Source organism: Globicephala melas, chromosome 10 (assembly GCF_963455315.2).
Source record: "Globicephala melas chromosome 10, mGloMel1.2, whole genome shotgun sequence".
Lineage (NCBI taxonomy): Eukaryota > Metazoa > Chordata > Mammalia > Artiodactyla > Delphinidae > Globicephala > Globicephala melas.
The window spans coordinates 74,861,741-74,933,829 of record NC_083323.1 but is presented as its reverse complement, the minus strand read 5'-3'; the positions used below and the strand labels follow the sequence as shown (position 1 = coordinate 74,933,829).

At 37.8% G+C, this 72,089-nt stretch overlaps 1 protein-coding gene and 1 pseudogene across 2 annotated transcripts; one reads left to right on the top strand and one right to left on the bottom strand.

Moving 5' to 3' along the window:
* Positions 1-23,430: 23,430 nt before the first annotated feature.
* LOC115839078 (glyceraldehyde-3-phosphate dehydrogenase-like) lies at positions 23,431-24,416 on the bottom strand (annotated as a pseudogene).
* An 18,173-nt stretch (positions 24,417-42,589) lies between these two features.
* Positions 42,590-54,098, top strand: ALG10B (ALG10 alpha-1,2-glucosyltransferase B). Of its 2 annotated transcripts, none has more exons than XM_030830393.2 (3): positions 42,590-42,889; positions 44,082-44,279; positions 46,411-54,098. In XM_030830393.2, exons 1-3 carry the CDS (start codon positions 42,590-42,592, stop codon positions 47,464-47,466), a joined length of 1,554 nt encoding a protein of 517 aa, XP_030686253.1. In that variant the 3' UTR covers positions 47,467-54,098. The 2 variants fall into 2 exon arrangements, with proteins under 2 accessions (XP_030686253.1, XP_060162259.1); XM_060306276.1 differs by having other exon boundaries at positions 42,599-42,889; positions 46,634-46,801.
* The last annotated feature ends 17,991 nt before the right edge of the window (positions 54,099-72,089 follow it).

Genomic DNA, 72,089 nt, shown 5'->3' with positions numbered 1-72,089 from the left:
CCCTGCATACTAATTTCTAAACTGTGGAGGGTCTACAGTCACCGATAACAAGACAAAGCATAAAGAGATGGATGATGCTAAAGGGCCAGAGTCAGTCCCTTTCCCTAAAAACCCAAGCACACAAAAGAGAGTGAAATGAAAGGAAAGAAGCTGGCAGCACACTTCCATTTGTTCTACACCCCCTTTGGACAAAGCAACATGGAACAATGATAAGGTGCAAATTACTGATAATCTATAGAAATCAGAAAGCTAGTGCCTAGACCTAGACTTTCTAGTCATGTGTGTAAGGTGGCTCCTTGATTTTCACTTTTTGTTACATAAAATAGAAAAGTTGGACAATAATAACTTTAAAAGACAGCAGAGTACATAGACACAATGTGCTAGGTACTTTATGCATGTCATTTTATTTAAATGTATAACAACTTCTAGGAGTCTATATTATTGTTCTAATTTTACTTATATATGCTGAAGAAGTGCTAGAGATAGGATTCAAGCCCAGGTTTGTCTAAGTCCAAAACCTACACTTTTAACCACTATGTTATTCTAGCTCCATAGTATGATTTAATGGAACTTTGCAATCACCCTGAATGTATACTGTGAGTAACAGAACAAAGATATGCTTTAGCATTTTTCTGGGGATTTAATCACCTTCACCTCAGTACAGGAGGCTTATACAAATAAGATCAGGCAAAAAACAAAAAAATCAGACAAACAGGCTAAGTACAGTTTGGGAATATATACGGCTTTCAGCTCCATTCAACAGCATCTGACTACTTCTGAGACAAAGAAGTGAGTTCTCAGTCTCTAGCAGAAGGTCTTATATGTGCAAATACAGTCTTCACATATCCACCTTACCTTCTGTAAATCCCGATTTCATTTCAGAAATCAAGGCAATCTACCTTGTACTACTCCTTTACAAATAGGAAATGATAAGCATAAGCATGTATAATTGCATGCTATTCCCATATATAAGATGTAGCATTCAAGTGAAGAAGTATAGAGACATAAGGTAAACTATCAGTCATTGAACCTAGGCATTAGGGGAGGAAAAGTACAACCCGAGTTTGGCTTGAGTTTTAAACGTTTATACAAGAACTAGTTTCTGCCTCTTTTCTAGAAATCTCCTTTAAGCAATTTATAGATGTTGTCAAGTTTTGTCATAGATATAAAGGAAGGGGAGAAGGAGAAGTAGAAGGAGAAGAAGAAGAAGGAGGAGGAGGAGGAGGAGGAGGAGGAGGAGGAGGAGATGAAGAAGAAGAAGGAGAAGGAGAAGAAGAAGAAGAAGGAGAAGGAGAAGAAGAAGAAGAAGAAGAAGAAGAAGAAGAAGAAGAAGAAGAAGAAGGAGGAGGAGGAGGAGGAGGAGAAGAAAAGAAAGAAAGAAAAAAGGGGGGAAACACCTATTTGGGAGTTGAGAATACTTTTTTTCAATTTTTGCCTAGATTTCTGGCTTCTGCATAACCTTGGTTAAACCATGTCTTTTCTCTGGACCTAATTTTTGTTTATAAAATAAAGCTAGACTAGATTATTTATAAAACCTTTTCAATTTGTGCTAAAAGTAGGTGCCTACATTCATGTGTTAAACAAATGCACTGACAAGTTTGTGATACTCAAGTCTACCCACATACAGTGATTTGCTGATTCATTCATTCAACAAATATTTACTGAGAGCCTACAAAGTGCCAGAAGCTGTTCTATATGATCAAAGAACAAAATAGACAACTATCCTTCACTTTATGTGACTGTGGCCTTTACTTTCAAGTGATGTACAGAAATAAGAATCCATGTATGCTACTTTTGGGAATCAAACGTATCAAGTAAATGAGATGCCTCCCAAAGTATCTGGAACATATCTCAAGAAACTGGTTTCAGGAATACTGTGTCTCAATCTCCTGTCAATGTCACATTGAGAATCATACTGTAACGTGAAACTTCCTCAGGAACAAAACTCTCTTTTCCAATTCCCGTATGTCAGTAGTGCTTGAGACAGTTTAACCAGGATCCACTGTTTTGTTTGTAGTGGCTTCTTGACTTCATTGACTGGCTCTGGAGTCATCTCTACCAGGGTCACTTTAGGTCCTTCCTTTGTCCACTCTGATGGCTTTGGTCAAAGTTTCCCTAGGACTTCCGCCATTCTCCCTTAAAACATTCTGCTATTACCACCTCTTATCACATGGAGAGATCATTCACATCAGCCACTAGCTATCACTTAGAAAGGGGACTTTTACAGAAACTAAATAATATATGCCCTCTCCAAGGGATCTTTTACTCAATCTTCAGGGATCTGCCATCAAGGAAGGTCTGCAATGCAATTCAAATTTAGTGGTAGGCAATATGATGGCGGAAACAATAGCTGTGATTGGACCACCTCTTTGTTGTTTGGGGTTGGCCAAAAAGTTCGTTCAGGCTTTTCCAGCTTATGGAAAACCTGAACGAACTTTTTGGCCACTTAATATAAACTTAGGCAAAGTATTTGATCTCTGAGTCTTGGATTCTTGTGGAAAAATAATATGTAACTCAGAGTATTATAAAGATTAAATCAGAGAGTATGCAAATGCCTAGCACCCATCACAAAGCATTATATTAGACAATTCATCTGTCACCAGTAGCCAGAAAGGACTCCAAAACATAAAAATGAATGGCCAGTTACAAGTTATATAGAAAGTTCAAATATGAAAAATATTTAATGATGGAAATAGCAATCTAATGAATAAACTAATCTATATGCTAACTTAATATTTATATTTATGACCTCTAAGTTCCAGCACAATAAATGTTAGTTTCCTTCCCTAACCTTCCCTAATATTCTACCCAAAGTTCTATAATGAAGTCAGCTATTTCTCTACTTCATTTACAGACTCACTCACTAATGAATCAGAAAAGCAATCTTGGTGAAGGGAATGCCAAGAACTAGGTTCAACTCATAGATTTTCCACTTTACCATCTGCATCACTTTATATGTTGAACTTTCTAGACCGAATTTTTCCAGTTGTAAGATGGTCATCTATAGCTGCTGTACCAATCTGTGCAGGTTTTATGTAAATATCAAACCCATACTCTTCAGCTTTGTAAATTTGGGACTTTCATATATATAAGTTCTATTATTTCCCTGATTATTTGAATACATTCAAATAAAGATAGTTTTTGATTATATATGTAGTTATATTTACAATTTATAAATCCAGATTTCTTTTCTTTTCTTAAAACTTATACCTTAGAGACAAATTAAAATTTGGAGTCTGTGAAAAGGCAGTCACCCATCTTTTTCTCTCCTGATCCTTAAAAAACAGAAAATAGCACCATCATGAGACAAATAGCGTGATTACACCATTTGCTGAACTATTGATAAATATATGTGACAGAAAATGTCACTTCCCCAACCCCAATAAAACATGAATTAGCATGTTTGATGCACAGAGCATTACTTTGGGGGTATTAAATGTTTTGTTGTTGTTGTTTTTTGCGGTACGCGGGCCTCTCACTGTTGTGGCCTCTCCCGTTGCGGAGCACAGGCTCCGGACACACAGGCTCAGCGGCCATGGCTTACAGGCCTAGCAGTTCCGCGGCATGTGGGATCTTCCTGGACCGGGTCACGAACCCGTGTCCCCTGCATCAGCAGGCGGACTCTCAACCACTGCACCACAAAGGAAGCCCAAAATGTTTGTTTTCTAACCATTTCATATATATAATTGTGTCATTATCCATGGTACTTATATCAACATTAAAATTCTACAGCAACTTATGAGTGGTATGAATAATTGTTATTGGATATATTTAAGGTGTGCAACATGAGCTTTTGATATAAACATTGTGAAATTATTACCACAGTCAAAGTAATTAGCATCACCTCCATCACCTATCAAAGTTATGATTTCTTGTGTTTGTGTGTGGCGAGAACATTTAAGATCAAATTTCTCAGTAAATTTCAAGTATAAAATACAATAGAGTTGGTCCTCCATATCCCCATATGCATAACTCATGAATACAGAGAGCCCATGGTACTTTGCTATTTTATATAAAGAACTTGAGCATCCATGGATTTTGTTATCTGGGGATCCTGGAATCAATCCTCCTGCAGATATTGAGGGACCACTCTACTATTAGCCTAGTACATTAGATCCCTAGAAATTATTCATCCTGCATAAATGAAACTTTGAACCCTTTGACCAACATCTCTCCATTTTCTCCACCCTCCCAACCCCTGGCTCTAACATTCTACTCTCTACTTTTATGAATTCAACTTTTTAAGATTCCACATATGTGTTATCAGGCAAGATTTGAATTTCTGTGTTTGGCTTATTTCACGTAGCATAATATCTTCCAATTTTATCCATGGTATCACAAATGGTAAGATTTCCTTCTTTTTAAAGGCTGCATTATATCCCATTGTGTGTGTGTGTATCTCACATCTTCTTTATCCATTCATCTGTCAACAAACATATAGGTTGTTTCCATATCTTGGTATTGTGAATAATTCTAAAATGAACATGGGGGTGCAGATATCTCGTCAAAATACCTATTTTATTTCTTTTGAGTATATACCCAGAAATGAGATTGCTGGATCATATGATTTTTCTACCTCTAACTTTTTGAGAAACCTCCATGTTGTTTTCCATAACAGCTGCACAATTTTACATTTGTGCCAACAAGCATTTTCTTTTCTCCACAGTCTCACCAACACTTGTGTTCTTTTCTCTTCTTGATAATAACCATTCTAACAAGTATGAGGTGATATCTCATTGTGGTCTTGATTTGCTTCCCCCTCATGATAAGTGATGTTGAGAATCTTTTTAATATACCTGCTGACCATTTGTATGTCTTCTTTTGAGAAATACCTATTTGGTCCTTAACCCATTTTTAATCAAGTTTTTGTCTGTTTGATTTTGTTTTTTTCTATTAAGTTGTTTGAGTTCCTTATACATTTTGATATTAACCTGTTCTTTATTAGATAAATGGTTTTTAAATATTTCTTCCCATTCTGTAATTTAGCTTCAATACTTCAGCAATACTCTTCATTCACCTTGAAGATTTTTACTTTGATGCAATCCCATTTATTTTTGTTTTTGTTGCCTGTGCTTTTGGAGTCATATCCAAAAAATCTTTGTCCAGACCAATATCAACAAGTCTTTTCTTATGTTGTCTTCCCATAGGTTTACAGTTTCTTGTATTAGATTTAAGACTTTAATCCATTTTGAGTTTATTTTTGTGTATGATGGAACATAAGGGTCAAGTTTAATTCTTCTGCATGTGGATATCCATTTTTCTCAACACCACATATTAAAGGGACTATCCACTGTGTGTTCTTGATAGCCTTGTCAAAAATCAGGTGACCATAGATGTGTGGATTTATTACTGGGCTCTTGATTCTGTTCCATTGGTCTATATGCTTGTTTTTATGCCAGCACCATACTGTATGCCCCTGTAGGCAGCATATTGTTGGGTCTTGTTTCTTGTTTGTCTGTTTTTTGATCCATTCAGCCACTCTATGTTTTATGGCTGGAGAATTTAATTCATTTATATTTAAAGTAATTTTTGACAGGTAAGGACTTACTGTTGCCATTTTATTAATTGTTTTCTGCCTGTTTTATAGTAGTTCCTTTTTCCATTTTTCCTTTCATGCTATCTTTCTTTGTGATTTGATGATTTTTTGTAGTGGTATACTTTGATTTCTTTCTCTTTATCTTTCTGTAACTACTAGAGGGTTTTTCTCATGGCAACCTTGAGACTTACATAAAATATCTGATAGCTATAACACTTTGTGTTAAACTGATAATAACTTCAATAACATAAAAAACATTAAATTTAAAAAGTATTGCATCTATAGTAATTTTAACACTTTTGTCTTAATTTTTATACTAGAGTTATTTGTAATTTATATGCCACCATTATATTAGAGTATCCTGAATGTGACTATATACTTACCATTACCCATGAGTTTATACTTTCATATGTTTTCATGTTATTCATTAGTGTCCTTTCATTTCAACTTGAAGGACTCCCTTTAGCATTTCTTGTAAGACAGGTCTAGTGTTGATGAACTCCCTCTGCTTTTGACTGTCTGAAAAAGGCTATCTCTCCTTCATTCTGAATGACAGCTTTGCCCAATATAGTACCTTCTATCAGCAGTTTTTGCCTTTTTTAGCACTTTCACAAAGTATATTTTTTTAAATACAGTAATCTACCCCTTCTCTTTAGCTTCTTCCACTTTCCACCCCAGAACTTTGTAGTCTCTGCTTTGCAAAGTAAAACTGATTAATTTGTGGAAAATGACAAGAATTTCCAGTGTTAGTAAAGGAGAGAAAAAAATATCAGTGTTTAATTCTGAAAACACTTCTTTTTAAAAAATATTAGGTTGTCCAGACCAAATGTGTTTATTTAATTTTGTTCCAGTGTCTAATAGAAACTTAAGTGGATGTTGAGCCAGATTGTGGGATGGTTAAACTAAGTGCTTTCAAGGGTACATACAGTATAATAATTTAATATTAACTAATAACCTATTAATTAATTGGCCATCAACCATCACTGAAAATGTAATGAGAGGGAGAAGAATACATTTGTCAGAAATTCTTTTAGCATAAATGTGGTTAAATGGAATTCTCCTTTATTGCCACTGGAAGGAAGTGGTTGGGCTGAGGGGCATGAAAATACCCTAAGCTATTAAGGATGCTTTTCTCTACAGGCATTGTTTAAATAAGCTTGTTATATTGATTTCCTAATGCTGCTGAAATAAATTACCACAAACAATGGTTTAAGACAACATAAACAGATTATCCTACAATTTTGAAGTTTAGAAGTTTAAAATAGGTTTCACAGGGCTAAAATCAAGGTGTCAGCAGGATTTCATTCTTTCTGGGGACTTTAGGAAAGAATCCATTCCCTTGACTTTTCCAGTTTCTAGAGTCCACCTGAGTTACTTGGCTTGTTGTTCCTTTCTTACATCCCTCTGAACTCTACTTCCATTTATCACCTTTCCTTGTCTCACTGTGACTTTCCTCCCTCCTTTTTATAAAAACCTTTGTGTTTACATTGGGCCTACTATATAATCCAGGATCCATTTTAAAATCCCCAACTTAATCAGATCTGCAAAGTACCATGTAAGGCAACATTATCACAGGTTTCAGAGAATAAGAAGGGGATACCTTTGGGGGAAGCCATTATTCTGCCTAACACATCAGATATGCTATTCTGGAGGAAAAGTTGTATGGATTTATATGTTGAATCCACCATTTATTAATTATAAGATTTCAAATAGGTGCTAAAGTTGTAAGCTTTTGCTTCCAAAGCTATAAAATTGTGATCATAGTTGTATTTACCTCATAGGGTGTTTGTGGGAAAAAAGTAGGAACATACATAAACCTATTTGGATAATGCTTGACATACTGACCAGAGATAATTTTCTATACTGGTGTTTCTAAAATTTAAGCAATTAATGATACCTTTTCAGGAAAAAAAAATGGTGTCTTCAGTATTGATAGAATATTTAAATTATATTTATTGGGCTTCCCTGGTGGTGCAGTGGTTAAGAATCTGCCTGCCAATGCAGGGGGACAGATTTGAACCCTGGTCTGGGAAGATCTCACATGCCACATAACAACTAAGCCCATGCACCACAACTACTGAGCCTGGGCTCTAAGGCTCATGCTCCACAACAAGAGAAGCCACCACAATGAGGAGACTGCACACACCTCAATGAAGAGTAGCCCCTGCTCACCGTAACTAGAGAAAGCCCATGTGCAGCAACAAAGACCCAACACAGCCAAAAATAAATAAATATTTTTTTAATTCTTTTAAAGTAATAAAAAATAAATTACATGTATTAAAATATGTGCACCGTAAAGCTAGATAAACTCCTCTTACTTATAACTCTCATACACATGTACAAAGCAAATATACAAATTAAATAATAAATATTAAAAGTTCATATAATTCAACTTATTGATACCAATTTAATTTGGGAACTAATGCTATTTTAATAAAAATTTAAAAACTATTGTAACCTGAATCACATACTTGCTCCTATGCATTGGCACTTTTTGGTAAGGCATTCTTATTTGTGATAGCTTCATGATGCCTGAAAACTCTTACTGTTTTTCAAAATTTTAATTATTTGGAAGTTTTAATTAATAGAATTGGAGACCATTTTAACATTTAGGCTTCATATGGTCAAACCTGATTATAAATGTGTAAACAAACAAAAGTGCTAAAGTTCAAATGGCAGTGTTCAACTCTGAGAACATCTAGAAATACACTTTCCAATATAGTAGCTATTCACCACATTTATTCATGTTTAATTTATTTATATTTAATATTTTCATATTTTACTTTTAATATTTAAATTGTAACAAAGTATTTCAAATAAAATAAAATTAAAAGTCTCAGTTCATCAGGCACACTAGTTCTATTTTAATACTTAATAGTGGGGGCAGAGTCAAGATGATGGAGTAGAAGGATGCAGAGTTCACGTCTTCTCACAAGTGGGGCACCTACCAAGTGCTGGTGGGGGACCTCAGACATCTAAGGGATAAGAAGAATCTCCGCATGACTGGGTAGGACATGGGGGGCAAGGAGGTGTATGGAAAATGGAGGTGGGATGGGACTGGTGCTCTGAGGGGCAGCAGGGGAAGGGATTTTGACACTCAGAAGGGCCCAGTCACACTGAGGGAATCAGTGGGGACAGGGAGAGACTTTTGAGGGATTGGGGGATCTGAGGGGAATATGGCCAGCATCTCCCCCACCCACTAGGGCCCCCTCCAGCCATGTGGGTCCTGAGCCTAAACCCCGACCCCCACGCAAAGTTCTTTTCCAGCTGCACAGGTCCTTAGTCTAAGCCATGCTTACCCCCCACCTACCCCCACCACCAAGGCATTTTCCACTTTGTTTTCTTTTTTCTTTCTTTTTTTTTTTTTTTTGCTGTTGTGACTCTGTTTTGGTTTGTTGTTGTTGTTTCATTTTTATTTTTTCTAATACATTTTATTTTTCTAATTTTATTTTATTTTTTATTCTTTGTTATTGTTCTATTCCTTTTTGTTTGTTGTACTTCTTTTGCTGGGCTGTGTGGCCTGCAGTGTCTTGGTTCCTAGGCCAGTAGCTGAACATGAGTTACTGTGGTGGTACCATGGAGTCTAAACTGCTGGACTAACAGAATACCTCATACCCCAGGGGATATTAATCAGTGTGAGCTCTCCCAGAGTTCCTCATCTCTGCACAAAGACCCAGATGCACTCAATGGCCTGCAAACTCCAGTACTGGATACATCAGGCCTAACAACAGTAAGACAGGAACAAAGCCACACCCATCAAAAAAAATTTTACAGACAATGAAGCAAGGTAAAAACCTACAAGATCAAATATATGAAGAGAAATAAGCAACTTACCTGAAAAAGAATTCAGAGTAATGATAGTAAACATGATCCAAAATCTCGGAAAAAGAATAGAGGTAGAAATCAAAAAAATACAAGAAATGTTTAACGATGACCTAGAAGAACTAAAGAACAAACAAACAGTGATGAACAACATAATAACTGAAATGAAAAATACACTAAAAGAAATCAACAGTAGAATAACTTGAGGCAGAAGAAGGAATAATTGACTTGGAAGATAGAATGCTGGAAATAACTGCCAAGGAGCAGAATAAAGAAAAAAGAATGAAAAGAAATGAGGACAGTCTCAGAGACTTCTGGGAAACATTAAATGCACCAACATTCGAATTATAGGGGTCCCAAAGGAAGAAGAGAAAGAGAAAGGGTCTCAGAAGATATTTGAAGAGATTATAGTCAAAAACTTCCCTAACATGAGAAAGGAAATAACCACCCAAGTCCAGGAAGTGCAGAGAGTCCCATACGGGATAAACCCAAGGAGAAACACAAGACATATTAATCGCACTAACAAAACTAAATTCAAAGAAGAAATATTAAAGGCAGGGAAAAGCAACAAATAGCATACAAGGGAATCTCCATAAGGTAATCAGTGGATTTCTCTGCAGACCAGAAGGGAGTGAGTGACAGGATATATTTAAAGTGATGAAAGGGAAAAACCTACAACCAAGATTACTCTACACAGCAAGGATCTCATTCAGATTCAACAGAGAAATCAAAAGCTTTTCAGAGAAGAAAAATCTAAGAGAATTCAGGACCACAAAAGCAGCTGTACAACAAATGCTAAAGGAAATTCTCTAGGCAGGAAACACAAGAGAAGAAAAAGACCCACTAAAACAAACTCAAAACAATTAAGAGAATGGTAACAGGAATAAACATATTGTTAATTACATTGAAAGTAAATTGATTAAATGTTTCAACCAAAAGCCACAGACTGGCTGAATGAATACAAAAACAAGATCCATATATATGCTGTCTACAAGGGACCCACTTCAGACCTAGAGACACATACAGACTGCAAGTGAAGGGACGGAAAAAGATATTCCATCAAAATGGTGAAAAGAAAGCTGGAGTAACAATACCCTTATCAGATAATCTAGATTTTAAAATAAATACTGTTGCAAGAGACAGGAAGGACACTACTTAATGATTAAGGGATCAATCCAAAAAGAATATATAACAAATATAAATATTTATGCACCCAACATAAAAGCACCTCAATACATAAGGTAAATACTAACAGCCATAAAAGGGGAAATCAACAGTAACACAGTAATTGTGGGGAAATTTAACACTCCACTTACACCAATGGGTAGATCATCCAGACAAAAAATTAATAAGGAAACACAAGCTTTGAATGACAAAATAGATCAGATACACTTAACTGATATTTACAGTACATTCCACCCCAAAGTGGCAGATTACACTTTCTTCTCAATTGCACACGAAATATTCTCCAGGATAGATCAGATCCTGGGTCACAAAATCAAGCCTTGGTAAATTTAAGAAAATTGAAATCATATCAAACATCTTTTCTGACCCACAACACTATGAGATTAGAAATCAATTACAGGAAAAAAAAAAAACTTTAAGAAACACAACACATGGAGGCTAAACAATTCACTACTAAATAACCAAGAGATCACTGAAGAAATCAGAGAGGAAATTTTAAAATGCATAGAAACAATGACAACAAAAACAAGATGACCCAAAACCTATGGGACACAGCAAAAGCAGTTCTAAGAGGAAAGTTTAGAGTAATTCAATCTCACCTCAAGGAACAAGAAAAATCTCAAATAAACAATCTAACCTTATACTTAAACAACTAGAGAAAGAAGAACAAACAAAACTCAAAGTTAGTAGAAAGAAAGAAATAAAAAAGATGAGACCAGAAATAAATGAAATAAAAATGAAGAAAAGAATAGAAAAGATCAATAAAACTAAAAGTTGGTTCTTTGAGAAGATAAACAAAATTGATAAATCTTTAACCAGACTCATCAAGAAAATTAGAGTGGGCTTGAATCAATAAAATAAAATATGAAAAAGGAGAAGCTACAACTGATACTGCAGAAATACAAAGGATCTTAAGAGACTACTACAAGCAACTATATGCCAATAAATGGAAATCCTAGAAGAAATGGAGAAATTCTTAGAAAGGTGCAACCTTCCAAGACTGAACCAGGAGGAAATAGAAAATATGAATAGACCAGTCACAAGTAATGAAATTAAAACTTCAATTAAAAATCTTCCAACAAAGAAAAGTCCAGGACCTGATGGCTTCCCAGGAGAATTCTATCAAACATTTATAGAAGAGCTAACACCCATCCTTCTCAAACTCTTCCAAAAAATTTCGAGGAAGGAACACTCCTAAGCTCAATCTATGAGGCCACCATCAGCCTGATACCAAAACCAGACAAAGATATCACAAAAAAAGAAAATTACATACCAATATAGACACAAAAGTCCTAAACAAAATATTAGCAAACTGAATCCAGCAATACATTAAAAGGAGACTATGTCATGATCAAGTGGGATTTATCCCAGGGATGCAAAGATTCTTCAATATATGCAAATCAATCAATGTGATAAACCATATTAACAAACTGAAGAATAAAAACCATATGATCATCTCAATAGATGCAGAAAAAGTTTTGACAAAATTCAGCACCCATTTACGATAAAAGCTCTCCAGAAAATGGGCATAGAGGGAACCTACCTCATCAGTATAAAGGCCATATATGACAAACTCACAGCAAACATCATTAACAATGATGAAAAACGAAAAACATTTCCTCTAAGATCATGAACAAGACAAGGATGGATGTCCTCTCTCGCCACTCTTATTCAACATAGTTTTGGAAGTCCTAGCCATGGCAATCAGAGAAGAAAAATTAAAGAAATACAAATTGGAAAAGAAGTAAAACTGTCACTCTTTGCAGATGACATGATACTATACATAGAAAATCCTAAAGATGCCACCAGAAAACTACTAGAGCTAATTAATGAATTTGGTAAAGTTGTAGAATACAAAATTAATGCACAGAGATCTCTAGCATTCCTGTACACTAGCAATGAAAGATCAGAAAGGGAAATCAAGGAAATAATCTCATTTACCATTGCAACAAAAAGAATAAAATACCTAGGAATACACCTACCTGAGGAGGAAAAAGATTTGTACTCAGAAAGCTATAAAACACTGACGAAAGAAATCAAAGATGACACAGACAGATGGAGAGAAATACCATGTTCCTGGATGGGAAGAATCAAAAATGTGAAAATGACTATACTCCCCAGAGCAATTTACAGATTCAGTGTAATCCCTATCAAATTACCAATGGCATTTTCCACAGAATTAGCAAAAAATTTTACAATTTCTATGGAACCACAAAGGCCCTGAATAGTCAAAGAAATCTTGAGAAAAAATGATGAAGCTAGAGGAATCAGACTTCCTGTCTTCAACTATACTAAAAAACTACAGTAATCAAGACAGTAGGGTACTGACACAAATCAGAAATATAGATCAATGGTACAGGATAGAAAGCCCAGAGATAAATCCACACACCTGTGGTCAACTAGTCTATGACAAAGGGGGCAGGAATATACAATGGAGAAAAGACAGGCTCTTCAATAAGTGGTGCTGGAAAAACTGGACAGCTACATGTAAAAGAATGAAATTAGAACACTCCTTAATACCACACACAAAAATAAACTCAAAATGGATTAAAGACTTAAGGGTAAGACCAGACACTATAAAACTCTTAGAGGAAAACATAGGAAAAACACTCTTTGACATAAATCACAGCAAGATCTTTTTTTGACCCACTTCCTAGAGTAATGAAAATAAAAACAAAAATAAACAAATAGGACCTAATGAAATTTTGCACAACAAAGGAAACCATAAACAGGACCCTCAAAATGGGAGAAACTATTTTCAAATGAAGCAACAGATAAAGGATTAATCACCAGAATATATAAATATCTCAGGCAGCTCAATATCAAAAATATCAAAAAACAACTAACCCAATCAAAACATGGGTGGAAGACCTAAATAGACATTTTCCCAAAGAAGACATACAGATGGCCAAGATGCACATGAAAAGATGCTCAACATCACTAATTATCAGAGAAATGCAAATCGAAACTGCAATGAGGTATCACTTCACACCAGTCAGAATGGCTGTCATCAAAAACTCTACAAACAATAAATGCTGGAGAGGTTGTGGAGAAAAGGGAACCCTCATGCTCTGTTGGTGGGAATGTAAATTTATACAGCCACTATGGAGACCAGTCTGGAGGTTCCTTATAAAACTAAAAATAAAACTACCATATGACCCCACAATCCTACTACTGGGCATATACCTTAAGAAAACCATAATTCAAAAGACACATGTACCCCAATATTCATTGCAACACTATTTACAATAGCCAGGAGATGGAAGCAAGCTAAATGTCTATTGACAGATGAATGGATGAAGAAGCTGTGGTACATACATATAATGGATTATTACTCAGCAGTAAAAAGGAACAAATTTGGGTCATTTGTAGAGACATGGATGAACCTAGAGACTGTCATACAGAGTGAAGTAAGTCAGAAAGAGAAAAAAATTGTATATTAATGCATATATGTGGAATCTAGCAGGAATAGAGACACAGATGTAGAGAATGGACAGGTAGACACAGGGTGGGAAGAGGAGATTGGGATGAACTGGGAGATTAGGGTTGACATATATACACTACCATCTGTAAAATAGATAGCTAGTGGGAGCCTGCTGTATAGCACAGGGAGCTCAGCTCAGTGCTCTGTGATGACCTAGATGGGTGGGATGGGGGGGTATGGAAGGGAGGTCCATAGGGAGAGGATATATGTATACATATAGCTGATTCACTTCATTTTACAGCAGAAATGAACACAACATTGTAAAGCAATTATACTCTAATAAGAAAAAATTACTTAATAGCCACACATGGCTAGTGGCTGCCATATTGGATACCAAAATATTGAACATTTTCATTATCATAGAAAGTTCTGTGGAAAGCACTGGTTTAGAATATAATTATATATTTTTTTAGAATATTGTTAAAATTAAAAAAAAACAATTTTAAAATTTTTATAGAAAAACCTTTACTCTTAAAAGACATTCAAGAACTCTAATGAGTTGAAAGACACTATGGTAAATGATAAGAGACCATAGTAGATAGTAGGACATGAGTAGAAGGATTATTACTATCATGTTAACTGCTTTCCCCCTAGTCTTAGTGCTTAATAAATACTTGTTGAAAGATTGAATCACCATTTTAAAAAGAAAGCTATGAATATAAATTATGTTTTAAATGTATGAATTTCTTCACTATTCAAAAATTTATTCCTTCACACTCTGTAAGATGGCTATAATCAAAAAGTCTAACAATAATAGTAAGTATTGGTAAGGATATGGAGCAACTATAACCCTCATACACTGCTGGTGGGAATGTAAAATGGTGCAGCCACTTTGGGAAATAGGCAATTCCTCAAGTGATTAAACAGAGTTACTGTATGACTCAGCAATTGCACTCCTAATTATATATCCAAGAGAAATGAAAACCTTGTACCTGAACGTTTATAGCAGCACTAATCAGAATAGCCAAAAAGTACAAACAAGCAAAATACCCATAAACTGATGAATAGATAAATAAAATGTGGTATATCCACACTGGAATATTATTATAATATTCCATTATAATAATTCCATTATAAACAATGGAATATTATTTGGTCATAAAAAGGGATGAAATACTGACACATGATATACTGTGTTTGAACCTTAAAAACATGCTAATCTTCAGATACAAAGTACATTAATATTTGCTTAGGGCTGAGGGTGGAATGGAGTGGGGGTACAGGGAGGGGATAAGGTAAAGAGCAAGGAGTTTCTTTTTCAAGTGACAAAAATGTTCTAAAGTTGACTGTGATGGTTGCACATATCAGTGAACATACCAAAAGACATTAATTATACACTTTATATGGGTGAATTTATGATATATCACTCACATTTTAATCAAGTTGTTGTAGAAAAAAGAAACTAAGAATTTCTGGGAAGTGGCCAAGATTGTGAAGTAGGAAGACTCTAGGTTCACCTCCTTTCATGAGCACACCAAAATTACAACAATTTACAGAGAAACTATTGATGAGAGAAACCAGAACACTAGCAGAAAAGATATTCTACAACTAAAGATATAAAGAAGGCTAAGGATGTGGAGAAAAGGAACTGTTGTACACTGTTGCTGGGAATGTAAATTGGTGCAGCCACTGTGGAACAGTACAGCAGTTCCTCAAAAAACTAAAAATAGAACTACCATGTAATCCAGCAATACCAGTCCTGTGCATATATCCAAAGAAAATGAAAACACAATTCAAAAAGATACATGCCTCCTAAGTGTCCATCAACAGATGAGTGGATAAAGAAAAATGTGATTTTATATATATACATATATATATACATATGTATATATATATATATATATGTATACACACACATACACACACACACACACAAAACAGAACACTACTCAGCCATAAAACTGAATAAAATGTTGCCATTTGCAAAAACATAGATGACCTTGGAGGGTATTATGTTCAGTGAAATAAGTCAGACAGAGAAAGACAAATACCGTATGTTATTTCTTATATGTGGAGTCTAAAAAAATAAACAAACTAGTAACTATAACAAAAAAAGAAATGTATTCACAGGCACAGAGAACAAACTAGTGGTTACCAGTGGGCAGAGAGAAGTGGGGAGGGACAAGATGGGGTAAGGGATTGAGAGGTATAAATTACTATGTATAAAATAAATAAGCCACAAGGATATATTGTACAGCACAGGAAATATATCCAGTATTTTACAACAACCATAAATGGAGTAAAATCTTTAAAAATTATGAATGTCGTACACCTGAAAGTTATATAATATTATCAATCAACTATAGCTCAATACAGAGGGAAGGAAGGAAGGAAGGAAAGAGAGAGAGAGAAAGAAAGAAAGAAAGAAAGAAAGAAAGAAAGAAAGAAAGAAAGAAAGAAAGAAAGAAAGAAAGAAAGAAAGAAAGAAAGAAAGAAAGAAAGGAAGGAAGGAAGGAAGGAAGGAAGGAAGGAAGAAAGAAAAAGAAAGAAAGAGAGAGAAAGAAAGATATAAAAAAGAACTACAACAAGATGGTTAGGAGGGGCAGAGATGCAGCATAGTCAAGACTCACATTCCTAGGTGGGTGACACACAAATGGGAGGATAATGACAATTGCAGAAGTTCTCCCAAGGAGCAGTGCAGGGGGATGGGGGGGAAGGTAGTTGAGCACACATTGGGCTCCCCAGTCTGGGCATCCTGAGCTGGAAAGATGAGTCCTCAGAATGTTTGGCTTTGAATGCCAGCGGGTCCTACTTTCAGGACAGCCAAAAGGCTGAGAGAAATAGAGTCCACTTTTAAAGGATGCATACACAATTTCACATTCTTTGGGACCCAGAGAAGAAGCAGTAATTTGAAAGGACCCTGGGTCAGCCCCACCTTCTGATTTTGGAGAGAAGCATAAGGCAACTGGAGATAACTTTAGGGACATAGACATGGCAACAGCCATTTTGGGGACTCATTCTACCACAAGGACTTAGTGCTGGCAAGCAACATTTTGGAATCCTCCCTGTAGCTTATTAGTTCCAGGATGCAGCCTCACCCACCAATGGGCTGATATCAGCCTTGGGACTCCTGGGTCCTGAAGCCAGAGATCCCAGGACCTAGATCTACCCACCATATTGGGCTGGCACTAGTCCACGGACTCTGTCTCACCCACCAGTGGACAGGAACCAGACCTGAGACCTGTGGACCCCAGTTTTAACTACCAGTAGCAGATACCAGACCCAGGACCACTGCAGCCCAACCAGCCTGCCATATCAGTACACAGCCTACCCATGAGAAAGCCAACACCAGCTCTAGGACCCCAAGAATATTGCAGCCAGAGACCCAGGAACAAATTTCCATTTGCCAGTGAGCCAGCACTAGCCCTGTGAAGCTCTGGGCCCCAGCCCCACCTTTCAGTAGACCAATACCAGTTCCAAGACACATTGGACCCCAAGCCAGCTGTCCCAGGATCCAGCCCCCTGCACCAGTGAGCCAACACCAATTTTGAGACACTGTGGACCCCACAGTCAGTCATGTCAGGAACCAGTTTCACCCACCAGGACACCGACACTAGATCTGGGATCCCCAGCCCCACAACCACCCACTCCAGAACCTGGCTCCACCCACCAGTGAGCCAGCACTAACCCCAGGACACCCCTGGGCCCCTGTAGCCATCAGCCTTGTGACTTGGTCCTGCCAACCAGCAACCACCAGCCCCACACAAGGTAGGGCCTAGTGACCAACCAGATCAGAGGCCAACCATGCCTATCTGACCACCCACAGTAGTCAGCCCACCACAACAAAAGGACTTAAGCAACCCAAACTGAGGGTATAAAGAGTATAAAGCTTTGGTGTCCAGTGTGCTATGCACTGGTGGGACACATAGGATATAACCTGTAAAAAGCCACTTGTCCCAGGCTGAGAAACATAACCAATTTACCAAATACATAGACATAAAAATGGCAAATTAGGCAAAATGAGTAGACTGAGGAATATGTTCCAAATAAAGGAACAAGATAAATCCCCAGAAGAACTAAGTGGAGATAGGCTATCTACCCCATAAAGAGTTCAATGTAATGACTTAAAGATGTTCAAAGAACTTGGGGCCCCAATCTCTTCCTGATTCATGGTTCTTCTGCCATTGCTTGTTGCTGGAACTGCAGTGGCCATGAGGATGGCATCTATCAGACATTTGGATGCTCTTCCAATAGTCACAAGTCCAAACCATCCAGATGCAATCCTAGTGGAGGACTACAGAGCTGGTGATATGATCTGTCCTAAATGTGACCTGGTTGTAGTTGACCGGGTTATCAATGTGGGATCTGAGTGGAGAACTTTCAGCAATGATAGAGCAACAAAAAACCCATCTCAAGTTGGGGATTCTCAGAATTCTCTTTTGAGTGGTGCAGATTTGTCTACTTTAAAAAACAAAAACACACTTAGAAAAGATTAGATGAACAGAGTAAGAAGTTGGAAGTTTTCAACAAAGTGCTAGAAAGTACAAAGAAAAATCAAACAGAGATGAAGAATACAATAACTGAAATTTAAAAATACAGGAAACTATATTTACTACCTTGTAATAACCTATTTTGGAAAAGAATCTGAATCAGTTTCACTGATTCACATTGCTGTACACCAGAAACTAACACAACATTGTAAATCAAGTATACTTCAATTTAAAAAATAATAATAATAGCAAATGAAAATACCTAGAAGGGGGCTTCCCTGGTGGTGCAGTGGTTGAGAGTCTGCCTGCCGATGCAGGGGACACGGGTTCGTGCTGGTCTGGGAGGATCCCACATGCCACAGAGCTGCTGGGCCTGTGAGCCATGGCCACTGAGCCTGCGCATCCAGAGCCTGTGCTCCACAATGGGAGGGGCCACAACAGTGAGAGGCCCACGTACCGCAAAAAAAACAAAACAAAACAAAACAAAAAAAATACCTAGAAGGAATCAACAATAGATTAGATGATACAGAGGAACAGATCCGCCAGCTGGAAGACAGAGTAGTGGAAATCACTGAAACTGAATAGAAAAAAAGAAAAAAAAAGGAATGAGGACCATTTAAGAGACCCTAGGAAAATATCAAGCCCACTAACATTCACAATATAGGTATCTCAGAAGGAGAAGAGAGAGAGAAAGGGGCAGGAAACATATTTGAAGAAAGAATAGCTGAAAACTTCCCTAACCTGGGAAAGGAAACAGACATCCAGGTCCAGAAATCACAGAGTCCTGAAATCACAGAGTCCTGAACTGGATTAACGCAAAGAGGGCCACACCAAGGCACATTATCATTAAAAAGGCAAAAATTAAGGATAAAGAGAGAGTATTGAAAGCAGAATGGGAAAAGCAACAAGTTACATAGAAGGGAACTCCCATAAGGCTATCAGCTAACTTTTCAGCAGAAAATCTGCAAGCACAACATATTTAAAGCAATGAAAGGAAAAAACCTACAACCAAGATACTCTACCTGGCAAAGCTTTCTTTCAGATTTGATAGAGAGATCAAATGTTTTACAGACAAGCAAAAGGTAAAAGAGTTAAAAAACACCAAACCTGCTTTACAAGAAATGTTACAGGGACTTCTCTAAGTGAAAAATAAAAGGCCACAACTAGAAACATGAAAATTATGGAAGGAAAAATCTCATCAGTAAAGAAAAATATACAATAAAGGCATAAATCAATTGCATATAAAGCTAGTAAGAAGGTTAAAAGACAAAAGTAGTAAAATCATCTATATGTAGGTAAGGGATACGCAAAACAAAAAGATGTCAGTAAATGTTTGGTAGAGGAGTAAAAATTCAGCGTTGTCAAAATGCATTTGGACTTAAGAGATTAGCAAATATATGCTCCACTGTGTTCATTGCAGCATTATTTACAAGAGTCACGATATGGAAGCAATTCAAGTGCCCATTGATAGATAAATGAATAAAGTAGATGTGACATATATATATATATATATATATATATAATGGAATATTACTCAGCCATAGAAAGAATAAAATCTTTCCATTTGCCACAACATAGATGGACCTAGAGGATATTATACTAAGTGAAATAAGTCAGATAGAGACAAATACCACATGGTTTCACTTATATTTGGAATCTAGAAAACAAAACAAGTGAAAAAACAATAAAACAGACAGAAACAGAGTTATAGATACAGAGAACAAACAGGTGGTTGCCATAGGGGAGGGGAGGTGGAAGAAGAAAGTAAATAGGTGAGGGAGATTAAGAGGTATTAATATAAACTTCCAGTTACAAAATAAATGAGTCATGGGTATGAAATATACAGTGTAGGGAACATAGCCAATATTTATGTAATATCTGTATGCTGATGTATCATAACTAGACTTACTGTGTTGGCCATCTGAAATGTATAGAAATATGGAAGCGCTGTGTTGTATACCAGGAACTAACACAATTAATTATACTTCAAAAACAAACAGACTCAGAAAAAGAGAACAGATTTTTGGTTAACAGAGGTGGAGTGTGGGGGAATGGAAAATTGGATGAAGACAGTCAAAAGTACAAACTTCCAGTTATAGGAGAAATGAGTACTAGTGATGTAATGTACAACATGATAAATATAGTTAACACTGCTGTATGTTATTTATGAAAATTGTTAAGAGAATAAATCCTGAATTCTCATCGCAAGAAAAATAAATTTCTATTTCTTTAATTTTGTATTTATATGAGATGATGGATATTCACTAAACATATTGTGATAATCATTTCATGACGTATGTAAGTCAAATCATTATGCTACAGACCTTAAACTTACACAGTGCTGTATGTAAATTATATCAATAAAACTGGAAGAAAAAACTAGTAAGTTGTGTGCTGGAGTAAATATACTGATAAGAGATTAGATCTATCAATCTATCCAGCTATATAATATATATATATATCTTTTGTTTATCAAACTTTACATTAATGTATTAAAGATTAGTACTTTTCACATTAGCTCATTCCACCATGTTTATTATAAATAATGCTAAAGTTAGAAAGTCTGCCGTTTTGTGTAACTGAGTTAATATCTCCAAACTCCACTCTTATTTGTGACATCATATCTCACATTATTGTTAAAAGGGACTATAGACTATACAAGAAATCACTATGTAAATTTGAAAGAAAATAAAATTTTAATTATTGGTATGTTATGATTTATGACCATCGATTATTAGTTTAGGATTATTTTGATTTATTATTCTCAATGAATGGGCACTGTCACAATAACAAACTTCTCGAAACCTAGGACAGTATCAAGGGTTCAAAACATGTTTGTTACTAATGTGGATGTCTTTGCATAACTACTATCCTCATCAAATCAATGTATTTCTGAAAAGTTATATACAGATTGAAATTTTAAAAATTGAAGGCTTCTTTAATTGAGCTAGGGTATTTGTTATATAAAGAAACTCACTCTGTTTTATTGTTGTAGTTGTTTTCTTTTCACAGAGTGAAATCATTACGTAATTTGAAAAGTTATCCCATGTTGTTTGTGCTGTAAATTTATGTTGTTTTTAATGTTTATTCTTAAGACTACATCAACAACAGTCTAAACATTTCACCTTTATTTTATTGTATAAGCTTCACATGTTGGCGTTTAGAAATCCTCCTGTGATAGAAACAACTGATAGATTATTGGTGTCCTTGCTGGAAAAGTGAAATTAGTTTATCAACGATGAAATAAATACACGTACCCTACTAAAGTAGGGAAATTTATGGAAAATATTTTATTATTTGACTGATTTACAAAAATTACAGATTTTATTGGAAGTCTCATGAATGTGTCTTGTGAAACATAATGAAATACTTTTATTTCTCTTGAGAATAATCTTATATAATACATTCGTGCTCCTCTGAATTTGAGGGGAACAGCCCAAAGCGGTGTGTTATCAAAATGCAAATATAACACCATATTGCCAGGAACCTACTCTCCCCAGCAGGAAATATAGAACACAATAATTTAATTCATGCTGGAAAATGATGTTTTCCATTAGCACAGATTTACTTTCAAAAACAAAATTAAGTGTTGACTTGGAAGTAATCAGTCCTCTTCTTTTAGAAGTTTCAATTTTTCTTATATAGGGGGCAAGTTCTTCCAAAATGTATATAAGAAATGGGTATATTTCTGTTAACTATATCAATTTTCGCCAGATACAGTTTGATGTAAATTACCTTGAAAGATCAGTAAAGTGGGCATGACTGTGGACAACAAAACATGGAATATATAAACACTTTTGAGAACCAATGACTCTTAAAGAGCTGGTATGCCTCTCACTCGTCTTGGGCCTGGACTAATGTTTATGTCCTTGCAGAAAGTGATATATTAAAGCAGATTTCTGGCTACCATGGGAATTTAAATGGCCTATAATTAATTAATAAACAAACAAATAAATAAATATATTTGTATTTCTCTATAGTTTTCTTCTGAAAATAGAATTTAAATGCACTGCTTCAAAATTCAAGCTCTCATACATACTTTCGTACATACTTTCTCACAAGCTGCTATATCTAAGTGGAATATTCTCCCTCCTCCCACACCCTTTGTTTTTGACATCTAACAAAACTATATTGTTCTTTATTTTAAGCCTGAGCATCTTTTGGGAAGCTCTCTCTAACACTAGGAATAAATGATTCTACACACTAAGCTATTAGTGTTCCCATTTTCACAATGTGTTTTCAGATTTGTTCTTATACATTAATAAATCTCTCAAAGCAGAGATGTAATTATACTTTCTAAATAAGGCAATAAACTTGTGGTCATACTTAAAACTGTCATAAATAACTAAAGCTAAATTTTATTCTTCAAAATAAATGAATAATGTAAATTTGTATGGCTGTGCCCTTGATTTAGTATAGCAAGGAATTTTTTAATCACTCATTTGCTAATCAAAGATGTATTATAATCTTTGACAGAGTATCCCTGAATTCATTAGTTTAATGACAGGATATATTTTAATGAAATATTGTTTAATATGGCTTTGCAATCAACAGATAGCTATTAAATATTTACTGGGAGCATGTCAAGCACAAGACCTATTACTCAAGCTTTGCTAAACTACCTGTTTTCTAGACTGAATTAGTTATAGATTCTTGGGCAAATGTTCTTGCACAGAGGTGGGCAAATGACGTCACAACATTTCCTAGAACACAATCTATTCCCATCTCTTCAAGCAGTCCCTGATGACTTTATTTATTTATTTTTGACTGGGTACTGTGCACTTTATTGATGGCAAGTGATAAGGTAGAGTTTCCTAGGTCCTTCCTCTTCTTCAGGGGTCTGGGATAGAAACTGTGTCAAGAACTGGAGATCCTCCAGTTGGGTCAAAGATTGAGTTGGGGCAAAGACTCCCCAGCAGTAAGCACCTCTTTATTCCTCTCCTGTTCTCACTGGGGCTGGTGTTCCAGGGGACTCACTCCTTAGAGGTCATGTGGACCATAAGGTCCACCACTTTATTGCTGTAGCCAAATACATTGTCATAAAATGAGCTTGACAAAGTGGTCATGGAAGGCAATACCAGTCCCAGCAACAAAGGTGGGAGAGTGGGTGTCACCTTTAAAGTCGCAGGAAACAACCTAGTCCTCAGTGTAGCCCAGGATATCCTTTAGGGCTTCCTCCAATGCCTGCTTCACCGCCTTCTTGATGTCATCATATTTAGAAGCTTTCTGCACACTGCAGAGCAGATCCAGCACTGAAACATTAGGGGAAGGGACACAGAAGGCCATGCCAGTGAGCTTCCCAGTCAGCTCAGGAAGACCTTTCCCACAGCCTCAGCAGCACCAATAGAAGCAAGAATGATGTTCTGGGCTTCCCCACAGTCATGACACCACAGTTTCTCAGAGGTACCATCTACATTCTTCTGGGAAGAAGTGATGGCAAGGACTGTGATCATGCATCCCTCCACAATGCCAAAGTTGTCATAAATGACTTTGACCAAGAGGGCCAAGGAGTTTGTGATGCAGGAGGCATTGCTGACAATCTTGAGAGAGCTGTCATACTTCCCATGGTTCATGCCCATCACAAACATGGGGGCATTAGCAGAAGAAGAAGAGGTGATGACTCTTAGGTTCAACGTGAGCCCTAGTCTTCTCCAAGCTAGTGAAGACACCAGTGGACTCTACAACATAATCAGCACCAAAATCACTTCATTTGATGTTGGCAGAATCTTGTTCGTGGAAGATGGAAGTTATATTTCCATTGAAGACATGCTTCCAGTTCTCAGCCTTGACTCTACCACTGAAATTGCCATGGGTGGAATCATACTGGAACATGTAGAATATGTAATTGAGGTAATGAAGGGGCCACGGATGGCAAGCAATATTCACTTTGCCAGAGTTAAAAGTGCCCTGGTGACCAGGTGCCCTATTGGTCAAATCCATTTACTCCAACCTTCATCATTGTGTCTCAGGGTCATGGCTTGACATGCAGAAAGATGTGGCTGCCTGTTGAAAAAAGCAGCACATAGAGCCTCAATCACTTTACTTTTCTCCTTCTCAAACAAACTTAAGTTATATTATATCCTATGATAAATCCCAGTTATCTTTTATTTATTCATTCATCCATTCACAGAACATGTTACCTGCTATCTAGTATTTACATGATAAATTTTCACTGATAAATAATTTTAGCAACACGGTAAGTGCACTATATTACATAGCTTTACAGCAATAACAACCTCAAACATTTATTTTTCATTCATATTACCTGTAGGTAGTTGTGGTTTGGCTACTGTGACTCTCATTATTCTCATTATTCCCAGTAGTTACATTCTACAAAGTCACCATGAATGCTGAGTTAGCACTTACTGAACTACTGTTTCAAGGGGACCTGTAAGCCTCTGGTCACAGCATTTTTGACAACCAAACTGCCATTTGAATTATGTATGTTTGCCAAAATCCTTGTAAAATAAGTCAGCGTCACCATCATTGGAAATCTGCTCTTCCACATGGCCTTCTCCTATATAAGAGTTAGCAGGTATTTTTTTTAAGTTTTTGCACATCCTCCTGACCTGCAGAAGCTTTGTCATCTGCAAGATTATTTTTCATGCTGTATCTCCTTTTGAAAAGTATGAGCCATAATATCTATTTTTAGAGGCAACAGCCCTTTCCTTCTGAATAAAAAATACCCAGAGATTCAGTGACTTCGAGAAATTTGTTCTCTAAAACAGAACTGTAATTGAGAGGTTTAATGAATTGATGAATTGTTGGTGCCCTTAAACTATCTCTCAGTAGATTCACTGTCCTAAGGTACCATAGTTATAGAGGTCTTGCTGGGACGGAGGGAAGAATAGATGAGTTTATGTTATCTCAGGCTATAAATAGTAGTTGGGACTTCCCCGGCAGTCCAGTGGTTAAGACTCCACATTTCCACTGCAGGGGTGAAGGTTCGACCCCTGGTCGGAGAACTAAGATCCCACATGCCAGGTGTTGTGGCCAAAAACTTTTTAAAAAGAAGCTAATTTTAGTTGAAATTATATCATTGGTATTCATGGGATATTTAGGTTTTCAATACTGCCCTGGTAATCTTTTTATTGTTGATATCAGTGTTATAAACTTTTTTTGATATCTTAATACAAGCCAATAGTAAGTTGAAAGCCATTAGGTTTATTACTGATTGCTTATACCAGGGATTGTCAAATTATTGTCAACTGAAATAAAAGCACACAACATGAGAGCTGTGAGTTTCAGTTTTATGTGAGGACTTCCTTAGGACTATAGCCCAGGAGACAGCCTCTCGGATAGCTCTGAGGAATCTCTCTGAAGGGATGAAAGGGGAGGTAAGCATATATGTGACTTTGGAGAAGAGGTATGTGCAATAAAGCACACATTTTTGTAGAAGGTTACTGCTGTCACAAGGCACAGGTATCTTAGTTAATGATTTTAAGATGCAAGAAATTGGTTTATAAAATTTTCTCCTGAAAGCATGTAACTATCTGAAGGCCTGTTCTACAAGTTTTCCCAGAGCACAGAGTGCCTTATTCCTGATCTCCACTCTGAACTCCTTCAGGGTGTATTGAAGGTCAGCAACTGTGCTGGCTCGTGACTTAATTCTTGCAGAACCAGATGGCAAGTGACATTCTTTGTTAGTTGTGCCCCCTCATGGTCAAAAACTCAACAATGGTTTGAAAGATATTACATGACCATTTGTCCCATTGTACTAGGAATGCTCATTCTTAGGCCAGGATTTTGTTGATAGGCTACTCAATGTGCTATTACCAGAGTAGGCCCTATTAATTGATAGCAGAAGTTCCTGGACCACCTGTCTTACTAGTCTGTTATGGTCGAGGAGAAGATTCCCTCTGGTTGCTTCTTCCCATATCTAGACTTACACTGTTACAATCATTGATCTTATTTGGAACTATATATTTGGTCAATCATTTCAAGCCACCTAGTTACAATTATTTTTATTGGCAGCCCAGTCACATGTTTGGCACCTCAAGAAACAACAATCTTGTAAAATAGGCAGAATATAAGTACTATAGCTAGCATTAATAATAGTATTATAAGTAAATATTTAAGCCAAGAATTTCCATTAGGTATGGCCGAGTATACCTCAAACTCATCTAGCCCTGTCTTATCGCTATCTTAAAGGTAATTATATATTGGTATTGTTCATAAGGCACCCAGCACAATTTCTTAATGTTATTACGTTGAACTTCTTAATGTTATTCGGTTGATTATCCTTAGTATGATTTAATTGTTCCCAACATAAGGGCCTTTAAACTTAAATGACCTGGTATTAGCCATATGAATCCAGCCCCAAGTTGAGGGAGGTTATATTCTTTAACCAAAATTTAGCTCATTGTTCTGATTGAGCTTGAGTAACTTTAAAAGAAAATTCATATTTATGACATGGTCAGAGCAAGTATGATTCATTGGCTAAGTGAGGGTGTCTCATCTCATAATATCAGTAGTGGCCTAAACAGAACTGTAACTTCTTTAGTCTAGGATAAATTTCCTAAGACCATCCAGTTAGAGTCTTAAGGAGGAGAAATCCACAAAGGTAGAGAGGTAATGACCATAAACCCAACTACTGAATTAATTTTTAAACGCTGCATAGAATTTGTGCCCATGATAGAAAAACATTGATTTTCTTGCAAAAGTCCAAGATATTAAAAAAAAATTAATAATCATACAGTTCAGTTCCGGCATCTTGGCAGGTCTGTTTACTTCTGTTGTTTTCTTCTTCTTGTCCTGGTGTGAGTGTAGTTTCTCCTCTGAGCATTGTTTTAAGGGGAGTTTGAGGTCAGCAGTCCTCTCTATAGACCAGTCCAGTGCAGCACCCTATCTAAGTGGTAAATATGAATCTAAAAGTCAATTTCCTTCAGTTCTTCTGTGCATGAGCTGGTTAAGAGTACCTGATAAGTTTTCTTCCATCTACATTGAAGATAGTCCTTTAAATGATGCTTTTTCTAGTATGCATAATATCCTAATTGTAGGTCATGGGGCATCTGATCTTCATTCAAGGTAGATTACTGTGATAAGCTTCAGAAACAAACTCAGAGTGTCCTTTTAATAATTCAATTAAAATTTACAATAATGTAACATAATAACAAGGAGCTATCTAGGAAGTGAGTTTTAGGCAGTAAATACAGACCTCAGTTAACAACTAGAATTTAATATCCACTGAAACATAATTTTTCTCTCTAAAATTACCTTCATTTCTATCAAATACAGCCAAATCAAGAGTAATTTGTTCGCAGAAATAAATGTGGCTTCAATAAACTTGGCCAGATTATTTACATAAGTATAACTGAACATATAAGATGTTTTTAAATTGGCTTTGCTGGAAATTTTATAAGGAATTTCAGATTTAATTTTTAAAAGGCCTCTCAAGGCCAGAAGGCCACAGCAAGGACTTGCCATCAGATCCCACCTGTGATATCTAAAGATTTAGGTGAGTTCCTCTCTTCTCTAGGTCCAAAAGTATCTTTAGGTTCCTGCACCTTTTAGGAGTCTGCTTTCTGGTAACCTGAAAGTTTCCAATTTCTCTTCCAATTAGGTAGAGAGAAAAGTTAAATATTTCAATTCTGCTTACCAAATTGCTGTATGTCATAATTAGCTTCAGGGAGAAGTTTTCCTTACATCTGGAAAACACAGATTAAAAGCCAGTAATATTTCAAACCGAAAAAAGAAACACATAAAATTTATAAACAAATTCATCAGTTAACTCAGTCCTATGTAACTAATACTTGAACTTTTGTTAACAGTTGTATGAAGCCACCAAGATTTCCATTAGAATTCTTTAATTTCTTACCCAGCTTAGTGGTATGACCTGAAATTTATCAGAAACCTGTACTTGTCAAAAAGTTCTGTCTATAAATCTTCTTGAAGATAAAGCATTTTTTCAAAGGCATTGGAGTAAAACAACAACTATCTATGAATGACAAAAGACTTAAAATGATTTAAAAGGTAAAGAAAGTTTACAACCTGTGAAAAAAGCAAATCAATATTCCAGGAAAACTTTGTCCTCTTAACAGAGAGAAAACCCAATTCAGGTTTTGTACCACTTTACATTTAATGTTGAAATTAATTTGCTCAAATTTATTTTAATCTTAGTCCTGACCACACATAGAATTCCTCTCTAAAGATTTTTTTTTCTCACAAATCTTCGACAACATTCTATATCCATATTAATTTGTCCCTTATTTTCTTTCCCATTTAGAAATAACTTGCTTTAGGACAAAATTACCTTCTTTATGCTTAACAAAATGCATTTCTATTTCTTATACCTTCTTTTTTTCTTGAATACAAAAATATTTTGTTTATTAGCTTAGTAGTTTTAATTACATATATTAGTTAGATGACATAACTTCTAGCAATAATTAAGAAGTAAACACTTATGACTTGTCTCTTACATTAGCATTCTGTAGATTGGCAAACTTATAAATACTACTTATAATTTCTAAAAAGCATGTGCTTTATTAAAGAAAATGGCTTGATGTGGCACCAAACATATTTATTAATAGTCCTAAATATCTCTAGTTTCCCTGTAAAAGGAAGCCTATGTTCAGTAATTAATGTTCCCTATCTTATTTTATTTGGGAATGAACTAGATATTTAATAAACTGCCATCATTTAACGTAATTTAACAAAACTCTAAAGTTTCAAGTTACCAAATATCTGGAGAGACTATTTTTTAAATAGACATTCCTAAAACATAATTATTCCTAAAGAGTTTACCTAAAAGCCATATCTCAACTACATTTAATTTGCTTATAAAATTTTTATCATTCCAAGTTATTTTTCTTGCTGACAAATTTTACAACTTCTTATTTGACTTCTAGTAAACCTAGGTACAATTAAAGTTTTATAGTTAATGCTGATGACTTTAAAGACATGTCTGTATTAATTAAACCAACTAATTTTCAAACCAAATGATAATTTAATACTATATATTTCCCAGATCATTTGAACCTGAAATTCATTTGGGTTAGTTTCTTTCATATTTCTGGGAATTTATATAAACACTTGATTTTTTTTAAGTCAATTAAATAGAACTCATTTACAAGTTAATTTTGGTAATACCATCCACAGGTTGAGATATATCATATCTATAAAGTACACACAGATATATAGACAGACACAACTAGAGATCTCATAGCTTCATTTTTAAAAGTTAGTCATGAATCAGGTATTACAATACAGAACTCACTAGTTTATAAATAACAGAATAAGCTAAGGGTAAAAAGGTCTCTTTTCCCTTTTTTTCTCTCAGTCTCAGGAATTGGAGATGGTCTAGATAAGAGTAAAATAAGCTTCTGAAAGTCCTGATAGAACACTTACATCTCAAAGACACATGGAGATAAAAGCAAGCTCCTTCTAGAAGGACCTTTTGGGTCAGAATTATGAAAACATTTTTTATCAAGCCAGCTTTCTCTAACCTAAGTGTGTATGCAATAAAAGATCCCTATCTCAGCTAATTTCAGGAGAATATTTCCATTAATTCCCAAGTAAATACTTATAACTATAATTTTTGTACATACAGAAATGGGCTTGGGTGTTAGTTGGAGGGTGGCTTTCCCATGCCCCTCACTTAGAAAAGACATTAAGCCAGCCTCCCACCTAATCACCCAGTCCAGACCTCTCAGTGCCTTTCAACTGAGCAAATCCTAGTGTCTTTCAACTAGGCTTCCCCCAGTATCTTTCAACTGTGGGGGTCAGGTACCTGTTATACACTGCCAAATAAAACTCAGAATCATCACCAATAATCAGGAAATACAAGAACCACGAGAGGCATAATAAAATTCTTCTGGACTCATGAGTAGGCAGATGGGCATAAGGGGCCCTGCTGTCACCAAGGCTCCAGATCCTCGTAGAGTTCAGGTGAAGGAGAATAGTCTGCTCTGGGTCCATTCATGGTTGCCAGAAATGTCAGTCAACTGAAATAAAAACACACAAAATGAGAGCTGTGAGTTTCAATTTTATTTGAGGACTTACTGAAAACTAATAGCCCAGGAGACAGACTCTCAGATAGCTCTGTGGAATTGCTCTGAAGAGGTAAGGGGGAAGGTCAGCATATATGTGATTTTGGAGAAGAAGTATGTGCAATCAAGCACACATCTCCATAGAAGGTTACTGCTGTCACAAAGCACAGATATCTTAGTTCATGCTTTTAATGCTTTTCTAAGTATGGGAAGATGCAAGAAATTGGGTCATAAAATTTTCTTCTGAAAACATCTAACTATCTGAAGGCCTGTTCTGCCAGTTTTCCCAGAGCACAGAGTGCCTCATTCCTGATCTCCACTCTGAATCTCTTTCAGGGTGTGTTCAAGGTCAACAACTGCAGTGGCTATTGACTTAATTCTTGTAGAACCAGATGGTCAGTGACATTCTTTAGTTGGCATTATAATCTGTGAAACAAATGCTTCCTGACACTTGTTTTATAGATAAATTTTTACTGAATACAGCCATGCTTTTTTCTTTAAGTATTGTCTGTGGCTGCTCTCACACTACAATGGCAGAGTTTAGTTACAAAAGAGACCATATGTACCACAACACTGAAAATAGTTACTATCTGGATCTTCAAACAATGTCTGTCTGTCAACCTCTGCCTTATACTCATGGAAGACATTCAGAAAAAAAAGGACAACAACTAATAGTGAAACTAAGAACAACCAGGTTGGAAAACTAATATCCTTCCACAAAAATTCTCAGATTTCCAGAGCTTCTTGTTCATCTCTGTGGCACTGAATGTAAACTGATTACAAAGTTGCACAAGCAATTGGCACAAACACATTTGTGATAGTTGAACATTTTACATTATGGAAAAAGCGTAATAGTTAATAACAATGTTATATTTTATATAAGATTGAGAAATAATATGTTTATGAATATGTTAAGCTGAAGCAAAATATTTTGATCAACCATTTAGCATGTTACTTATCTTTAATTCAACTATTTGAGTTTGGCCAATTAGCCAAAGTGACTATCTGGCTATGAAGTGGCTATCTGGGAGACAGGCATGTATGCTCATAAAGGATTATGCATAGACCTATACACTTAAAAGGAGTGAATTTCATTGTGCATAAATTATATCTCAATAAACCTGATTTATTTTCAAAAAAAGATTCTATATTTGCATAGATTTTTAGATTGTAGTAATTAACGTTAAGTCTTATAAAACAGTTCATTGATTGCGAGTATTATTGTTGTTAAATTAAGTGAATAGTTGGGACTGACATGACTGGTCCCATGGCATTAGAAGTCCAGAATAATGATCCATTAAAAAACAAATCCTGCCTAAAAGCTGGTTACAAGGTTTGCCCATTGTATTGTAAGAATAGCACCATATCTTCTTGCGAATCAGACATGCATGAAAGTGCTGGCCAGGTTACCAAATGGCAGAGAGAAGGAACTCCTTCAATCTGCAAACAGATTTTATGGCTGCTTCTGCCTCATTAGAGCCAGTAGATGTCCATTTTCTGAGAAATTTGGTCAGAGCTTGCTTTCACTGCAATGAACCATCTGATGATGAGTTTGCAGAGGTGGAGAACTAGAACTCTCACCAGCCTCTCCCTACAATTGCAGAGTACCTATATACATGACAGAAAAAAATTCTGCTACTTACCGAAAAGCCAAATTAGTTTAGGCTAGGTTTATAAATAAGCTTTTACTCACAGAGCACTAAATTATCAGAAATAAAAGAAAGAGAAATTTTTAGACTGAGTGTTGAACATTGTATTAAATGATGTTGGACAGATGGAAACACTGTATTTAGATATCTATTACATTAAATTTCTTGATTTGCCAGATTGAAAACAAGTCACCTTATGTATCTTCTGGACATAGCACAAAATTTTTGTTTTTTTAAATTTTTGAGTTAAATAATCATTTGTCAAAATGTAATAGAGTGTTTCTCAAACTACATATGATAAAAATCCATTTTTAAAAGAATCCCAATCCATCATGAATTGATAATTTTATAAAACACAATAAAAATGAAAAACTAGAAAAGTGAAATGAAAGAAAAAAAGACATATGTCTTCTTTTTCAGTACTCCACAGACATACAATTACTTTGTGACACTGCTAAAAAATTTCTAAATATTTATTTCTATTTCTGTACTTATCTGGTCATAATCCAGTTGTATGGGGATCCAGGCAGGCATCAGTTGATAGACCACATTTTTAAGTACAAAGAGTTTTTCAAAATAAAATAAATTCAAAGGCTTATAAATTTTCCTTAAAAATGGGCACTATCCTTACCAGCCTGATTCCTGTTCCTCTGATTTAACCATCTTCCACTCTTCAAGCTGCTCCTTTTGACATTTAGCTCTATAAACTGAAATAAAATGCTTATATTACTACTTCTTGATTTTTCAATATTAGACATTCTCAGTTGACTTGATACTATGAAATATGAGGATATAGTTTACTTGCATCCTTCACTTATATATTCTTCCCACATCCTCCAAGTAGAGGTCTACCAGAATTTTTGTTTAAATTTATGGAACTGTTTAAAAGCGAGACTCTGACTGACGTACTGAAAAGAGGATGACAACAAATATCAAAAACTAAAAGCGGGGCTTCCCTGGTGGCACAGTGGTTGAGAGTCCGCCTGCCGATGCGGGGGACACGGGTTCGTGCCCCGGTCCGGGAAGATCCCGCATGCCGTGGAGCGGCTGGGCCCATGAGCCATGGCTGCTGAGCCTGCGCGTCTGGAGCCTGTGCTCCGCAACGGTAGAGGCCACAACAGTGAGAGGCCCACATACCGCAAAAAAAAAAAAAAAAAAAACTAACTAAAAGCGTAATGAACTACTTTATACAGTAAAAATGTCAATTCTTTCCCCAAAATAGCTGAATAGATTCAATACAATACAAATTAAAACAGCAGCTGGTTTTTAAAAATATTTATTTATTTGTTTGTTTGTTTATTTTTCACTGTGTTGGGTCTTCATTGTTGCGCATGGGCTACTCTTCCTTGCAGTGCACGGGCTTCTCATTGCGGTGGTTTCTCTTGTTGCAGAGCACGGGTTCTAGGCACGTGGGTTTCAGTTGTTGTGGCACGTGGGCTCAGTAGCTGTGGCTCGTGAGCTCTAGAGCACAGGCTCAGTAGTTGTGGTGCACAGGCTTAGCGGCTCTGCAGCATGTGGGATCTTTCTGGATCAGGGCTCTAACCTGTGTCCCCTGCATTGGCAGGTGGATTCTTAACCGCTGCACCACGAGGGAAGTCCCCAGCAACTGGCTTTTTGTGGGAATTAATAAAATATAAATGGATATGTAATATCCAAGAGTATTCAAAATACTCTCAAAAAAGAAGAACATAGTGGGAAAAAATGCTCTACCAGTTACTAAGATATATTTTAAAGATGTAGTAAAATAGTGTAATACTATAATGACAGACAAATATAGCAATGGAATAGAGAGTTTAGAAAGAGACACATGCAAATATGGACGTTTCTTTTCTTCATTTGACATAAGTGTCACTGTAGAGAAGTGGCAATAAAATGGCATTTTATTTTTATTTATTTATTAACATCTTTATTGGAGTATAATTGCTTTACAATGTTGTGTTAGTTTCTGCTGTATAACAAAGTGAATCAGCTATATGTATACATATATCCCCATATCTCCTCCCTTTTGCGTCTCCCTCCCACCCTCCCTATCCCATCCCTCTAGGTGGTCACAAAACACCGAACTGATCTCCCAGTGCTATGTGGCTGCTTCCCACTAGCTATCTATTTTACATAAAATGGCCTTTTAAAATGTTGCTAAGACAATTTTTTATTTTTATGGAAACCAACTAGGTTCACATCTTGCATAATGCACTAGAATCCATTACAGGTGGATTGTAGATCTAAGTTTGAAGGGCAAATAATTGAGATTCTATAAAATATTATAGAAGACCTGACCTCAGAATATATGGAAACTGTGTAAATGGAAATTACTATAAAGGAAAAGACTGCTAAATCTGAATACATAAATTTAGTAGTTTTGGGACTTCCCTGGTGGTACAGTGGTTAAGACTCCATGCTCTCAATGCAGGGAGCCAAAGTTTGATCCCTGGTCAGGGAACTAGATCGCACATGCCACAACTAAGGGTTCTCATGCCACAACTAAGACCTGGTGCAACCAAATAAATAAACAAAGTATTTTTTTTTAATTTAGTAGTTTTCACTATTTTTATAAGCAGGGAAAAAAGTCACAGAGAGTGAGAAAAGACATTTTCAAACCATACAAACAACAAAGCGTTCACTATAAATAAAAAATTAAAAAACACACAACTTAGAAAAATGGACAATTGACTTGAGTAAATCTTCATAAATAAGAATACTCAAATGACCAATAAACATATGAAAACATACTCACTTTCATTAGTCATTAGGGAAATGCAAATTTAAACTGCAATTAGATACCATTACATACGCATCACTTGGTAAAATTTTAAAAATACCAAGTTTTGACAAGACTATGAAATAAAAAAAGCTCTTGAATACTGCTTAAAGAAGTATAAATTGGTATGACTACTTTAGAAAACACTTTTTCAATATTTAAACTATAAAATATGCAGATTTATGAACCAGCAATTACAATCCTAGTAGAGGTCTGCTTTTACCTTGTGCTGAGTATTGGACCATGGGTGTCAAAGGTTTTCTCTCAATATTCCTGCTCTACCCTCAACTTTCAGCAGTCTTTGCAAACCTGCACTTCAGAGGCTTCTCTCTCCATGCCTTTGTCCCATTGCAGCAGCAGACTGCTTTGTCACTCAGTGCTAGTCTCATGGGGGAAGTGAGGAGGTAAGTTCAGTATTCCCGATCCATCTTCAGTGTTAAGCAGGCCCTGTATAGCCTTATGGGTGAGTTTTCACATTGTTCCTGTTCCTCCATGTTATGGTAGCCTTGAATTTGTGGTAGCCCTCGAGGGAAGGAGAGTTTCCTGCCTCTCCCCTAGTGGCAACAGACCTCTTCTTTGAATTAGTGCAGGATATTGGTCCCAAAGTCCTTCTTCCCCCTCCATCAGTAACAAGTTTTTCCTTTTCTCCCTTTCCCAGAAGCAATGGAGCTTTGCCTGGGTTCTGGAATGCAAACATCTCCTCACCTTCCCCCTGAGGACTAAGGCTTTCACTTCACTCTACTGAAGCGTCCAGGAAAGTGTGCGATTTTTTTTGTTTGTCCCCAAGTGGCAGCCAATCCACCTCTGCACACATGCATTTCTGTCAAGCTCTCTCCAGTCTCTCACATGCCCCCAATACTTCTTGCATGATCATATGATTATTGTAAGATATCTTCAAAACAAAAATAATAGTAATGAATTAGTATTGAAAATAATGAACTTTAAAAACACAGCCATCCTGAGTGACAGTTTTGTTAGGCGTATATTTGAGTGCTAATCAATAAAGAGGGCTAAAACATTACTGGAATCAATTTAGGGAAGGTAACAAATTGGTCCTGATTTTGCTGAAGTTGTCAGCACCCTCTAGTGGAAAGAAGACTTTGAAAAACCACTTCCTTATTGAAATAGGCTTACCTCAAATATGTTTGCACAGATGCATTATCAGTCATCAAAATGTGGCAGTTACAGAAACTAAAATTTTGAGACAGTAATAAACAACGTAGTATTTCATTTTAATGTATTAAATAATTATAAATCCTTTCATATAGTTTGTTGTCTCATTCAGAAAAGCAATACAAAACAAGACAAGAACCCAAAAACAAAAACAAAAACAAAAAAAAAACCCTGAAAGCAGAACTGGGACCACAGAACAGGAACTACCCTTACCTACAATATCTCTACTTTTCCTAGTAAAATGAATTAAATGAGCATTTCTGTATTTAAATTTTCTTAATGAAATTTCAGATTTTTCTGTTCTCACTAAATTAATATTATGCAAATAATTGAGGAATAATATATTGAACATATGCCAAACTACCAATTGGTGCAGGGCATCAAATGGTCAGCATAAGGTAGCCCTCATGCCTTTCTCTCACTCTAATCTAAAACCAATAAGCAAAGTGAAACCCTCTTCAATATTTCACATTAACTTGGATGAGCATCTCTTCAGTAACGACATTTGTATCATAAATTTCAGTCCAAACTCTGAAATTTTAAAATTAGTAAAATCATATTATTGTGTTTATTAAAAGTTTAATATTGGGCTTCCCTAGTGGCGCAGTGGTTGAGGGTCCGCCTGCCGATGCATGGGAAAAGGGTTCGTGCCCCGGTCCGGGAAGATCCTACATGCTGCGGAGCGGCTAGGCCCGTGAGCCATGGCCGCTGAGCCTGCGCGTCCGGAGCCTGTGCTCCACAGCGGGAGAGGCCACAACAGTGAGAGGCCCGCGTACGACACACACAGAAAAAAGTTTAATATTGTAAATTAAGTGAATGTCTTCCTTTCTAACTTTTCACTTTGGTTGATTTAATGGTACTGCAATTTTATTGATATAATAACCCCATTCCTTTAATAATTAATTTATGATGACCTTAAATTATATATAGTTTATGGGCAAAGGCCTTTGTGAAATTTCTTTTCCTTGGAATGTTTCTCATTTAACTGGCATCAAAAGCTATAGGACAATTGTTTCAGCTACTCATTTTTTCACAAGAGACAGTTCCTCTTCACATAGAGATTTTTAAAAATAAAAACTACATGTTTCTGAGTATGAATATATATGATAGAAAAATATTAAATTGTAAATATTTAAATTTCTTCACTCCAACCGCCGAGGAGTAAGGAGTCTCTATGTTGCTTGGCAATGAACATTGTGTTTTTCATAGGGGGAATCCTGGACGTGAAGAATTGGAGAGGCCAACATTTTCTCCATGAGAAAAAAGGATGAAAAAATACAAAGAAAAAATCCTAGAGAGGGGATGATGCAGTACGGGTGGACAGAAAAGCAAGGACAATGTAGAGGAGAGGACTGCAGTGTTCTCAAACTTTAATGTGCATCAAGTTCACCTGGGAATTTAAGCGAATCATAAATTGATTATTAAATTAATATTAAAACACAGATTGCCAGGCTCCACTCCCCAGAGCTTCTGTTTAAGTAGTCTAAGACAGGGCTTAATAATTTGCACTTCTAACAGGTTCCCATGTGATGCTATGCTGCTGGTCCAGAGACCACACTTTAAGAACCAGTATTATAAGGAATATTTAGGAAGTTTTGCTTTGGGTTGTGTGGTATAACTTTCCAGATGATGACTCAACCCTGTTTGTCTGAGACCAAAGGATTTCCCGTAACTTGCAAAGTTAAAACTGGGAAGTCTCCAGCAAGCCAGGAAGATTGGTCACCTTACAGCTTATCTCCAAGATATTTTCAGTAGAGAGCTAAAATATTGGCTAAAGCTTTAGTACCAAAATTTTGTGTTGTGTTTTCTTTTTAATTAATTGATGAATTAATTGATGAATTTTAAACATTATTTAAAATTGGAATGTTGAGATTGATCTCAAGGATACTTGCATTTTGGAGGTTACCATCTATGATTTTGGCCCAAGGTACAGCTATAGCTAGAACAAATTGGCACCAAAAAGTGAGTAAACCATCACTGTGACTATCAAGTGGTCAGTATTTTAGTTCAGTAAAAAGTGGAAAAGTACTATCCTTCTCAATAAGAAGAAGAATAGTACTTGGACTATCACTTCAAAGTAATAGTACTTACATAAATTTTTCAGTTATCAGAATTACAACATTTGGGGAAACTCACTGTTAGGGAATTTTTATGGCAGTAATAAATGCAAAATCTTAATAGCTTAAACCAACAAAGATTTATTTCTTGTACACACTACCTATCCTTAGAACTCCAAAAGAAATTGCCCGTTTTGCCATAACTTGTTATATCATAATTCAAGACAAGGACAAAATAAAAAGTTTAATTGAGGATCTATGATGATAGGACCACACATTCTAATGATGACTTTTTCACAAAATAAAGACATATGGAGAATATAAGGTGAATGTTAATGGTGATCAGTTTTAAAATGTAGATCTACTAAAACATAACTTACTTCATTAAAATCCCTAGAAATGGCTATGTTAATGTGAGGTCTTGATTTAGTGGCAGACCTTGGAAAAGCATTAATAGGTTATGAGAGATGTCATAATCCTGAAGTAGACAAGTGACAACAACTTCATCAATTTGCAGACAGTAAAAGTAATTCACCAACAAACTAGTGGAGTATTCTATGAAGACCTCTATTGGGCCTTTAGTGTTTCTTAGCATTCTTAAGTAATATGTTTTTCACTGATGATTATTATGTGAAAATTATTATTTAGAGGTGTGAGATAGTACCCTGGAACCTAGTTTTTCACAAAGCTCCTCAGCAGATTTTGATGCAATTAGTCTTCACCATGGAAATTTTTTTAAAAAATGAAACCTGTATTTTTCACTTGGTGAATAGAAACACAAAGGAATAGAATGTAAATAAAAGGTTAATGGGACTAATGAAACATTCAGTTCAGTATAAATTGAAGATTATTTTAAGCCATAAGTCTATGATGCTATTTTATTACTTTTGGTCTGATGTTCTAATTTCACGGCTCTGCCACTAACTTCCTACATGATTTCAGGTAAACCACTTATTTTAACTTCAGCTTCTGTAAAATGAAGGCAAGTAAATTATTAATGAAACTAACACTTCTAAAACCCCTTATTTCCTTAAAACTTTCCAATTATCTTAAAAGGATGTGTGGGATCAGATATTTAATGTAAGATCTTGGTGGCAATCAGTACAGAGAGAAACACATGGCATGAATGGCTGGCCTTGTTCTTCTACCTTCAAAGAATGTCCACTGTTTCAGGGGAAGGTCAGTAGTCTTTCAGGTATTGACAGGAGATCAGGACACGCTAGTCCAAAATGTGGCACTTTGGCATATTGAATATTTCAAGTGTAAGGAATTTGAGAAATAGATGTGCAGGAAGGACTATCTGACCTTCCAATGAAGCAGATTATAAAACCTAGGAAGGACATTCTTACCTTCCCCTGAAGTAGATCATAAAACTCTCACATGAGAGGTGACCTTCCTGTACTCAGAAGAAAGAAGCATCGTTATTTCTGAAGACGAAGGTGAAACTGCAGAAATGCACCTCGGGGGGGCTCTGAGGAACTCCAGTTCTTTATGTCTCAGCACAGAAAGAATTCAGCAAGAGGCAAAGTGATAAATAAGAAGTGATTTATTAGAATAGGATGCTTGTGAGGCTTACAAGTGGGCAGGGGAGAGGGTGCCACGCCCCAAGAACTTAGTGAACTACAGTTTTGTAATCAAAGGAAAAGTGAAGTGGGGGAAAAGACCACCTTCTTTCTCATTCTTTTTTTTTTTTCTTTTTTTTTTTTTTTTTTTTTTTTTTCTCATTCTTGAGTAGGCGTCACGCTTCCATCATCAGTTCCTTCTCCACGTCAGGTGGGGGAGTTTTCTTGTCCCTACATGGTCAAGCCAGGACTGTCCTGGCACAATGGAAATGAACAAAAAGGCAGTAACATACACTAAAAATGGTAAATCATCTCAGGTTTCAGTATAACGTCACCCTTTCCTTATATTTTTGTTTTTAGTTTGCCCGGAGGAGCATGTACTAGGAATCATTAACTTACTGAACTCACTGGGCAGAATATTAGTCTAATGCCACCATTGTTTTATTATTTGGGGGCATGTCTCATGCTTCTGTTGCATGGTTTTGTTGCTAAGCAAGCCTGCTTGGTTTTGTGGTTAAGCAAACCTGCTTTCTCGAGTGATCATTAACTTACAGGGGTATCCCATACTTTTTTCTCTACTTACGATCCCCTAGTGGGATTAACTATTTAATCACCCACTTTGTCCCTTTACTCTGTCCCTATCAAAGGGACCCAGAGGAATCTGAATGAGCTGGCATTGCTGTTTCCTTCAGCTTAATACACTTACCTCATGTTTTTTGCCCTATCATATCCTTCCATGATTTTCTGCTCTCCATCAAGTCTAGCACAAAAATGTTCAGGTTTAAACTATTCCTTGAGACCTTCGCTTCCTTATGAAGGCTCCCATATCACATAAAACATATTAAATAAATTTGTATGCTTTTTTCTTCTCAATCTGTCTTTTGTTACAGATGTCCCAGTTGAGAACTTAGAAGAGTGTAAGCAGCTTTTGGCAGGAAGGAGCTCATTGCAGGAGCCCCCTTTTGTCTTGACACTAACTATAAAGCAGGCACCCCCATGTTTTACTCATCTCTGGCCCTAGCACACCTTTCAAATCTTTTGATCACACAATACCTTGCTAAGATGTTGGTTCTTTCCATAGATCAAAGAAGTGGAAATGAAGAATAAGTAATTAACAGATGACCAGCTCTCTTCCCTAGCTTCCCCTTTAGTAAACTCGTGAATTAACTGTGTGAACAAGATAGCATTTAAAGAAAAATCACAAGAAGTCGACAAGCCTGCACCTTAACCTGCACACAGCGGGGGATGGTGATGACTCTGACCCCCTATCTCAATGATAAATGAGTTTACTTCCTTTTTTCCCTCTAAAAACTTTAATGGCCAAGCAGAATCTTTGGAGATTCTTTTGGGGGGACACTGAGGCCACCATCTCCCCAGACTGCCACCATTCTGATTAAAAACAGCTTTCCTTTCTACCAGCGTTTGTCTTCTCTCAAGTATTGATTTGGGGCTGCAAGCAGCCAGACCTGAGTTCAGTAACAAGAGTAGAGGAAAAAGATATTTTTCTGCCCCTACAGTATGTATATCATAATTGAGAAAGTCATGGGTTCTGGAGTCAGTTACTTGTAGATCATATCAACCTCTTGAAGCCTAGATCATCTGAACATGATTTCAAATAGATTAAGTACAGCATGGACTAAATAATAAAATGGGAGAGAATAGGGGAAACAAAACTATGTATCACAGTAGGATCCTGACATGATTTTATTCCAGTGGTTTATACATGTTCTTATTCCACCACATATTCACTTCATACCCCTCTTATTAATAAGGAAATTGCAGAGACTGAATAGAGAGGCAGTCAGCTTAATTTGAGAAAGTTTCTTAAATTGGAGAGTGTGAATTAACTTTGACCCAGAGAAAGAGTTGAACTGAAAACCCTGAGGTTTGCAACTCTAAAAATATCCTGACTCATTTTTTATTTATTCCTACCAAAGACAACAGTGACTGAGGTTATCCAAGAGATCATTTTTCTACAAAACATTGCCTGCTAGCACAAGGTAAAATTACAAAACATAATTTATCTCCAGCATTCTTCAAATACTTTCTCTCACCTCCAGCCTCCAACCCCCAATATTGGAATTGTGGGAAGTCAACGCAACCTATAAAAGTCTTCGAATTTAAGTGTCTAATATATGAAAGCCATTCTGGGGACTACAAATATAAATGATACATAGTGCCAACCATTAAGATGCTCATGCTTATTATTTAGTAGGAAAAACAGAACGCTGCAATAGAGATGTTAAGAACAATCAAACTTACAGGCACAGAGACGCCTTCCTTAACTAAAACACACCAATTTCTAAAATACTGCTTTCCTCAACTCCCGTAGAGTACTGTGATCTGCCTATCCGAATGCACTATGAGTGATGATGTAAATAAATCCTCGTTCAGAGTACCGACATTTTGAAAGAGCTCTCTTTTAATCTAAAAATGACTTAGTAAAGTTCATTCATCAGTAAAGGGTCTCTCTGGACCTTCAAGTTTTAATCTGAAACTTCCACAACCAACGCTCCCCCTCCCACCCTCCAAAGTTGATGAAATCAAATGCCTTGGAACTGAATGTTTTAGTAATTCAGATCACTTGAGAGAAAAAAATAACCTGGGCGGGGGAATGTGCAAATTTTTAGAGCTTGGAGATTGCAAACGTGTGGAAATGCCGCCACCTTCTGGTGAGAAATGGGACCAGCAGGAAAAAAGCCAACAAAGACCTTCAGGATAAGCAGCTGCTTTCATTTCAAAGCAACAAGCTGCGCAACTCCAGCGCCCTCAGATACTCCGAGGTCTGCCCCTTCCGGCTGCTCTGACCACTCAGTGCGCCCTGCGCAACGTGATTGACAGGGCAACGGTCCGGTGCGTTACCTAAACTCCTCGCTCGGAAAACAGTGACCCGACCCTTCCGGAAGCTCAGGGTCCGCTCTTCCCAGCATCCTTTGCCTTCCGGCTATGCTCAGTTCCCTCCGGCCAGTCCCTCCTTGCGCGCCCATTTCGAGCCCGAATGTCAAGCTCGACTTTGGGGACCTGAGAATCCAGCACATATTTTCCAGGACTAGATTCTTGGCTATGCGGGCAGGAATGGCGCAGCTGGAGGGTTACTATTTCTCGGCAGCCCTGAGCTGTACCTTTTTAGTGTCCTGCCTCCTTTTCTCTGCTTTCAGCCGGGCGCTGCGAGAGCCCTACATGGACGAGATCTTCCACCTGCCGCAGGCACAGCGCTACTGTGAGGGCCATTTCTCCCTCTCGCAGGTGGGATCCTCAACCTGTCTGCACCCTCGGACAGGCTAGAAAGGGAAGAGCTGGCCCCAGTTCTAATTTCTCCTACCTTTATCCTTAGCTCCCTCCACTCCAAACAGGAAAGGAACTGGGTAATCTTTTGTTCCTGTCTCTGAGATCTGTAAAATATTTGCTAAATGAATGAATAAACAGCAGATCTGTCTCCTAGCAAGAAAAGCTCTGGGAGATTAACTAATGGGGAACTGAGTTACTGCCCCTCTTTTTGGCTAATGATGAAAGCTATCCTAGTTTTTCTTTGCCAGTCCCGGGATTAGAGGCATTGGATTGCTTCTAGGAAATGTCAGAAAATTTCACTTTAGCTCACCTGTCAAGCATCTCACTGTGTATTTTGGGAGTCGGATAGGAGGGGGAGGGGGGAATCTTCAGCTACTAAGAAGTGACAAGTTACATTAATTCCATCCTTGGTGTTTTTAGCAACCTTCTGTTAACTAGATAAACTGGCAACCAGTGAAGTGCCAGCATGTTTGAGTATATATTTGGCTACATAGTTGTGTAGATATGGGTACAAAAACAGACATATCCTTCTCTTCTGGTGAAGTCATTGTAGAGTAGTGGTTAGAAATATAAAGTCTATAGTTAGAGAAGACCTGATTTTAAATCTTGGCACTGTTATTTACTAGTCATGTCGCTTGGAAATTTTCTGAGTTTCAGGTTACTCATCTGAAAATGACAGTAAAATTGTATCTACTATAGAGCTTGTTGCAGGATTATATACAGAGGATTTAGCACAATTCATGGCTCTCTACATTGTAGTTGTCATTATGGATCCTGTGCTTTAATCTCGTTAAACATTTTTTTCTCTAAATCCATCCGAGTTCCAGAGGGTGATTCCAGGCTTTTTAAAACTGGAGCATTTGCAATTCAATCACCAAATTACAGGCCCTCCAAAGAGTATATCTTGGAAAATAGAAACTGAGTTTAAGTTGTTGTCTGCTGGTTGCTTGTACCTTAACAATCACAAAGCAGGTACAGGGACAAAACATAAGATAAACTTTTCTTTAGAGGAGGCATCTGATTTGCTCATTTAACTGTGACTTAGGATAACTTCCCAAAATGCCTGATTATTGGTAAAGATGACATCTCTGTGTCAGTCCTATCAGTATTACCTCTTGCTTTGCTTCATTGTTGACCTTTTTTTTTTAAGTGGGACCCCATGATTACTACATTACCTGGCTTATACCTGCTGTCAGTTGGAGTGGTCAAACCTGCCAGTTGGATCTTCGGATGGTCAGAACACGTTGTCTGCTCCATTGGAATGCTCAGATTTGTTAATCTTCTCTTCAGTGTTGGCAACTTCTATTTACTATATTTGCTTCTCCACAAGGTGCAACCCAGGCACAAGGTTTGTTTTCAAAATAATTTATTATATTTAAGTTTATGTACAGTCAATTCCACAATTATGGTGAATTTGTTTTATGAAATTTGGTGAAAAATGTATTTAACATTTAATATTTGTGTATCTTTTGTAAAGATAAAGCAAGTCCCCTACCCCCATTTTAGAAGATACTTGTGTTTAAATACTTGAATTACTCTTATTTATTTATAAAATCTATAAATTTTCATGAATTAAACCAGTTCAGTAAATATCTCAGTATGCTAAGTGCTGAGATTACAGAGGTAAATGACACAGTCTTTTTCTTATAAAACTTATATCTTCATTAGGGGAAACAGAGGTTACCAAGCAATTTTTTTTTATTTTTTATTTATTTTTTTTTTTGCGATACACAGGCCTCTCACTGTTGTGGCCTATCCCGTTGCGGAGCACAGACTCCGGACACTCAGGCTCAGCGGCCGTGGCTCACGGGTCCAGCCGCTCCGCGGCATGTGGGATCTTCCCAGACCGGGGCACGAACCCGAGTCCCCTGCATCGGCAGGCGGACTCTCAACCACTGCGCCACTAGGGAAGCCCCCAAGCAATTTTTTATGATTTAAGAATGCAGGCCTTGGAGGTGTATTACCTGGGTTTGAATTCTATCCACTTACTAATTGTGTTACTTTGCAGGTTACCCCTTAGTGACTCCTTGTTTTCGTCAGTTAAATAGGAAAAATATAGACTGTACCTCATAGGACTGTTCTAAAGAGTAGAAGAGCTTAATAAATGGAAGGTGCTTAGAATATTGCCTGGTATATAGTAAGGAATCAATAAATATTAATTATAATAGTTACTTTTAGCTTAAAGAGATGATTTCAATATTGTAAATTATGAGAGAGCAATAGCTATAAAACGCTATGAGGATACAGAGAAGGAGCAGAGGAGCACTTGTTGCACCCTGACTGGGAGGGAGAGGTGTGGGTGGCATTGGATAAGGCTTCACAGAGAAGATGGTACCTGAGCTGAATCTTGATGACAGATAGGACTGTAGGATGGGAATGAATCCTGACAGGATTAACAGCATAAGCAAAAGTAGAAAGGCATTAAACAACAAGATGCAGGGAATTGCTATTTGGAATTATAAGATTATAAAGTACAGGGACGTGAGGCTGCAGAAGTCTGTAGAAGAAGGTAGGGGAGAAGTCACAAATATATTTTTATGTCATGGAAAGCATTTTAAACTTTATCTAATAGGTGATGGACAGCCCTTAATTTTAATCAAGGTAATGGCATGGTTTGGCTTGGTGATTTAGATTAACTGGATGATAGAATTCAAGGAGATAAGAATACTTTCAAATTCTACCTGATACTATCAGCCCAAAAGAAGATGTCTAAAACTTTAGACTAGGCCCACTGTTTTCAGGAAGATCCCTGTAATTTCATCATAAAATAGTAAGATCATTGTGTATAGTGGTATAAATGTTATATACATATTTATATTCTCTCTAGTGCACAGTTTTTTTTTTTTTTTTGCGGTACGCGGGCCTCTCACCGCTGTGGCCTCTCCCGTCGCGGAGCACAGGCTCCGGACGCGCAGGCTCAGTGGCCATGGCTCACAGGCGCAGCCGCTCCGCGGCATGTGGGATCTTCCCAGACCGGGGCACGAACCCGCGTCCCCTGCATCGGCAGGCGGACTCTCAACCACTGCGCCACCAGGGAAGCCCAGTGCACAGTTTTGAAGGGATATCTTTAAAAGAAATTGGTGATGATGGCTAAGTGAATGCTTATGGAAGGCACGAAGATAAGCTCACTGAAATGGAACCACCTGCACTGTGTTCCATTTGTCTCCGTGTTCCCCATAGAACTGAGGTCATTGTCTTGCACACAATAACTCCTTAACTATTTGTTGAATGATTCAAAGTATTGTAGGCTTTGACACACACATGTATTGTCTTACTGCTTTCCAAACTGCTAGGTGTAACTAAAAAGTATCAGAAAGTGCCCTTATAAATACATACTGTGTTTTTGCAAAGCCAGAAATAACATTAATGTTGAATATTTTTTTTGAATAAGAGTCAGGCAGTTTTTTGTTTTTTAGTTCATTAGCTCAGCAGAAACAGCCTATTTGTTTTATTGTGAACTATGTTTTCTCTTCTTGTAGGCTGCCTCAAGTATCCAGAGAATCTTGTCAACATTAACATTAGCAGTATTTCCCACACTCTATTTTTTTAACTTCCTTTATTATACAGAAGCAGGATCCATGTTTTTTACTCTTTTTGCCTACTTGATGTGTCTTTATGGAAATCATAAAACTTCAGCCTTGCTTGGATTTTGTGGCTTCATGTTTCGTCAAACAAATATCATCTGGGCTATCTTCTGCGCAGGAAACGTCATTGCACAAAAGTTGACTGAAGCTTGGAAAACCGAGCTACAAAAGAAGAAAGAAGAGAAGCTTCCCTCTATTAAAGGACCATTTTCAGAATTCAGGAAAATTCTTCAGTTCATTTTGGCTTATTCCATGTCCTTTAAGAACTTGAGTATGCTTTTCCTTTTGACTTGGCCCTACATCCTTCTAATGTTTCTGTTTTGTGCTTTTGTGGTAGTTAATGGTGGAATTGTTATTGGTGACCGGAGTAGTCATGAAGCCTGCCTACACTTTCCTCAGCTATTCTACTTTTTCTCTTTTACTCTCTTTTTTTCCTTTCCTCACCTACTGTCTCTTAAGAAAATCAGGTCTTTTCTTTGCTTAGTTTGGAAACGGAGAATTCAGTTTTTTGTGATTACTTTAGTCTCCATATTTTTAGTTTGGAAATTTACTTATGCTCATAAATACTTGCTAGCAGATAATAGACATTATACATTCTATGTGTGGAAAAGAGTTTTTCAAAGATATGAAATTGTGAAATATTTGTTAGTTCCAGTTTATATATTTGCCGGTTGGAGTATCGCTGACTCATTGAAATCAAAGTCGATATTCTGGAATTTAATGTTTTTCATATGCTTATTCACCGTTATAGTACCTCAGAAACTGCTAGAATTTCGTTACTTCATTTTACCCTATGTTATTTATAGGCTTAACATACCTCTGCCACCTACATCCAGACTTGTTTGTGAGCTGGGTTGCTATGCAGTTGTGAATTTCCTAACTTTTTATATCTTTCTGAATAAAACTTTTCAGTGGCCAAATAGTCAGGACATTCAGAGGTTTATGTGGTAATATCAGAAACATCTTGAACTCTAAAAATAGACTTATTATTTAGACTATTTCCATAATGAAAACTACGTAGAAATTTTTAAATTTCTTTTAGGCACCATGGTGATCCGCAGATCACATCAGATTTTTTGTGCTTTAAATATCAGAAATATGTATTTTAAATATATATATGTGAAATATGTATATATATATACATATATATATATATATATATATATATATATATATATATCTATGACCCAAGGAAGTTAAATGGTAAAGAACTGAGAAAAGTTTAAGACTTGCTCCATAAGCCTGAATAATGATGGGAAAGTAAAATTATTCATAGCTATCTCATGATATTTCTTTGATACTGTTGGCCACTCAAAAAGCTTGGAAACTTTTTTGTATACAAGTTTATTTATTAATTCTCTTCAGAAAAAGTAGCAAAGTCTTTGAAAAATATTTACAAATGATTAGGTAATATTATTGATTGAAAAGTTGTTTAGCATTTTAGTAAATATAATTTCAATCATAAGGTAAAATAGACTCACATAGATAGTAAATGTTGTAAAATAGAGGCTTTTCTGTGTTTATCTAGGAATCAAATTGTTGATTTTTATTAAAAATCTAGAAATGATGAAGTCCTTTCACCGTTCCTAATATGAAATATATCATGAGCAAAGATAAATTGTATTGATAATAATACCTTTTAAAAGGGCTTTTCTTTCTGAAATACACTACTTTATCAGTTTCCTTTGGCTGCCGTAACAAATTACCACAAGTTTGGTGGCTTAAAAAAAATTTCAGAATTCTGGAGGCTGGAAGCCTAAAATTAAGATGTCAGCAGTGTTGGTTGCTTTTGGAGGCTGTAAAAGAGAATCCATTCCATGCTTCTCTCCTACCTTCTGCAGTCCATGGTGTTCCTTGGTTTATAGATGTATCACTCCAGTATCTGCCTTTGTCTTCACATGGCCTTCCTCCCATCTTCTTTCTCTTACAAGGACAATGTCTGTGGATTTAGGGCCCACCCTAATCCAGGATAATTGTGTGTTCAGATCTTTAACTTAATTATGTCTACAAAGACTCTTTTTCCATATAAGGTCATATTTACAGGTTCCAAGTTGACCTATCTTTTTGTGGGGCACTTTTTAACCCACCAAAGTTACCAAAGGAGATTTTACAATAAATTTCATAAAACTTGTAGGAAATAAATTTTTGATGAGATATTTTAAATAAAATTGCATCTTTTCAGAGAGGTTAAAAACAAGTGACTTGCAGGGTCACATAATTATAAAACTAAAAGAAACTGGTATTTGATTCCATTATCCAAAAAACGTTAGAATTTAAAGGAAGTTTAGAAATTATTTGATCTAGTCTTATTTTGTAGATTAGGGAACAAATGCTTGGGTAGGATTTGGTGGGATTAATTTTGGATTCTGTGTCTGCTATTTGGAGTACATTCATTGGGTTGTCATTCCCTAACAGAGAAGTATTATTTGGATATGCTAACATTGACATGTAAACTTAGAACTGTAACTAGAATTCATTTTTTAATCCAGTTTTACATTTGTAAACTTTTCAATAACTGTGTGAACTGTCTTAAGTGTTGGATTATGCTTTCTCTGGGTTTTAAATAATGAGTGGATTTGGAAGGTACTGTTCATCTGCAATATAAAATTATGCACAGGTAAAAATACAAGTGTAGTCTTGAGTAATAAATGCAAAGTCTGGTTTTACACACTCTTTGGGGCCAAGTTGTACTCTATTTAGTGCTTAGAAAGTAGATTGACTCTTTAGTTATAACAGTGACTGTAGGACAAATGTTTTTACCGAAACTTTTTTTTAATTAGACAAGAAAGCACACTCAAATAATTATTTTATAATGGAGATATGAAGTCAAAATTCTGCCCCAAATGTGCAATTTAGGAAAAAGAAATTTCTTATCTGATGCCATTGGTGCAAGGCTTTTGTTTTTTAGGCATATTTCTGAGACAAAAAAAAAACCTTTTTCTCTCTAGTCTGGCAAGAAGGAGGAAAGTATTCTACTCCATGTATTAAAGGAATCATTGTTCTAATTCATTTTTAAGTGTTGAGTCCCTGCCCTTTTAAGAGATCTTTTGGAATGCTGTGAATTAAAAGGTGCTCTACAGAGCTGCTTTTAGAAACATCCTGAAGTTATATGTGTTTTGACTCTTTTTCAAGAGTTACCAAATAGATATGTTTGATATTATTTTTTAAAAAATTAGACTTAATGATTAGAAGGTAATTCTTAAAAAAAAAAAAGTATTGATAAGCTAGAGACCCTGTGGGGCCTTGCAGTTATTGTTATTAAAGTCTGTAAATGGGTTTTGGGGTTTTTTTTGTTTTTTGTTTTTTGCGGTACGCGGGCCTCTCACTGTTGTGGCCTCCGCCGTTGCGGAGCACAGGCTCCGGACGCACAGGCTCAGCGGCCATGGCTCACGGGCCCAGCCGCTCCGCGGCATGTGGGATCTTCCCGGACCGGGGCATGAACCCGTGTTCCCTGCATCGGCAGGCGAACTCTCAACCACTGCGCCACCAGGGAAGCCCTAAATGGGGTTATTTTAAAGAATATCATAAAAAGATTTGGTCCGTAAGTTTTTTAGGCCCAGTAATATATCTTTTTGGACTTTTTCTACCTTGTATGAAATTCTGTAGATACAGAGTATTATCTCTATATAGCATTAGGAAGGTTCCAATGTGTTGTGTTTCCTCACATTTATATTTTCTTTTAGTGGATACCTAGAAATCTTTTCTAATGCATCTATGTATGTAAATTATTTGGAAATATTGATACAGTCATTTCTCAGTTTAAGCATAGCATGTCATTTTGGCAAGAGAAATTATGTTAGCTTTCTGGTCTCTTCCTCCTTCTTCTTAGAGTTATTTCAGGAATGTGCTTAGCCTGTCACAACGTACCTTAATAAAAATGGCTTAATTCAGTTTATTTCTAATAAATAAATAATATAGTGTATTTCTAGTTTGAATTCAACCGCCACTGGGCTTGACATTTCTTTTTCTTTATAATTGTTTGACGACCAGGAAAGGAAAAGAAAAGAGATATGCAATTTTTATCTGTACCCTCTAAATAGTGGACTATTACTTTAGGCTCACTTTCAAGTAAAATATTTCTATAAAGAAATCAATGCAAGTTCATTAGGTTAGAGAGCATTTATTATTTTAAAAATAATTAGAATTTCGTTAAAAACAAGAAAGAAGCATCATGCAAATAATATGAATAAGTTTTTTTTAATGGAAATTTAAATATGACTTAACCATGGACTAGAAAAAGCATAGGAGTTCTGTATTTGATTGTGGTTTTGGAATCGATAAAGCAAGTGGTTTAACCTTTGGTCCTCCCTTCAAATGAGAATAGTATTTGTCTTAAGTCAGTGCCATCTAGCCTTATTTCAAAAAGAACTCAACCCCTGCTGTATATCCATAAAGTTCATAAATATGTCATATAATAAATATTGAGTAAATGTATGCTGAATGAAGTTTTTTTAGTATGGAATGAAGTGAACATCCTAGAAGAAGTATGATATATAACCATAAACTAATTTCAGGAAATAAATCACATATTTGATAATGAGACATTCTAACCCTTTTGTGCCTAAGTTTCCTGACCTAGTTTTAAAATTTTTAATTTACTCTAGTGTTTAATACTTACACATGTATTTACTTGAAAATATGTTTTGTTTTTCTAATAGGATGTGATTTCAAAACTATTGCTGTTTATTTAAAATAAGAAAAATAAGTTACTATCTACCATTATAATAGCAGCAGAATTCTTGATCATTATCAAACTTTTAAGGGTAAAGAGATTTCAACCAATTATGAATAGTTTATGTTGTTTTACTTATGCTGAATTTTGCTACTTTAGGGATAACTGTTATTTAGGGTACTTTTTAATGTATTTAAATGTTGACAACAAGACAACATTTCCAATATACTAAAACCTGTATAGCTGAGAAAATTATAAAAAATGGATAAATGGAGGATATATTTGTTAACACATATTCCTAAATCCAACACTAAATTCTTTACTATTTGGAAATTATTTCTAGGATAAGAAATTTTGTCACAGTGAAGTAATCCAAAATATCCTTATATTGTGCTTTTAAAAAAATGAGCATTTGTTGAATTTAATATTACTTTAATTTGAACTCTGCACCACCATCAGACCAATAGAGATACTGTATTTTTCTGATGAGAAAAATATTACACATTGCATTGATTTTTCACTGAAACTTAAGTCATTTCAGTTCAGTTGAACCATATATGTGTGTGTATGGCATATGCAAAATGAAGAAGAGGGAGGAAAAGTAATAATGATAATTGCTATTATTTATTGAACACCTATAGTGTGCTAGGCATTATACTGGCTGATTTACAAATGCTGTCTCATTTGATCTTATTTATATGAGGCAGATGTTGATTTCTGTTTGACTGCTGGAGAAACTAAAAGTCAAACACATCAGGTAACTTGGATCAGTCAACTACTTAATAACACAGATTGGTCTGACTTCCAAGCCTTGAGTTTTTGGCTGCTACTCTGCCTCACCATGAAAGTTTTTCCTTAAGAGAAGTAGAATATGGAGAGAGAGGTGGTAATCTGTCCTTGCTCTTCAATAGCCAGACCATTCATGGCATATTATTTTTTATATTGGATGCAGTCATTTTTAGAAATGATAGAACTGTTTAAAGGAGCATGAACAGATGATGAGTGTTTATAGTTCTGTTGAAGAGAAATAGCTAAAAGAATATATAGATGTTTAACTTGGAAGAGCAGAGATCCCATAACTTTGTAAGATCTCATAGTTGAGGAATAATTCTTTGGAAGGATTGGACTATTCACACCTGTAAATCAAAGGCCAACAGATTTCAACTCATGAAAAACATACATTTTCTAATTGTTTAGTCTCTGCAGGGGAACGGGCCCAGAAAAAAAGTAAGTTTACCTATACTTTCTGGAGCCAAGATTCTGTTTATCAAGGATGCTTCAGAAGAGATTCAGATAGCAAGTAGGTAGAATAAAATGGCCTTTTAAGATACCTTACAACACTGTGGTTTGAAATTCCTAAGTTTTTTATGGGTAATATTTTCTGCATTAATTGCGAAGTCATGGTGAAGTATATCTGGTGGCTTGTATGGTGACTGACATTTTAAATTTCTGAAAAAAAAAAACTACTTTTAACTCTGTTCCCTTGTTTTAGAAACAAATTCGAGATACAGACTTAGTATGAGGTATTTTAGCTATAGTGCTGGACAGTACTGCTATTAAAATAATTTATTTTCTATTTTGTAATACCCGTTACATTCGTAAACAGAATGTGCTTTTATTTGAAAAGGCTTTTCGCCTTACAAATAAGTAGGGCAAGCACCATCTGTAAGATTTTTTAATGCAGTATCCACTAGGTGGTGATACTGTGCTACATTTCCAGGTGTTTTTGTACTTAAACTTATTGTCTGAGTTAACTTTTCTCTAGAGTTTTAAGTTTTGGTCCACAAAGTATTTTATAGCATCCATGTCTGTTTATTAAAATATTTTTTAAAATGTTTCCCGAATTGTATGAAGCTAAGGTAAATGTTTAAAAAGTAATTTTTGTGTTTTGTATTCATATATTTGGTGATTTAACCTAATATATCTTCCCATATGACATTCTTTTATTCATATGGCATAGTCAAGATCTCTTCCCATAAGCAGTGAATGATGGTGAAGACAGATTTGAAAACTTATATACATTGTATCAGTCACTGTTTTAAGTGCTTTACCCACATTATCTTGTTTATGCCTCATAACAACTCTGTGGATCAGTACTGTTGTTAATATCCCCACTCTACACATTAGGAAACTGAGTAGAGTTTAAGTATTTTGTCCAAGATCACAAAATAACTGGCTGAGCTGGGATTCAAACCTGGGCAAGCCGACTCCAGAATCCATGTTAATTACTATCAATTGGTGGGGGGATGTAGGGGACAGGAGGAAGGGCACAAAGTCTGCCTTCAAATATGTAGCATTTTAGAAAGAGAAATAATCATGGAGGATGTGGTTATACTCCTTTATAGATCAGGAAAATGAAGTCTGCGTTAATTTTGGCTCTTCCAGAGGCAGATAATCTTCCATCTGCTATTGTGTCTTCCATTTCTCTTTTTGATGGTGCTTCAAAGTGATATGTATGTGTACTAGTGAATTTAATGGAGAAAAAAGAAAACAACTCAGGATTGGCGTCTTTAGCCATATTAATTTACATTGAAGTAAAGATCTGTGTTTTAATCGGAATGATTCCAGCAACCAAATGGGGGAGCATAGTTGTTTGAAAATTGATACTTAGTTTCTCCAAGGAGACTCCTATTTGGAAGCAAACTGTTGGTTAAACATGGCATACTTCGGAATTTTTCAAAACAATGTGACTGGAAAAGTTTGATCTTTTAAAAAACTCTATCAATATATATTCTAGATGCTTTTAAGTTTTGTTTTTGTCAGATACCATTCTGTAAAATGTTTTTTACTTCTAAAATTATGTTGTGGTTCATGTCATTTAAAACTGATTTTTAAGTAATCCTGTTCTTTATAAGAATGAAAGATAGACCTTTTTAAAAAGTTTGTTCAAATATTATAGTTTCATTTTGTTTGTAAATAAATTTATGTTTTATAATATTTTAAAGCTTATTATGTCTGTTTAACACATTCTCTTACTCTAGACTGGGTGCCAGTGGCTTTTTTCTTTCATTCACTCTGTGCTAGTAGCCATTTTACCCTGTCTACCACCTACCAATTCTATGCTTTGTAAGTCGTCTTTTTTTTTTTTTAAATTGTATTGGTGTATACTTGATTTACCATGTTGTGTTAGTTTCAGGTGTACAGAAAAATGATTCAGTTATACATATATTCATTCTTTTTTAGATTCTTTTCACACTTTATAAGTCTTCTTGAAATAATAGAACTGAATAATATTTTTAAGTATAATAAGTGCCCACCATTAACCTGGATGGCTATCTTCATTCTAATAATAGTGGAAGGCAGTTAAATTACTGGCTGATCATCTTGAACATGTGGAGGCTTGTATTTCTTCTAGTCCAGGTCTGTAGAAAGCTCAAAGTGTTTGCGAAACACTTTTAACTTGGCAGGACTGAAATCCCAAATTTTGATCCCTTCTGTTAAGGAGAAGAGATCCCTGCTCTGTTTTCAGACTTCCAGCTCTTGCTTTCCACTGGGCTTCTTGGAGTTTCCGCTGCTTATATGCATCTCAGAGATCAGCTGAGGACTTACACACAGATTTGGGAGTTTCTCCTCTTTGACTCCCTCCTTCTTGGGATTTCCCTTCTTAATTTATAACTACTCTAACAGCCCTAAACTGCATTCTCTCACACCTCAAATCAATGATATTGCAGTTTTCTGACTAGGGTGTGTCCTCAGGGGAAAAGTCATTATAAATGTGGATAGCACCCAGTGAGATCTTTCAGTGATTAAATCCTGTCCAGTTCTTGACTCCTTTTGTTTGTTCTTCAGGGCCTTTAAATAGACTTTTTTTTTTTTTTTTTTTTTTTTGTGGTATGCGGGCCTCTCACTGTCGCGGCCCCTCCCGTTGCGGAGCACAGGCTCCGGACGCGCAGGCTCAGCGGCCATGGCCCACAGGCCCAGGCGCTCCGCGGCATGTGGGATCCTCCCGGACCAGGGCACGAACCCGTGTCCCCTGCATCGGCAGGCGGACTCCCAACCACTGCGCCACCAGGGAAGCGCTTTTTTTTCTTTTTAAGTTAAACAATCTGTGGAACAGTTAATATGATAAAAGTTCGTCTGCCATTACCTGCCTAGGAATCATCTTGATTATAGTTGTATAGTCTCTCTGTTTATGTATAGGAAGTTGGGGTTGTTACTTTTGAAGAGCTAAAAAAGCGTTCCTAAAATAAGTTTAGGTGGGGGCAGTAAGTTTTTAGAATATTGACTTCTAATATAGTCCTCTAATATAGTAAATCATAGTATTTGTAATTAAATCCAATGACCTTTTAAGGGTCTCTTATGTGAAAATGTTATCAAGAAATACAAAAGAAACAGACTTCCAGGCAAGAAGAGCTCACCTTCCAACTGAGAAGTCTTTGGAAAAAAAAGCTTTCCCACGTCAGTTGGAATGATGGATGGTTGCTCTGTGTTCAACGGCCAAATAGGAGGGAATGGCCTGCTAGAGTGCATGGAAAGGCTGGTTTCCCTTTTAGGAAATGAAAGTGTTTATCACAAGATGGATGAGAGCACAGGGTTGTTTCCATGTCTGGGACTTAACCCAAGGACCTGAAGCAGGTCGTGGGTTACTTCACAGACTAGTACCACTAGAGTTGGGGTAAGCTACGTTGAGTCTTTTTTCAAGAATGAGTCGCTAACGGATAGTAGTAGCAAAGTCCTCATTAAAATGTATACAACGAGGGACTTCCCTGGCAGTCCGGTGGTTAAGACTTTGTCTTACAATGCAGGGGGTACAGATTCAATCCCTGGATGGGGAGCTAAGATCTCACATGCCTCACAGCCCAAAACCCCAAACATAAAAAACAGAAGCAATATTGTAACAAATTCAATAAAGACTAAAAATGGTCCACATCAAAAAAAAAATGTATACAACAGTTTCCCCTTAGTCAGCAGAAGATCTTTCAACATACCACAAACACAAAGTTTCTCTAATAGTGTTCCTTTTGTGAAGGGAATTTAAACGTTTTCTATGATGTATGAAGTGATTTGATCCCAAAAGCTGTAAATCTGACACTTGTACTACCAGTGTGCTGTTGAGCTAAATAACGTGAGCCAACAACCATTGGAAGTTAAAGATTTGTAGATGGTATTGCTAAGCATGCGTCTCCTGTAAGGAGTGTTTCTTATGGTACATAAGAAAAAAACTACTCCACAGTATGTCCATTCACTAAGTGGAAGGTGTCCATGAAGTGTGAAGCAGGAAGTATTACAGATCTCTGATACTGCATTTTGTAGAGGTATTTGAAAGCCAAGTGAAGCTCTGTGTTTGAAAGGTGAATTGGATGTAAAAGCCTTTCAAATACAGGTTAAGGCTTTTTTCACATAGAGAAAATGTATGTGTGTCCTACAAGCCAGAGGAACAAAGTTTCAAAGAGATTGGGCTTTCAGGGCATGGAACTTGTCACATACCAAACAGGTGAAGGAGCTCATTAAATGGGGGAGAGACCCACACCCTTACCATTGTATATATTACCAGTAGCTCTGTGGAGCTCTCTCCGGGTTGGAGGATGGAGAGAAGTGAAGCCTTATCAGAGGACATGGAAAGTCTAGTATCACGTTTAGAAAATGGTTCTGTTTCTCACAAGCTGGGATGAGACAACTTTTAGGCATGGGGTTGTTTCCCTGTCTGGAATGTCTCCCTGTCTTCAACCTGAGCACTCTAAGCGGTCCAATAACCATTTCACAGACTAGTACCACTAGTGCTGGCATAGGCTGCTTTGAAACCTGTTGGAGAAACAACCACATGAGAATGGAAGCAATCAGGCCTCTGTCACCTGTATACCATGAAGATTGTCTGCATGCACCAGAAGATCTTTTTAACAAGTCACCAGCACAGAGCCTTTCAGTGTTCTTTGTGTGACAGGAAGTTCTCACTTGAGTGTCATCTATATAGAGGTAGCATGACCTGTCCATTAACTTGTAAATCAAGCATGAACCATCCCACGTGGTGATGAGCTAAACGAGGTGTGCTCCCTTCAACTCGAAGGGAAAGCTTTTGCAATGGCATGGTTAAACGTGTTTCAAGATAGATAATGGACACTGTTGTTGCTTACCTCAGGAAACGACTCTTATGGCCTGATTTCACTCAGGGGAAGATGTGCTGGAAGTGGCAGCATGGGGTATATTGTTGAGGAGCTCTGGCATATTGCTCTTTCTAGAGGGTCCTGATGGTAGGTTAGCCCCTGTCTTCTAAAGGTGAAAGGGATTCCTGGTCTTTCAGCTAACGATGAGACTTCCTTCCCCGACAGCAAATGTATGTGCTTCTTGCAAGGTAGAGGGATGTGGGTTTCTAGGGACTGATTGTTCGTGCAGCTGGGGAACTTGTCCCGAGGGGTTAGGAGTATCTAGGGTAATGGGGGAGGGACATGCAAAAGGAATCTTTCTGACAGTTCATGGAAAGCTACTCCTGTAGCACTGTGTGCCAAAGCTCAAGATTAGTAAAGCCTCTCAGAGTGTATGGGAAGGCTTGTTTCCCATTTAGGAAACACATGTATCTCACAAGCTACATGGGAGCACTTTTCTCTACAGCAAAGTTGCAATGCCCTGGACTTCACCCTCTGTCTGAAACCCCTAAGGTTTTATTTCTTAGGCTAGTAACACGAGTGTTTGTACAGGTGCCTCTGCGTCACTCTTCCAAACAGGTACACACGAGTGAATCCAAGCAATGTACCCAGTAACCCGTACAAAATGACGAGTTTCCCCTTTGCCATCAGATCTCTTTGCCACAAAGTAACTGGCACACGAGGTTTCTAACAGGGTTCTGTCTGTGAAGGGAAAGGAGGACTGGTGTGTGAACCATAGTCAGTAGCAATGTGTACGGCAAAATTTTAAACCTAGCTTTGGCCGTTCTTATGTGATGGTGATCTTATGCCGAAGGTACTCCATGGAATTGGGTGGCGAAGCCTTTGAGAGGGCCCATTGAAACATGTTTCTCACCTATGAAATTTAACCAGTTTATTCACATAAGATAGGACAAGGATGGAATCTGTTCTTTCACTGAGTGGAAGAGGTAGGTACATGAAGGGTGAAGCTTGTGGTATCTTGTTTTAGAGCTCTGTCATACTGCTGTTTCTAGATGTACATTCCAGGGACGTTAAGCTCTGAGTTGTAAAGGTGAAGCAGATTGAAAGCATTTCAGGTACAGGCTAAGGCTTCTTTCCCATAAGGAAAAAGTACATGTTCCTTCTATGCTGGACGAGTCACCTCCCTGATGCTCTCAGGGAATGGGATATTGACAGAGGATTTAGAGTACCTCATGCAGTGCGAGAGAGCCATGAACAAATAAGAGTTCTCACGTCGAGTGGAATGCTGGATGGAGGCTCTGTGTTCCACAGCCAAATAGGAGGGGATGGCCTGCCCGACTGCATGGAAAGGCTGGGCTCCCGTTTAGGAAATGGTTGTGTTGCTCACAAGCTGGGTGAGAGCACAGGGTGGTTTCCATGCCTGGAACTTAACCGAAGTGCCTGAAGCAGGGAGGGGTTTGCTTCACAGACTAGAACCACTAGAGTTGGGGTAGGTGATGTTGAGGCTTTCTTCAAGAATGCATCCCTCATGGAGAATAATAGTGTAACAGGGAAGAGCCAAATCTGACTACATGTAGGATCTGTTTATTTTACTTTAAGATTTGCTTCCCACTGCGGTTGTTCACTAAAAAGACACTGTTTATACATAATAGCCTGCCTTGTGGAACACTGCCCCTCTGCCTGAATGTTAAACCAAAGTGCCTATGTTCCGGGAAACATCCAGACCCTGTCCACCTGTGGATGGCTACAAGAAAGAAATTAACACATCCCCTCCCCGAGGCTGGCCATTCCAGGGGATATTTGCAAAACTTAAGGCCATTTTACTTTACTTCCTCATTTCCTCCCACTCTCTGGGCTATAATAAAAACTGGAATCCAAACCCTGATAAGATGGTTACTTTGAGACATTAGTCTGCAAGCTTCTCACTCTGCCAGCTTTCTGAATAAAGTCGTATTCCTTGCCTCAACGCCTCGTCTACAATTTATTGACATGTTGTGCGGCAAGCAAAGCGAGCTTGGACTCTGTAACAGTAGCGAAGTCCTCCCTAAACATATACAAGGAAAAGTATCCCCTTAGTCAGCAGGCGATCGTTCGCACCAGCACAAATTTTCTCTAACAGTGCTCCTTCTGGGAAGGGAATTTATCCCTTTTGTGTGCCGTATGTAGTGATTGGCTCCCAAGACATGTTAATCTAGCCTTTGTGTTTTCCATGCTCTGTGGAGCTAAACCAGGCGCGCCCAAATCTATTAGAAGGCAAAGGCATGAGGACGGCATCGTTAAGCATGTTTCTCATGTGAGGAATGTGGCCCATTATTTCTTGCCGTACTTAAGAAAAAACGACTCCGCGCTGAGTCTTTTCACTCGGTGGAAGGCATCCTTGAAGTGCGAAGAAGGGACTATCACTGTGTGTGTAAGAGACCTGTGAGACTGCCCTTTGGGGAGGTATTTTGAAAGCTAAGCAAAGCTCTGTGTTCCAACGGCATATCTATTGTGAAGGCCTTTCAAATCCAGGTGAAGTTTTCTTTCCCATACAGAAAGTGAATATGAGTCCTACACACCAGAGGAACAAAGTTTCTTAAAGACTGGGCTTTCAGCATATGAACCCAGAGATAAACCCATGCACATATAGTCACCTTATCTTTGATAAAGGAGGCAAGAATATACAGTGGAGAAAAGACAGCCTTTTCAATAAGTGGTGCTGGGAAAACTGGACAGGTACATGTAAAAGCATGAAATTACAACACTATCTAACACCATACACAAAAATAAACTCAAAATGGATTAAAGACCTAAATGTAAGGCGAGACACTATCAAACTCTTAGAGGAAAACATAGGCAGAACCTCTATGACATAAATCACAGCAAGATCCTTTTTGACCCACCTCCTAGAGAAATGGAAATAAAAACAAAAATAAACAAATGGGACCTAATGAAACTTCAAAGCTTTTGCACAGCAAAGGAAACCATAAACAAGACCAAAAGACAACACTCAGAATGGGAGAAAATATTTGCAAATGAAGCAAATGACAAAGGATTAATCTCCAAAATTTACAAGCAGCTCATGCAGCTCAATAACAAAATAACAAACAACACAATCCTGAATGGGCAGAAGACATAAATAGACATTTCTCCAAAGAAGATATACAGACTGCCAACAAACATATGAAAGAATGCTCAACATCATTAATCATTAGAGAAATGCAAATCAAAACTACAATGAGATATCATGTCACACCAGTCAGAATGGCCATCATCAAAAAATCTAGAAACAATAAATGCTGGACAAAGTGTGGAGAAAAGGGAACACTCTTGCACTGTTGGTGGGAATGTAAATTGATACAGCCACTATGGAGAACAGTATGGAGGTTCCTAAAAAAACTACAAATAGAACTACCATATGACCCAGCAATCTCACTACTGGGCATATACCCTGAGAAAACCATAATTCAAAAAGAATCATGTACCAAAATATTCATTGCAGCTCTATTTACAACAGCCATGACATGGAAGCAACCTAAGTGTCCATCAACAGATGAATGGATAAAGAAGATGAGGCACATATATACAACAGAATATCACTCAGCCATAAAAAGAAACAAAATTTAGTTATTTGTAGTGAGGTGGATGGACCTAGAGTCTGTCATACAGAGTGAAGTAAGTCAGAAAGAGAAAGACAAATAACATATGCTAACACATATGTATGGAACTTAAGAAAAAATAAACTGTCATGAAAAACCTAGGGGTAAGAAAGGAATAAAGACACAGACCTACTAGAGAATGGACTTGAGGATATGAGGAGGGGGAATGGTAAGCTGTGACAAAGCGAGAGAGAGGCATGGACATATATACACTACCAAACATAAGGTAGATAGCTAGTGGGAAGCAGCCGCATAGCACAGGGAGATCAGAGCAGCGCTTTGTGACCGCCTGGAGGAGTGGGATAGGGAGGGTGGGAGGGAGGGAGATGAAAGAGGGAAGAGATATGGGATCATATGTATATGTATAACTGATTCACTTTGTTATAAAGCAGAAACTAACACACCATTGTAAGGCAAAAAAAAAAAAAAAAGAGAGACAGGGTGGTCTCAATTCCTTCCTACTAGCTCCTCCCAAAGCGCACTTTAGTTAATGGGCAAACTAAACTTGACCTCTACCCTCAAGGTAAGGTCCAGGTTTTCCAATCAGCAAAGTTTGGTGTGCAGCTGTTTCCATGAAGCCTGAGTCAATGGAGTGCTTTAGTTCTAGACTGCAAAGGGCTGTGTTTCCACATTTCAAATCTAGAGAGTGGAGGCCTCAAGGCTGCCTGAAAAACACTCATGTTTCACATCTTTAAGTCACTTCTAGGAATGCCTCCGTGAAGAAAATTGAGCTTGCTTGTAAGAAGCCTTGAGGTCTCCATTGCATGGTAGGAGGTCATCCGACGACCCTCCCTAGCAAGAGGGGGAAGAGAACGTGACCCCAAGCCTCATGAGAATCCCCAGAGTTTCCCATCTGCAAAGTGTGGTGTGAGCCGCCTCCGTAAAGACTGAGTCGATCGAGGGGTGCAAGTCCTATATGGTATTTGCAGGCTGAAGACACTCGCGTTGAATTTCATTTCCGAGAGAGAGCATGTGTCCCGTGAGTCCCTAGTGTGTCTTTTAAGTAACAAAAAGTGAAAGAGAAAGTAGGCCTCAACTCTTCCTACGAAGAGGGAAGGGAGCTGAAGTGTGTCCCTTCTTGGCGTACCTCTTTTTCTACAGCTTTATAACAGCCCAGGGGACACAGTAGTGGACAGTCACTTTCAGCGCGGCTCTACCTTGGTAAAGGCCAAGGAGTTGAACTGACACATTCCCTGAGACTAAGATACATCATGGGTACTCATTCCTGTTGTATGTCCACAAGGTAGGGGAATTAGACTTCTGGCCCAGCGTAAGAAAAGGTACAATGGGAACAATGGGAACAATGGGAAGAATTTGGCGTGCCTAAGTACCCTAGGCCTGGCTAGGTGATTACATGGTGACGCTCTGCCCTGCATGCAGTAGTCAGATGTCCAATGTGTCATTATGGAAAGGCCCAGTGTGTCCCAAAGTCTCCAGGAATAAGTCAGAGAGTGCTGGTAAAGGCGCTGTGGGGTCAAGGTGGTAATTAGAAAATGTCGGGAAAAGCCGCTTTTCCTCTCTTAGGAAGTGACTTGGTTGCTGCTTCAAAGCTGGCTGAAAAACACACTGCCCATTCGGCTTCACTCCACAAATTCCTTTGTGAGGGACAGTGAGTGTTCCGGAATGAAACCAGGTGGTGGCGATTCTTTACCACGAGCCCATCCCACAGCATTCCGTAGGTAAACTTCCAAGAGTACCTAACCTCTGGTCTCGGGGTAAGGTGCACTTTTTCCCATCTCCCAAATTGGGGGTGCACCAGTGTCCTGGAAGCCTTAGTCAATGGACTGCTTTAGCTCTAGTATGCCTCACGTGGCCTAGGACCTCGCGTCTATCACGTCTTTCACTGGAGGGCACTGTATACCAGAAGCGTGCTGAGCACCATCGAGGGACAAGCAGCTCTGGGAACAACCCTCTCTCTGCAGTTTGAAGAACCAGGAGTGGCTTTCTACTTTGGATGGGTAACGTTCCTCACCCTTCAAACAACCTCAGGAAGACGGATCTAGGAGGCTTTCTTTCAAGGGCAGAGAACTGAGCTGCACGGCAAAAAGCCACCGGGCTTCCAATTCAGTTGCGAACCTCATGCCTGACATCTCTCTGGTGGAAGCGGAAACCTGCCTATGGGTCCAACACAAAAGTAAGCAGAGATATACTCGGAGCCATGCTAGGCCGTGGAACTTCCAACACACCTACGCCTAATGTGGGCACTTAGATGATTATGCAATGCACCACACTGAGAGCACGCTGCTCCAAAAGTGTCATCGGGGAAGGGTGAAGTTTGTCCACAGTGTCTCCAGTAGCTGGTCAGAAGAGGGATGAAAATGTGCAGTGTGATCCATTAGGCACAAGGTGAGCCAGGGAAAGGCAGTAATACCCATTCCAAAACTAGATAGTGGAGGCACCAAGGCTGCTTGAAAAACATTCCTGTTGCACAGCTTTTATTCACTTCCAGGAATGCCTCAGTGAAGAAGAGTGAGTTTCCTGGGAAGAAGCCACGAAGTCTCCAGTGCTTCTTGAGAGCTCCTCTGATGCGCCTCCCTACCTAGAGTGTGAAGAGAAGGTGACCACAAGCCTGCAGGGAAGCCGCAGAGTTTCCCATCAGCAGACCTTTGGGTGCAGCCTGCTCAAGAAACACTGAGTCCATCCAGTGCTGTAACTCCTGTATGCTTTTTATAGGCTAATGACAGTCGTGTATGAAATCATTTCCCAGAGAGAACATCTGTCCTGTGATTCCCTAGTGTGGCTTTTAAGTAACAGAACGGGAACCCGACTGATGGTATCACCTCTATCTATGCAGGTAGAAAGGTAATGAATGAACTGTTTTCTTGCATGCACAGCTTGCTTTCTAGAGCTTTACAGCAGCCTCGGGGAAGCAATTCTAGCCAGTCTTATGTTCACGTGGCACTCCTTTGTGCCGCCGCCTGTGTTGCACTGAAATAATGCCAGTGAATAAGGTACATCCTGGGTGTTTATACCTTCGGTATCTCTACCATGAAGGGAAGGTAGTCTTTCGGCCCAGCGAGAAGAAAGAACTCAACTACCGGGAAGAATTTGAGGCATTTGGACCTTCCGAAGTCCCCTAAGCCTGACTGTGTCATTATAGGGCAATGCTATGGTTCGCATGTCTTAGAACTTTCATGTGGAAATTTTAAGAGTTATCAAACTGGTTGTTCTCTGTCAAAATTACTGAACCATTCTTAAAACTTTTATTAATTAACTTATTTTATAAGATGAGGAAGATCTCTGAAAGGGAAGGCTTGTAGGATCTTAGTTCCCTGACCAGGGACTGAACCTGGGCCATGGCAGAGAAAGCCCAGAATCCTAACCATTAGGCAACCAGGGAACTCCCAAGAGGAGCTATTTTCAAGCCAACCCTAACCATATTTCTTCCTTCTACCTTTCTCTTAATTTGTAGGTCAATGACAACTAACTCTTTAACTAATAGGAAATCTTATCTATATGAAATCAACTTATCTAAATACATTAGGAATGTCCAACATTCATGTTTCATGGGAATTAAATTAGTGAATAACTTGTGTGATGAGAAAATTCTTATGTTATGGCCACTGTTGCTTTAAAACTAAATGATTGGGGGGGACCTTGAAGATGGCGGAAGAGTAAGACGCGGAGATCACCTTCCTCCCCACAGATACACCAGAAATACATCTACACCTGGAACAACTCCTACAGAACACCTACTGAAGGCTGGCAGAAGACCTCAGACCTCCCAAAAGGCAAGAAACTCCCCACGTACCTGGGTAGGGCATAAGGAAAAAAAAAAGAAAAAACAGAGACAAAAGAATAGGGACGGCACCTGCACCAGTGGGAGGGAGCTGTGAAGGAGGAAAAGTTTCCACACACTAGGAAGCCCCTTCGCGGGCGGAGACTGTGGGAGGCGGATGGGGGAGCTTCGAAGCCGCAGAGAAGTGCACAGCAACAGGGGTGCGCAGAGCAAAGCGGGGAGATTCCCGCACAGAGGATCGGTGCCGACCGGCACTCACCAGCCCGAGAGGCTTGTCTGCTCACCCGCCGGGGCGGGCGGGGCTGCGAGCTGAGGCTCTGAGGCTTGGGTTTCGGTTTCGGACGGAGCGCAGGGAGAGGACTGGGGTTGGCGGCTTGAACATAGCCTGAAGGGGTTAGTGCACCACGGCTAGCCGGGAGGGAGTCCGGGGAAAAGTCTGCACCTGCCGAAGAGGCAAGAGACTTTTTCTTCCCTCTTTGTTTCCTGGTGCGTGAGGAGAGGGGTTTAAGAACGCTGTTTAAAGGAACTCCAGAGACGGGCGCGAGCCTCGGCTAAAAGCGCGGACCCCAGAGACGGGCGGGAGACGCTAAGGCTGCTGCTGCCGCCACCAAGGGGCCTGTGTGCGAGCACAGGTCACTCTCCACACCCCTCTTCCGCGGAGCCTGTGCAGCCCGCCACTGCCAGGTTCACGGAATCCAGGGACAACTTCCCCGGGAGAACGCACGGCGGGCCTCAGGCTGGTGCACAGTCACGCAGGCCTTTGCCGCCGCAGGCCTGCCCCGCACTCCGTGCCCCTCCCTCCCCGCCGGCCTGAGTGCGCCAGAGCCCCCGAATCAGCGGCTACTTTAACCCCGTCCTGTCTGAGCAAAAAACAGACGCTCTCCAGCGACCTACACGCAGAGGCAGGGCCAAATCCAAAGCTGAGCCCCTGTGACCTGTGAGAACAAAGAGAAAGGGAAATCTCTCCTACCAGCCTCAGAAGCAGCGGATTAAAGCTCCACAATCAACTTGATATACCCTGCATCTGTGGAATACCTGAATAGACAACCAATCATCCCAAATTAAGGAAGTGGACTTTAGGAGCAAGATCTATTATTTTTTTCCCTTTTCCTCTTTTTGTGAATGTGTATGTGTATGCTTCTGTGTGAGATCTTGTCTGTATAGTCTTGCTTCCACCGTTTGTCCTAGGGTTCTATCCGCCCATGGTTTTTTTAAAAATTTTTTTCTTAATAATTAATTTTAATTTTAATAACGTTATTATACTTTACCTTCTTTCTTTCTTTCTTTCTTGCCTTCCTTCCTTCCCTCCTTTAGACAACGAATCATCCCAAATTGAGGAGGTGGTCTCTGAGAGCAAGATTTATGATTTTTCCCCCTTTACCTCTTTTAGTGAGGGTGTATGTGTATGCCTCTGTGTAAGATTTTGTCTGTATAGCTTTGCTTCCAACATTTGTCCTAAGGTTCTATCCGTCCCTTTTTTTTTCTAAATAAGAATTTTTTAATTCAATAACTTTATTATACCTTATTTTATTTTTACTGTATCTTCTTTCTTTCTGTCATTTTTCTTCTTTCCCTCCTTCCTTCCTTCCTCCCTCCCTCCATCCCTCCTTTCTTTCCTTCTTGCCTTCTTTCCTTCTTTGCTTCTTTCTTTCTTTCTTTCTTCCTTCCTTCCTTCCTTCCCTCCTTTCCTTCTTTCTTTCCTCATAATTCTACTAATTCCCTCTACTTTTTCTCCCTTTTATTCTGAGCCGTGTGGATGAAAGGCTCTTGGTGCTCCAGCCAGGAATCAGGGCTCTGCCTCTGAGGTAGGAGAGCCAACTTCAGGACACTGGTCAACAAGAGACCTCTCAGCTCCACATAATATCAAACGGCGAAAATCTCCCAGAGACCTCCATTTTAACACCAGCACCCAGCTTCACTCAACGACCAGCAAGCCACAGTGCTGGAAAACCTATGCCAAACAACTAGCAAAACAGGAACACAACCCCACCCAATAGCAGAGAGGCTGCCTAAAATCATAATAAGGCCACAGACACCCCAAAACACACCACCAGACGTGAACTTGCCCACTAGAGAGACAAGATCCAGCCTCATCCACCACAACACAGGCACTAGTCCCCTCCACCAGGAAGTCTACAAAACCCACTGAACCAACCTTAGCCACTGGAGACAGACATCAAAAACAGCGGGAACTACGAACCTGCATCTGCAAAAAGGAGACCCCAAACACAGTAAGATAAGTGAAATGAGAAGACAGAAAAACACACAGCAGATAAAAGAGCAAGATAAAAATGCACCAGACCTAACAAATGAAGAGGAAATAGGCAGTCTACCTAAAAAAGAATTTAGAATAATGATAGTAAGGATGATCCGAAATCTTGGAAATAGAATGGACAAAATGCAAGAAAGAGTTAACAAGGATCTAGAATGCACCACCTGCCAAGCAACGATGAACAACACAATAAATGAAATTAAAAGTACTCTAGATGGGATCAATAGCAGAATAACTGAGGCAGAAGAACGGATAAGTGACCTGGAAGATAAAATAGTGGAAATAACTACTGCAGAGCAGAATAAAGAAAAAAGAATGAAAAGAACTGAGGACAGTCTCAGAGACCTCTGGGACAACATTAAATGCACCAACATTCGAATTATAGGGGTTCCAGAAGAAGAAGAGAAAAAGAAAGGGACTGAGAAAATATTTGAAGAGATTATAGTTGCAAACTTCCCTAATATGGGAAAGGAAATAGTTAATCAAGTCCAGGAAGCACAGAGAGGCCCATACAGGATAAATACAAGGAGAAATACGCCAAGACACATATTAATCAAACTGTCAAAAATTAAATACAAAGAAAGCATATTAAAAGCAGCAAGGGAAAAACAACAAATAACACATAAGGGAATCCCCATAAGGTTAACAGCTGATCTTTCAGCAGAAATCCTACAAGCCAGAAGGGAGTGGCAGAACATACTGAAAGTGATGAAGGAGAAGAACCTGCAGCCAAGACTACTGTACCCAGCAAGGATCTCATTCAGTTTTGATGGAGAAATTATAACCTTTACAGACAAGCAAAGGCTGAGAGAGTTCAGCACCACCAAACCAGCTTTACAACAAATGCTAAAGGATCTTCTCTAGGCAAGAAACACAAGAGAAGGAAAGGACCTACAATAACAAACTCAAAACAATTTAGAAAATGGGAATAGGAACATACATATCAATAATTACCTTAAATGTAAATGGACTAAATGCTCCCACCAAAAGACACAGATTAGCTGAATGGATACAAAAACAAGACCCTTATATATGCTGTCTAAAAGAGACCCACTTCAGACCTAGAGACACATACAGACGGAAAGTAAGGGGATGGAAAAAGATATTCTATGTAAATGGAAACCAGAAGAAAGCTGGAGTAGCAATTCTCATATCAGACAAAATAGACTTTAAAATAAGGACTATTAAAAGAGACAAAGAAGGACACTACATAATGATCAAGGGATCGATCCAAGAAGAAGATATAACAATTGTAAATATTTATGCACCCAACATAGGAGCACCTCAATACATAAGACAAATGCTAACAGCCATAAAAGGGGAAATTGACAGTAACACATTCATAGTAGGGGACTTTAACACCCCACTTTCACCCATGGACAGATCATCCAAAATGAAAATAAATAAGGAAACACAAGCTTTAAATGATACATTAAACAAGATGGACTTAATTGATATTTATAGGACACTCCATCCAAAAACAACAGAATACACATTTTTCTCAAGTGCTCATGGAACATTCTCCAGGATAGATCATATCTTGGGTCACAAATCAAGCCTTGGTAAATTTAAGAAAATTGAAATCGTATCAAGTATCTTTTCTGACCACAACGCCATGAGACTAGATATCAATTACAGGAAAAGATCTGTAAAAAATACAAACACATGGAGGCTAAACAATGCACTACTTAATAATGAAGGGATCACTGAAAATATTAAAAAGGGAATAAAAATATACCTAGAAATAAATGACAATGGAGACAAAACGACCCAAAACCTGTGGGATGCAGCAAAAGCAGTTCTAAGGGGGAAGTTTATAGCAATACAAGCCCACCTTAAGAAGCAGGAAACATCTCGAATAAACAACCTAAGCATGCACCTCAAGCAATTAGAGAAAGAAGAACAAAAATACCCCAAAGCTAGCAGAAGGAAAGAAATCATAAAAATCAGATCAGAAATAAATGAAAAAGAAATGAAGGAAACAATAGCAAAGATCAAAAAAACTAAAAGCTGGTTCTTTGAGAAGATAAACAAAATAGATAAACCACTAGCCAGACTCATCAAGAAAAAAAGGGAGAAGACTCAAATCAATAGAATTAGAAATGAAAAAGAAGTAACAACTGACACTGCAGAAATACAAAAGATCATGAGAGATTACTACAACCAACTCTATGCCAATAAAATGGACAATCTGGAAGAAATGGACAAATTCTTAGAAATGCACCACCTGCCAAGACTGAATCAGGAAGAAATAGAAAATATGAACAGACCAATCACAAGCACTGAAATTGAAACTGTGATTAAAAATCTGCCAACAAACAAAAGCCCAGGACCAGATGGCTTCACAGGCGAATTCTATCAAACATTTAGAGAAGAGCTAACACCTATCCTTCTCAAACTCTTCCAAAATATAGCAGAGGGAGGAACACTCCCAAATTCATTCTACGAGGCCACCATCACCTTGATACCAAAACCAGACAAGGATGTCACAAAGAAAGAAAACTACAGGCCAATATCACTGATGAACATAGATGCAAAAATCCTCAACAAAATACTAGCAAACAGAATCCAACAGCACATTAAAAGGATCATACACCATGATCAAGTGGGATTTATTCCAGGAATGCAAGGATTCTTCAATATAGGCAAATCTATCAATGTGATACACCACATTAACAAATTGAAGGAGAAAAACCATATGATCATCTCAATAGATGCAAAGAAAGCTTTTGACAAAATTCAACATCCATTTATGATATAAACCCTGCAGAAAGTAGGCATAGAAGGAACCTTCCTCAACATAATAACTGCAATATAGGACAAACCCACAGCAAACATCATCCTCAATGGTGAAAAATTGAAAGCATTTCCACTAAGATCAGGAACAAGACCAGGTTGCCCACTCTCACCACTCTTATTCAACATAGTTTTGGAAGTTTTAGCCACAGAAATCAGAGAAGAAAAGGAAATAAAAGGAATCCAAATCGGAAAAGAAGAAGTAAAGCTGTCACTGTTTGCAGATGACATAATCCTATACATAGAGAACCCTAAAGATAGTACCAGAAAACTACCAGAGCTAATCAATGAATTTGGTAAAGTGGCAGGATACAAAATTAATGCACAGAAATCTCTGGCATTCCTATATACTAATGATGAAAAATCTGAAAGTGAAATCAAGAAAACACTCCCATTTACCATTGCAACATAAAGAATAAAATATCTAGGAATAAACCTACCTAAGGAGACAAAAGACCTGTATGCAGAAAAGTATAAGACACTGATGAAAGAAATTAAAGATGATACAAATAGACGGAGAGATATACCATGTTCTTGGATTGGAAGACTCAACATTGTGAAAATGACTCTACTACCCAAAGCAATCTATAGACTCAATGCAATCCCTATCAACGTACCACTGGCATTTTTCACAGAACTAGAACAAAAAATTTTGCAATTTGTATGGAAACACAAAAGACCCTGAATAACGAAAGCAATCTTGAGAACGAAAAAAGGAGCTGGAGGAATCAGACTCCCTGACTTCAGACTATACTACAAAGCTACAGTAATCAAGATGGTATGGTACTGGCACAAAAACAGAAAGAGAGATCAATGGAACAGGATAGAAAGCCCAGAGATAAACCCATGCACATATGGACACCTTATCTTTGATAAAGGTGGCAGGAATGTACAGTGGAGAAAGGACAGCCTCTTCAATAAGTGGTGCTGGGAAAACTGGACAGTACATGTAAAAATATGAGATTAGATCACTCCCTAACACCATACACAAAAATAAGCTCAAAATGGATGAAAGACCTAAATATAAGGCCAGAAACTATCAAACTCTTAGAGGAAAACATAGGCAGAACACTCTATGACATAAATCACAGCAAGATCCTTTTTGACCCACCTCCTAGAGTAATGGAAATAAAAACAAAAATAAACAAATGGGACCTAATGAAACTTCAAAGCTTTTGCACAGCAAAGGAAACCATAAACAAGACCAAAAGACAACCCTCAGAATGGGAGAAAATATTTGCCAATGAAGCAACCGACAGTGGATTAATCTCCAAAATTTACAAGCAGCTCATGCAGCTCAATAACAAAAAAACAAACAACCCAATCCAAAAATGGGCAGAAGACCTAAATAGACATTTCTCCAAAGAAGATATACAGACTGCCAACAAACACATGTAAGAGTGCTCAACATCATTAATCATTAGAGAAATGAAAATCAAAACTACAATGAGATATCATGTCACACCAGTCAGAATGGCCATCATCAAAAAATCTAGAAACAATAAATGCTGGAGAGGGTGTGGAGAAAAGGGAACACTCTTGCACTGCTGGTGGGAATGTGAATTGGTTCAGCCACTATGGAGAACAGTATGGAGGTTCCTTAAAAAACTACAAATAGTATTACCATATGACCCAGCAATCCCAGTACTGGGCATATCCCCTGAGAAAACCATAATTCAAAAAGAGTCATATACCAAAATGTTCATTGCAGCTCTATTTACAATAGCCCGGAGATGGAAACAACCTAAGTGCCCATCATCGGATGAATGGATCAAGAAGATGTGGCACATATATACAATGGAATATTACTCAGCCATAAAAAGAAACGAAATTGAGCTGTTTGTAATGAGGTGGATAGACCTAGAGTCTGTCATACAGAGTGAAGTAAGTCAGAAAGAAAAAGACAAATACCATATGCTAACACATATATATGGAATTTAAGAAAAAAAAATGTCATGAAGAACCTAGGGATAAGGCAGGAATAAAGACGCAGACCTACTAGAGAACGGACTTGAGGTTATGGGGAGGGGGAAGGGTGAACTGTGACAGGGCGAGCGAGAGTCATGGACATATACACACTAACAAACGTAGTAAGGTAGATAGCTAGTGGGAAGCAGCCGCATGGCACAGGGATATTGGCTCGGTGCTTTGTGACAGCCTGGAGGGGTGGGATAGGGAGGGTGGGAGGGAGGGAGACGCAAGAGGGAAGACATATGGGAACATACGTGTATGTATAACTGATTCACTTTGTTATAAAGCAGAAACTAACACACCATTGTAAAGCAATTATACCCCAATGAAGATGTTAAAAAAAAAATCTAAATGATTGAATCTTTAGCTCAGTTTGCTTTTGTTCTTTCCATGGTGAGAGCTCAGTAGTCATCTTTCTCTTAGATTTCAGACATTAGATTTTCAG

Bases quoted from the DNA above. Each gene is read 5' to 3' on its own strand.
- ALG10B (XM_030830393.2), top strand. From the start codon at position 42,590: ATGCTCAGTTCCCTCCGGCCAGTCCCTCCTTGCGCGCCCATTTCGAGC. The intron at 42,890-44,081 runs GTGGGATCCTCA...TTTTTTTTTAAG, and splicing joins GCCATTTCTCCCTCTCGCAG to TGGGACCCCATGATTACTAC. The intron at 44,280-46,410 runs GTTTGTTTTCAA...CTCTTCTTGTAG, and splicing joins AGGTGCAACCCAGGCACAAG to GCTGCCTCAAGTATCCAGAG.